This window comes from Schistocerca americana, chromosome 5 (assembly GCF_021461395.2).
Source record: "Schistocerca americana isolate TAMUIC-IGC-003095 chromosome 5, iqSchAmer2.1, whole genome shotgun sequence".
Lineage (NCBI taxonomy): Eukaryota > Metazoa > Arthropoda > Insecta > Orthoptera > Acrididae > Schistocerca > Schistocerca americana.
In genome coordinates this window covers 319995475-320067563 of record NC_060123.1, presented here as the reverse complement: position 1 = coordinate 320067563, position 72089 = coordinate 319995475, and positions in this window count along the sequence as shown.

Here is a 72089-nt window from a genome sequence, read left to right as displayed (position 1 = left end):
TGCCCCACGATCTATGACTGTGATGACAATATGTTCGGCAAGGCAGATCCAATTTAAGCATGTGCCGTTCCGCGGGATTTCCGCTCGGGCAATAGGCCTAAATGTGTATTACTTCAATTCCATTACTTTTCATTCCTTCATTCCATAATTTGGAAGTAAATTGCGCTTCGTCATCGGACAAAGTGCCGACGTGCACAAAGTAATAATTAACAAATCTGTTATAAACCGCTCTAGCTGTTGCCTTTCTTATCAGATATAACGTGATGAACTTAGAAAATATTTCTAGCACCACTAACATGTACGCGAAATTCCCTGAAGTCTTGGACAGAGGACCATAAAGGTCCGTACAAACCAAATCCAGCACATCATTAGGTCTTATGCTCTGCATAGGGTCACGGTTCGTGCAATTTGTTATCTTCACCCTCTGGCACTTATCACAAATCTTCATTCTTTCAGCAACTCTTTTTTTCATGTTACAAAAATTTACAACTTCCGCTAGCTTCTCAGCGCACTTCTTTGGTCCGCAATGACCATAAGCAAAATGACAGTAGTCAATTATCTCTATGACGTACTTAGCTGGCCAACACACTCGCCAGTTATTGCTATCGTCACCTTTACATATATACAAGATACGGTTATATATTTTGTAATACTTTCTCAATTTCTCCCCTTCTCATTTCGTCATACTCGTTCATAACGATTATTAGACAGTTGTCCCCGTTTTGATGACAACGCATGTTTTCACAGGTGCTCTCTACTCGTCAGTCCATACAAATGGCGTATTTTTTTGCAACAAGTTGTTCAGGTTTGGATCTTTGAACGCACTCCCCTGCACTAACTTGCGATAGAATCTTGAGAGCCGGCCGCTGTGGCCGTGCGGTTAAAGGCGCTTCAGTCTGGAACCGCGTGACCGCTACGGTCGCAGGTTCGAATACTGCCTCGGGCATGGATGTGTGTGATATCGTTAGGTTTAATTAGTTCTAAGTTCTAGGCGACTGATGACCTCAGAAGTTAAGTCGCATAGTGCTCAGAGCCATTTTCTTGAATCTTGTGAGCCCTAGGAAACTCTTTAACTGCTTCCTAGTCTTCAGCGGAGGACAGTTCTTTATTGCCTCCACTTTCTGTGGATCTTTAGTGATACCCTCTGTTGTCACAATGTGTCCAAGAAAATTCAGTTCTTTCTTCACAAACTCGCACTTCAACAGTTTCAGCGTCATTCCACCTTTGCGTAGCGCACTGAAAGCTTCATCTTACGATTTGCAATGTTCTCGCCACGACGAATTTCCCTGCAGGAAATTTTCCACGTACACTGTCAGATTTGGGCTCAGGGCAGCGCCTAACACCTATCTACGGCCCTGATAAAGACAGAAACAGATATATTCGGGCCGAATGGCACTACTTTGTACTGGTAACATCTGCCTGCCTATAAAAACGCCGTATATTTCCTACACTCTTCTTCCAAGGGTATTTACCAGTTCGCCATTGTGAGGTCCAGGCTAGTCATAAACTGTACATTGTGAAGTTTTTGCGGTATCTCTTCCATATTTTCTGGTCTGTCCGTCTCATGTTGAACGGCCTTGTTCAACGTGCGTGCGTCTGTCACAATTCTTACACTACCATCTCTCTTTCCTACTATTATTAAGGATTTGTTATAGGGGCTGGTACTCCTCTCTGTAACATTCCATTCTAACACTCGGTCTATCTCTTGTTGAACAGCTTCCTTCTTGGATAGTTGAACTGCATATGGTCTTACAAAGAATCATGTGGTATTACGTTTAACTTGCACTGATACCCAGCAACAAGCCCCAGTTTATTTGAAAACACATTCTTGTTTGTCATTATTAGGTCATATAGGTCTCGTTTTTGTTCAGGCAGGGCGTTTGTCAATCTGTCTACAATGCTCTCTAATTCGTCTTCCAAACAACTGTCGATATTCATATTGCGGATACCGTAGTATTCCACTTTTCTGCCTAAACCAATCTCATTAGGACAAGCAACAAGATGAATAGGTTTCTATGCACTACTCATGCCGTCACTCGTTTCATCAAAACTCACATTTACTTCGGTCTTGTCTTTGGATATGCACTTCATTATCGTATTATTGCAGTTAATAATTGCGCAATATTTTTACAACCAATCTAAACCCACAGTAATATCGGTGTACAGATCTGGCACAACGACAAATTCCTGTTCGAATGGACCTCCTTGAATCTCAAAACATAGAAATATTTGGCTTGTTGTCGGTTTTCTATTCCTTCTGGTAGCACCGATTATTTGACTTCCATTACTGGCATTACTACTACTTCTGGTTTATCTTTCAGTAATTCAATATTTTTCCCGACATAGCACTTAGCTTTGCCCTTCTATCAATTAAAATTTTCATTTGTAGGCCGTGCATATTAATGGGCATTGCAATCTGTCTACATCTATCATTATCAATGGTTTGATCCTCCCACAACAAATCCTCATCTGTATCCAGGTGGTCTCAGAAAAATCCATCCGGCTCCGATGCCGACAGCGGTTTATCCGGCGGTTTTCAAATTCTTTATGCTTTATGTTTGAACGTTTTTTATCTCTATTTGGTTGTCCTGCGGTAGTTGAACTTGTTTTGGTCTTAACACCGCAATCTTACTATCAACTTCATAGATTAATGAACTTTGTTTAACCAATAGATCGCTAAATGTCACGTAAGTTCGGTATTCTTCGGAAAGATAGCTGTCTTCTTCCGAGATTTTTGGAGAAATGTGCTGTGTTTTCTTTTCTATCTTATCTTCCGAGCTCACGCAACCCTCATCACTCTCGTCTGACTCTATAACGTCAGTTTTGACCTCGTAGATATTGTAATCTATGTGATTTTCAATTAGTTGTACCTGGTCATTATCACCAAATTCATCTTGCCCCTCTTCATAGCATCAGCCTCGGTTTTCAATAGGACTAGCGTCGCTGGGGTTAGCTGCTTCAAAAACTTCATTTGGATAAGCCTGCCGTTCATGTAAAGAGCTTTCCGTTTCATTCATTACTACTTTTACGAGCAGTGACAGCTGCATCGACTTCCGTTTCCAGCTCAATTATCATTACTCTAGGCGCGTCGCTCTCTTTACTCTCTCGCATATTCTCCCATCGCTGAGTTATAATTTCGGATTTATTATAGCGATATTGTCTAGGTTTTCGTTTGGGCCGCCAAAGTCTCCCCACGCCCGGTGGACCCCTAACCGGCGTGTCTAGTTATTTCCCTAACTAATTTCGAAAGACCTGTTGCCACAAGACTGCCGTGATGTATTACTCCGCTCCTGTCTACTATCATTTGCTTGATATAGGCCTCTATCACTTCTACAGTTGTTATTGTTACTATAACAATTATTGTTATAGTGCTGTGGATTGTTATTACCATGGTGGTTGCTACCTTGATTGCCATGGTTGTTGTTATTTTTATGGTTGTGACTATGGTGGTAATTGTTTCCATTACCACAGCTTTTAACATTTTTGCGGTTATTCCGCCAATTGTCTTCGTCTGCTGCTTTCTCTAAAAACGTAGCAATCGTTCTCGAACTACTGCCGATGTATCTCTTGGAGTCATCTGGAAGCTTCTTCTACAACTCCCTGACAATCCCCGATTCAGTTTTCCGATCGCGCAAGTATTCCACTTTGCGGATACGGTTTTCACAAAATTCTTTCATGGATCCCCATGTGTTTACATCATAGGGCTTCGACACTACAAAATCTCACCATACAGACTCTTGTTTCTGCTCTGACCAATACTCTTTCAAGAATGCATTTTTGAACTCTTGAAATGTCACGTTTTTTATATCAAGGTTTAAGCCCATCGCTTAGCCTCACCAGCTATCAACGTCGATTACTGCATTTATTTTTCTCTTGTCTGCCCATGATTCCAGCAATATCCTTTCACAATTTTTAATGAAGTAGGTAGCGTGCAGTCCACCCTGCTTTTTAGGGGATCGAAACGCTCCTCCTTCGTTAATACTTCAGCGCTATGTGCATGGTATGATACAAAGTGCTGATTTTCGCCTAATCGTTTCTCTAACTCATTAATCCTTGTGATTACTTATCAAGTGGTAACTGATAACGTTTCCACCTCCTGCTTCTTTTCATTAAACATAACCGATTGTCCATTTACTTTAGCACCTACTTCGGATACTAAAGTCTGCAAACTCGTTATTATCCCTACATCCTCTTCTTGAGCTACTTTCACTTTTTCAGCTACCTTGCTCTCTATTGTGGGACAAACAGTCTCTACCAGTTTCTGTTCGATACTCCCTACTTCACTTTCGAAACGGCTTTTTACGTCTCCTATCTTTGTCTGGGCTTCCTCCACGTCACGCTTCAGATTACCGATTTCGGTACTCAATGCTACTATTTCTGCTCCAATTTTATCTACCTTTGTGTACACAATTCCAATATTTCTGTTAACAGTTATAACTGCTTCATTCTGGTCATCTATTTTTGCTGATTGGCGACCCATTTTAGAATTCATTGCTGCCGACTGGGCATCAGTTTTACTAATCAACTAACTGAACAAATCTTTTATGTTTCCGGAAATCACAGGTTGCAACAATGGTTTTGCGTTAATAGATTCCTCGTATCCGTCATCAATAGGTTCTGTTTCAATTTTTATCCCGTATTCCGTAGCATTTGCAAATACTTGGAATTGCATTTCTGAACAATGGGTCACGCCTCCTTGGTCGTCCTTTGTTCGACCGATTGTTCCGCATTTGGTACAAATTAACTTACTCGTTTCGCCTATTTTATTCATGGTGCCCAGTTTGCTGATTACTGTGAAATTTATATGTGCGGCTTATTTCTGCTACTTACTGTTATTGGTCGTGAGCGACTTTGTTTGTAGCAACAAGTTATTATTCGCTACAAAACTGTACAATGCAAATTCGTGCCCAGAACAATACCAAACTGACATTGTCCTGTCACCTGCGTCGCCACGTGTAACCTCCCCCTTACTAAACGGCCTATTCTGCTTGCGATATAGAATATGACCATGGATCGCGTGTATGCCTAATGGATTTTTTACTAACTGGGTAAGGCTATCTTTCCCGAAGAAATAACACCGATAAGTAGGAGGAAAGTGTACCACAGACCCTTCTGATGGAAAAGTCTACTAAAATTAAAAGGTAGTAAAACCACACAAGGTTACAATTTGGAAAAATGAAAGTTCTTCTGTGCATTCACTCACGAACAACACTGGACGGAAAAGGTGTACCACTGATCATGAATCCAAAAGTTACACTAATGATCGAAACGGTCATAATTAATGGTCTCCAGCTCTGTAGGGCAATTTACATCCAAAATACTGTACAAGATGATGGGAAAGAAAAACATGTATTGTGAAATATTGACGTGACAACTGAAGGTTGACACTTTTTTTACGCTAATTTTAAGTGAATATGTAATGAGAAAGAAAACTTAGAAATCACTGTTACATTACGCTTGTCATTAAATTTAAAAAAAATGAGTAATGATTTGGAAATAAGGAATTGAACGGTATGTTAGTACTGAACTTTGTTACATGGACAATAACTTTCAGCGACTTCAACGTAGCTTCATCAAAGAAATTTAGAAAAAAAACAAGCACTTTTACTTTGCAGTTACTTATCTTGCAACCTGGATTTCAAATTATTGTCAGAACAATTGAGCCTCTTTTACTGACTTGAACAAAATTAAATAATAGAATATGTATCACACCAAACAGCCATGTGTTCTAAGCTATATGTAAAATAAATAAAACTTCAGCAATCTTACTTTCTTCCAGTGATTGACTCTCAAACTTGAAAAATGAAATTGCTTTACTTTACACATATACTGGAGCCTGTGTTGTACAATAGTTAATTAAAAGTAGACTGAGGCTAAAAGTCTTTAAAGTGAAATTATTCATTAATAAAGTAGCTGTAACTACTCAGTTTGTTTTTTGTAACACTCAGTTAGCGTATAAGGAAAAAAAGGAACACGGACCCTGCTTGGCAACATAGTCTGAGGGCAATGAGGACACAGATGCTCTGAGTTTAACTGATTATTATTTACATAAATTTTATCAATCACATCACATTGAGTTGTGCTGCTGGGTTAGCCATTAATACTTTCCACCAATGAACAGTCTTACCTCAGTGCAGTGCAAACGACGAAACTCGGAGCCGACGACGAATCTGTGCTACTGGAACTGCTGCTGTTGTTGTCTTGTGGAGCACGGCTAATTACAGGAACGGGTAATCGCAATTAATTCGGCCTCTCCCGCCTGTCCACTGTCCTTACTCCTGCTACTAGACATCTGGCCGGCGCGCGTACATGATGCCGCCGAAATGGTACTCTCTACTGCGAGAGCGTTAACACCACACTTCCCGCTCTGTACGCTATAAGCGCTTAAACCCGTCTCTCTCTCTCTCTCTCTCTCTCTCCATGTGCTAAATGCTGCAACTCCCTACCCAAAGATTTTACATTGCGCAAGCACTGGTATCGTCGTTGCTAGTCGCTGCAAATAACAATTCTTGTGGCTTTTCCCCAGAGCTTCTAACTTTCACTGTAATACACAGATAAATACAATGAAATGTCAACAGACTTCTACCTAAATTTACGCATACAGTGAAGCAATGTCCTTACTTATTAAATGGTTCAAATGGCTCTGAGCACTATGGGACTTGACATCTATGGTCAACAGATCTTAGAACTACATAAACCTAACTAAGCTAAGGACATCACACAACACCCAGTCATCACGAGGCACTTATTAAAAGAAAGCATTTAAATTACAAATATTTGCATACAATTCAGCAAACAAAAATTATGTGTCGGTAGCAGGTGCCTCGTATTTTGCATTTTCGGTGTTACAAGATAACTACACTGTTAATATAGAATAAAAGTTCTGCCTCTGTACCACGATTTGTTCTCATTGTCACCGCCAGGATTCTGTACTTGGTAAAAGTACACATGTATGCTATCACAATATTCTAAAATGTCTGCAAATTAAATCGGCAACGTGAGTAGTGGGATGCACGTATCGATTATCTAGGACCTAGCTGAGGTTAAGTACAAGGATAGTCCTTTCAGCCACACATACGTTATGGTGATTCTGAACTCTGTGGTGTGCGTCAGAGTAAAGGGAGGAGCAATGATAATGTATCGCTAGAAACATATAATCGATAGCAAATGTTTGTACTGTTATCACCTAACGTTTCCTTCAATCACCATCAGATTAGGAGGAGTGGTGGGGTGGGGGGGGGGCGGAGCAGTGTGGGGGGGGGAGGTTTACAGGAATATAATGCACCACTAGATACAATAGAATCAATGACATGTGTTACAAAGAAATGTCTGCATCATTCCGGGGAAATATGTCTCGCGAAAGTAAATTCTGTAATCAACTACACCAACAGCTAATTAAAGTACCACCACACAGACACACACACAACACAGCTGCTCTATTGGGGAAGGATGAATAACGTGTTAAATTTGAGGAGGTTATAAGGAGCTTTATTTCGATGAATTACATTAGCTGCAGAACGAGATGGGCCGTTTATAAAGCCACACTCGTTAGACCGACGACGAAAGACCTAAGTGAGATATGGAATATTACCAAAGACAATGTAAGAAACTATATCCTTGGAATAAAGAAAAGTACTATTTATTGTGAGATGTTTCACACCTTGGAAGCCCAATGTAGCTCCAAAAATTAAACGTTTCAGCATCTAAATTATGTGTATTACTTATTGAAATGCATGCTCATGGTAATGTACGTAAAACCTCTATGAAAATTAGAGCCAAAGGAAACTACATGGTAAGTAGTATATCTCACACGTTGCAAGGACAATGGAGCTTCAACTTAAATACTATGATATCTAAATCGTGTGTATAACTCATTGTAATACACACACAAGCTGCATGCTTATCGTTATATGCAAGACCTCTACAAAAATTCTTGAAAAGTGAAGTTGCATCGTATGGAAGATTTTGCTCACCTTACAAGCACCATGAGGCATCAAATACGCCTAATGCATAACATCTGACGTCTAACGCAGCATATTCTCTGTAACCACACTACTGCTATACATGCTAAACAAATGCCGTAACACGTATTAAAGTGATGTTATTCCCGATAATGTGCAGTTATTTAGATGTAGATACGGAAGTAATTGTGTTCTAAAATTTTGGGGGTACAACCTGGAACGACAGAGATTCTACCACCTCTTCGAGTTGCTACACCTTAAATATACACTTAATACCAAGTTTTCTACCACATCGTTCATGTTTACAACTCCAATAATCAATGCTTCAACAAAATGGCTGTAAAAAATGTAAACGTCGAGTGACTGTGGCCTTCCGTCGGGTAGACCGTTTCGGGTGGCAGTCTTTCGATTTGACGCCACTTCGGCTACCATCGCGTCGATGGGGATTAAATGATGATGATTAGTACAACACAACAACCAGTCCCTGAGCGGAGAAAATCTCCGACACAGCTGGGAATCGAACCCGGATTGACATTCTGTTGCGCTGACCACTCAGCTACCGGTAGCGTGGCTGTAAATTTTACGAGGTACAGTACCTCCACATAGCTTGACAGTGTCGACTGGCAGAAATGAAGATAACGACATCGTAATACACACAAAACAGAGACGAAAAAATGTGATTGCAGCAACTACAGTGCTGTACGACACCCTTTAATTGTAGAAGTAACGGAATTACATTCCAAACAGAATAGTTGAAAAGAAAGTTGTAAGTTATCGTGTACATATCTAAACAGTGTTACACAGGAATCAAACACACGATTCATTCTGTAGTGGTTTCCAGCGTGGTATTACCATGTTTTCCACCCAGGGAAGCCGCTGCCGCATGAGTTTTACTCTACAATTGGAGGACATTCACATTAAATAGTCAAATTTAACTATGTCGTTTTATATGCAAGATGCCACATCCTACCGCACATTACGCTCCATCTACAAAACTTTATAGAATTACCGAAGCAGGCTGATTCCAATGACCGCTGCATGGCGGCGAAGAAGCGCAGAGAGTCTCTAATCGGTTAATGTAGATTTATAGTGCATTTTCGTGGGGCAGAATAGTACGTGAATACCACGTGTGGTATCTATAAATTATTAACATCATAGCATATTCCGCAAAATGGCGGCGAATAATGAAGTAACGGAATATTGTAATGGTTTCTTTCTCGATTTGTGTGTGACAAACCACCCAATCGCTACGGACAGAATATACCGCTGGCGGAGAAAAATGTTTCCCCTGTTTCAATATAGCACTTCTGTATCCTCTTTGTCACCGAGCGAGGTGGCGCAGTGGTTAGCACACTGGACTCGCATTCGGGAGGACGACGGTTCAATCCCGCGTCCGGCCATCCTGATTTAGGTTTTCCGTGATATCCCTAAATCGCTCCAGGCAAATGCCGGGATGGTTCCTTCGGAAGAGCACGGCCGACTTCCTTCCCCGTCCTTCTCTAATCCGATGCGACCGATGACCTCGCAGTTTAGTCTCTTCCCCCAAACAGCCCAACCCTCTTTGTCACAGAGTTTTTTTTTTTTTTTTAAACAAGAGGTGGAGCCCCTCCACGCCCACACCGGCATGATGGCCAACACAAAAGGTCTACTGCCATCTCTGCATAAGGGTTAGTATTCACTAAAGTGAGGTGTCGCAGGATGTGGGTACTGCGATGTTTACGTACGTCTCGTTAGGATTAACCATTAATACGCGCTCATCTGGAGATAGATTGGTCGAAATCTGACGAAGGGTAGCGGTTTGAAGGGCAGAGGAAAAAAAGTGCCAAGGCAAGAGCCAAGGGAAAAAAACCTCTGCGAAAGTTAGGTCGGGCGGCAAGAGCAGTAGCGGTTGTCTTGCTGCCTGCGATAGGTTGTGCAAGGATAGGCTTTGTTAGTAGTGGGTATCATGCATGTCGATACCTTGACGTTGTGCGTTTGTGCTGCTCGGCGGCTGGCGCTGGGTGCTGGTACAGAGTCCTCGTTCAGCGTCCTGCAACCTGCAACAGTTATGTTTGTTATCGGTCTTGTGTCCGATAGGTCATATACCGGAGGCACAGTGTGAGGGAGTGTTGGGAGATTGTTCGTGCGTCTGTGGGCGAGCTCGTCGGTGTCCCTGCTGTGGCCTGTCGGTCGGCTCTAATAGCAGCTGGTAGTTGCCAGTCAGTATTGCTGATATGCAGGGGCTTACCGACGTTTGTCGCTGTTTGCGTATGTTAGTTTACCATAGGTGGTTATGCCCTAGCTAGCAGTGTCTTTGGTCGCTTGTGTTTCCACCTGTGGTTGTGATCGTAGTTTCCCAGAGTGAGGATGAAAGGATTGTTCGAGTGTCTCGAGTTCCTGTATAGTCGTGTGGCGTGTTTCTTGAATACTTCCTTGAGGGTATCAAGGCGGTATTCATGGTGAAGATCCACGGTGCGTGTGTAGCGTGGAGCATTGCTAATGATTCGTAGCACTTTGTTCTGTATGATCTGCAGGCGGCGCAGTCGTGTGGGAGCTGCATATCCCCAGACGGGAGCTGCGTACGTCATCAGAGGTCTAATCAGTGGCGTGTATAAGGACCTCGACACCCTCCTATTCAGTGTGCTTTCCCTGTTGAGCATTGGGTAGAGCTGTTTGAGCCTCGCGTGCGCTCGGTTGGCAACGTATTCGATGTGGTCCCCCCATGTAAGTTTCCGGTCCAGCCAGACATCAAGGTATCTGACTTTCTCTCGGAAACGTATTGGGCGTGTATGTAGTGTTATCGGTCTACAGTGTTGGTGTTTGCGCAGTAGTTTCGGTCTGCGTGTGAACAGAACTGCTTCGCACTTGTCGACGTTTACTTTAATACGCCATCGCTCCAGCCAAGGCTCAGCTGTTCTGAGTGCTGTCTGTATTCGTGAGTTGATGTTCGACGGTTTCCAGTCTTGCGCGAGGATGGCTGTGTCATCCGCGTAGACGGCTAACGTCGTGTTTCGTGTCGCTGGGTAGTCATTAATGTACAGGTTAAACAAGATGGGCCCCAGAATGCTTCCTTGGGGTACTCCAGCTTGGATACCGTGTTGTGTTGATTGTTTATCCTGCACGTTAGTGTTGAAACATCTGTTCGTGAGATATGAGTGTATGAGACGTACGAGTCCGTCTGGGAAACCAGCTTCGCTTAGTTTGCGTATGAGTCCGTTGTGCCAGAGACGATCGAAAGCCTTTTCGATGTCTAGGAACACGGCCCCTGTGGCTTTGTTCATGTTGTAGCCGTGTGCTATATGTTCGACTAGGCGGAGGAGTTGTTGTGTTGTCGAGTGGTGATTCCTAAAGCCGAATTGCTCCGGTCTTAGGGTGTCGTTGGCGATGCAATGCCTAGTGATACGTTTTAGTATTACCTTCTCAACAATCTTGCTGAGCGAGCACAGCAGACTGATGGGTCGGTAATTTTGTGGGAGGGAGTGGTCTTTCCCTGGCTTCCTGAACATCAGGACCTTGGCCGCCTTCCAAAGTCAGGGAAGTGTTGGTGTGTCAGGATGGCATTCGTTAGGTGTGTGAGGTATTCTATGGCTTTATCCGTGAACTCCTGGAGGACACGGTTTTGAATGCCATCAGGCCCAGGGGCTTTTCTAGCGTTGGTGTGCTTGATAGCCCATGTGACTTCATTTGTGCTAGCACGTCTGATTTCGTCGCGCGAGGGCTGGGCTAGAAGTCGTGTAACCTCCTGGTCCGTTTCAAGTGTGAATGCTGGGTCTGATGGAACCAGATTCGGCATGAAGGACGCTGCAAGTGTTGTGGCCATAAGCTCTGCCTTCTCCGTCGCGGAGTAGGCTGGGCCGTCTGGTCCTTGTAACGTGGGAATGTAATGTTTCTCCCTGGTGAAGTGTCTGGCCAGCTGCCACACGCCAGGACGTGTGGTATCCAGCCGAGCGAGTTTCTGTCCCCATTGTTCGTTTCTGAATGTTTGGATTTTATTCCGTATTATGCCCTGGAGTCTGTTGACGTGCAGTTTATAGAACGGGCGCCTGGTACGCTGCCAGTATCTCCTGAGGCGGTTCCTCATTGAGATAAGGCCCAGGATTTCCTGGGGCAGGGCCGTCGAGTGTTGTCTTGGTGTTGTAAATGGAATGGCGTCAGTCATTGCGTCTTGGACGGCAGTTGTGAGAGCCTCCACAGCCTCATCGATTTGCTGTGTGTTGTTAATTTCGTGGGTGTCAGGAATGCGACTATCAAGCGTTTCCTTGAACAGTGTCCAGTTCGCACGCTTGTAGTTAAGCATCCTGCGTGGTTCGATGTCCTGCAGTGTCTCTTCCATGTGCAGTATTACAGGCATGTGATCTGAGTCCAGATCGTTTTCAACCGTTAGGTTGAGTGTGCATGTGATGCCCTTTATGAAGGCTATGTCTAACACGTCTGGCCTATGTCGGGCCTGTGTAGGCACGAACGTGGGAACGTCCGGCCCAAGTATAATGTAGTTTCGGCCTAGTGCGTGTTCGTACAGTTTCTTGCCGTTGGAGGTTCGTATTCGTGAGTTCCAATCGGGGTGTTTTGCGTTGAGGTCTCCAGCGGCTATTACCCGCGGTGCCATGTAGAATACTGTGCTGATATCGCGTGTTACTATGTTTTTAGGAGGATTGTATAGCGATACCAGTGTGGTGTTGGCTCCGTTGAACTTGACCCTAACGGCCGTAGCCTCTAGTCTTTCAAGTGCTGGGAGCTCGATGTTCGTGTGGTCTATGTCTCTGTGTATAATGATTGCCGTGCCGCCTCCCCTCCTGCCATCCGCTCGGTCGGTACGATAGATGCAATAACCTGGGAGGTTTAGTTGTTTGCGAGGCGTAAGCAGTGTTTCGTTCACAAGAGCGATTCGGATACCTTTTCGCTCCATGAACGCGGCCATCTCGGCTTTTTTGTTTGCGATCCCGTTGGCATTCCAAAACAGGATCTGTGTGATTGTGTTTAAGTCTGCGTTTCGGGGCTGGTGTGGTGTATTATCCATGTAGTAGTGTAAAGAGCGGTGTGATAGTGGCTTGGAAGCTAGTCCAGTTGAGCGTACCCGACATGAACTGCATGAAGAGTTGTGAGACACACCCCATAATCTTCGTGACTATTTCGGTGGTCGTGCGTCCGGGGAATAATGTTTCCATTATTCTCTGGAATGTTGTTGTGATGTTGGTCATGTCGGCCTGAGAGTTGTTGGTCGTGTTAGCGGCCGCTTGTTCCATTGTTAGCGTTTGGTGAGGGCTGGCCTGCGAGTCGGTTGTTCGTGTGGCAGTTTTGGGCGCCTGTGTATTTTCTGAGGTGAGTGGGTGTGTTATGTGGGTTGTTGAGTTGGTGTCCGGGATGTGTTCGTGGGTGTTGGTGTTCTGTTGACTGTGTACTTGTTGTGGTGCGGTCGTGTTCCTCGTGCTGCGGCTGTTTCTCCTTCTCCTCCTCCTCTGGCGCTGTGGTTGTCCCTGTGTGGGTGCGTTTTCTGTAGCTTGTGGTGGGCTGCAGTTCGCGATCTCAGGGGGTAGGGTGGTGTTGTTGCTTGTTTCGTGTGGTGTGCCCGGTGCGGGTGTGGTGTCATTTGTTGTGCTTGTCTGTTGTGTGTCTGTTGCTGGGGGTGTTTGCTGAGCGTGTTCTGAGCTCTGGGGCTCCTCTGACCGTCCCGCGCTGCTGGGGCTGCCAGCGACCGCTCCAGCGAAGGATATTCCACTTCTTACTGGGCGCGGGGGCGGTTTTGGAACTGTGATGGCGGTTGGTTTCGCATGTTTCGCGATTTTGCGTCTCAGAGCTGCTTTGTATGCAATGCACCCTCTGTAGTTTGCCGGATGGGCAGCACCACAGTTGGCGCACTTGCGAGGTGCTGTATTGGGGAGTTTGCAGCGTTGGGTTGTGTGACCGCCAGCGCAAATGCGGCAGCGGGGTGCGAGACCGCATCTGATACCCGCGTGCGCATAGCGCTGGCAGTTGTGGCATTGTTGGGGGGTGCGCGGCGTGTTGTACACCTCTACATTAACGACCATGTGAAGAAATAATTTTAACTTCAGCAGGTCGCGGGATTTGGCCGTGTCGGCCAGCTCCGCCATGTAGTTATGTGACGGTCTCGCTGTGCCGAACTCTGACATCCGGTTTACCCGAATGCACTCCCACCCGAGAGCAGAGAGTTCGTTGTGTACCGTGTCGGTCGGGGTTCGTGAGTCTATCCCCTTAATCACGTACTGTTGTGTTTTTTCCAAGACTGTCCTGTACGTGAAGTGTTCTACCTTCCTTTCTTTGAGAAAGTCCAGTAGATTCGTGTAGTCTGCCTTGTTCGCCACGTACAGTGCGGCGTGTTCCCCGGTGAGCTTAGAGTAGTATGTTGTGGAGCTGTGCTTATTGTTAAATTCTTTGTTTAGGAGACTTAGGTCTCCATAGTTGTGAATGATGACCGGTGGGAAGCCAGTCGCGGTGTTGTTTGTGTTCTGCGTAGCTGCGTGTATGTTTGTGGTTGCTGCAGTCGCAGGGTTGTTTGTGTTGGTCCCTGTGTTGTTATTGTTTGTTCGCGGCGTGGATGGTGTTGGCAGCAGCGCTCGGCCGTTGCCTCGTGAGTTTGTGGGCTCACTTGTTTGCGTATTTGGCTGCTGTTTGCGCCTTGGGCCGACCTGCTGCCACGGCCCGTCTTCATCTGTAGTCTATCAAAGCTGTATGCAGGTAGAAGGTAGTAATGGTTTACCCGTACACCACTTGACAAACAGCAGAAAGGTTATTAAACACCACACAAGGCCTATTCTGTAAGTAATTCGTTAATGAACACCACATGGAAGCATTCGGCTAAGGGCAGAGCGGTGCACGTCGTAAATAATGATGGTGTATTCTGCAGGGTCAAAATACACGGTCCATCCTGTTCCCAGCTATAGGATTCTATTGTACCCTTTATTTCGATACCGAATGCTTTGCTAGTAAAGTTCTAGAGCTAACAACATAACAACTTATTGTTGAGTTTAAAACTGGTGGTAGAACAGCTTGTAACGATATTTCAAATCGCCTCATGGCAGCTAGTTGCTAGATGCCAGTGGGGAATCTCTCTGCATACAGAAATATGTCAATCCGTACGCGGTGCTCTGCAGTTTGTATACTGTAATAATAAGTCCCCAAGTGTGTGTAATGTGTTAAGTGTATGAAGGAAATGCAGGACCTTGAAATCAAGAGATGAAAATGGAAGTATATAGCATTCGTGGGATATCTCTTAATATCGTGTCTGACCTTTTTGCCGTCGTAGTGCTGCAACTCGAATTGGCGTGGACTCAAACGCTTGGAAGTCGCCTACACAAATATCAAGCTATGGTGCCTCTACAGCCGTGCATAAGTGCGAAAATGTTGTCGGTGCATGATTTTGTGCATGAAATGACCCCTCGATTACGTCCCATAAATCTTCGTTGGGATTCATGACGGGCGATCTGGGTGACCAACCCAATTGCTTGAAATGTTCTGAATGTTGTTGAAACCAATCGGGAGCAATTGTGACCCAATGACACGGCGCATTGTCATCAATAAAAACAAATCCTACGAATGTCGGAAAATGTTCACGAAGTGGCCTAACGTAACCATTTTCAGACAATGATCGGTTCACTTAGACCAGAGTACCCAGTCCATTCCAAGCAAACACAGCCGACACCATTTTGGAGCGCCTTGTTGTAAACCCGGGTCCATTGCTTCCTGGTGCCTGTGCCAGACTCGAACCCTACCACCAGCTCTTACCAACGGAAATCCGGACTCATCTGACAAGGCCACGGTTTCCAGTTGAGTTCCAACCGATACGGTCACGAATGCAGGAGAGGCGCTACAGGGGGTATGGTGCTGTTAGCAAAAGCACTTGGCGTTGGTCGTTTGGTGCCATAGCCCATTAACGCCACATTTCCCCGCACTGTCCTAAACGATAAGTTCGTTGTACGTCCAACACTGATTTCAGGTGTTATTTCACGCAGTGTTGTTTGTCTGTTAGGACTGACAATTGTACGCAAACGCCGCTGCTCTCAACCGTTGACATTGTAGATATCGGAATACAGAATCGCTAGTGATTTCCGATATGGAATGTCCCACACGTCTTCCTCTAACTACCATTCTGCGTTTCAAGTCTCTTAATTCCCGCCGTGCAGTCATAATCGCGTCGGAAATCTTTTCACCTGAATCACCTGAACACAAGTGACAACCCCGGCAATGAACATCCCTGTTATGCCTTGTATAGGCGATACTAATACCATCTGTATAAGTACATATCGCTATCCCAAGACATTTGTCACGTTAGCGTATGTAGAGGCACTTTAGTTCTTCTGCAGAAAAATAATTTTTTTCAAGTCGCATTCAGTGAACCACGTAATGATGCCAAATACCGAAGACATATTGCTACAGCCTGTAAGTGTGCGTTAAGTAAGTTCCCTTGGTGGATATGAATTATTCTCTTACACGAGTGTGGGTACCATTTCGCAACTGACGTACCTACTTCTTCGAGGAAAGAGATCTTCGTTCGTCGCAAGTATCAGAAATAGCAGGAACTGAAAACTTTATTTTTACAGTAGTAAACGAGGCTCTTATTATTCAGCTTACGCGGTATGCCATTAAACTAGCATGCCCAAGAGAATGAAGGGGTCACTCTCTTGTAAGCGCTTCAGGTTCTTGACTGCGACGCAGAAGTTTCAAATGGGGCTCATCGTTTCCTACAATCTCCCTATGCAATGGTACAAAACCGTGGTGCTTTGAAACGTCACCCTCGCGCTCGGTGACGGTTCTAACAGCACGGTGTCGACACATACGAAAAGCACAGCCAGAGCTCATATGTTCACAAGAGGTGTAAGGTGGGTTAATGACGTAAGATTGATACCACCACAAATAAGTCCAGCGCCATCGTTGACGTGTCACTCGAGGGAAAGGCCATCACACCGCCTCTTACCCACGTCTCATCACTTGTCTTGACGCCTTTGCGACGGACAGAACCGTGGTGCCCTGCGATGAAATCATGCGGTTTTCTTACGTGTGGCGTAGGATAACCTTTCAAACACACCGCCGTTCTGAGGCGACACTAAGTCTTCAGGAGGTGGCATAAAGGACATTAATGAAACCACCCCTTTTGTCTTACCGCGTTCATTCACACACATTTCGCGGTCGAAAATGACAATTATCAGTGTGAAGTACGACAGACTGACGTGCCTGCCACCTTTTGACATTACTGACACCTATTGGACGCTTCAGCCTTCTATAAGGACATGGTGCGGCTTCAACACTACTGTATGTCCTCTGATTCCTTTGGAGTGTAGTGTGATCCCAATTTTTGCTCTGGTATACAGAATGGAACCACTAGAGAGCCTTCAATACCATACCATGATATTCCAGATGCCTGCAAGCAGGCGCTGGAGTACCAACGTCGCACCACTCAGCTGCTCGAGGGTATGGAACGGGTTGCCTGCTGACAGGCTGCTAGGCACTCGTCAAGAGTTGTCCCTGCACACTTTAAAGTGCTCATCAGAGGTGCATGAGTAGCACTGAGGGTGTTGCCGAACTGGAGATCGTTGCCGGTTTTATTCATGTACGTGTCAGTTTCGCCAGCCATATTCGTACCACACTTCACCACAATCCTGTATACCAGCGCAGAGAAGACCATAAGCGCCCTTTACTACTTTGTATCAAAGTTAACCCAGAACGTCGTCCTACTGCTAATCGTATTGCAGCCTGTTGTTTTCGATCGAGAACTATGTGGGAACCAACACCGCAAGTGAAGGGCTGTTTCCACTTACGCCTTTTACTCCACCCCCCCATAGCCTTCTCGTGTTAATGCTGAACGACAGTGTGCATGAAATATATCATCGGCCACCCAGAAGAAAACTGCGTGATTTTTACACTTGGTGCCTGAATCCAATCGCCATCCAAGAGGCGTCTAGACAAGTATTAAAATTGTCATATGTCCACGGAGGCCTCGAACATAATTGTGGTGAAGTGTGATACGAATAAGATGTCGTTAACTTACATTACAAATGAAATGTACTTCTGAGATGTGGTCACTTTTTCGTATATGGTGACATCTTGATCGTAGAAGCGTCGCCAATCCGAGGTCGAAGTCGCAGGGCGTCACGCCTTAGCACCGTTAGACAGGAAAGCTGTAGCTACCTCTGAGCTAAATTCGATAGTTCTTCTTCGAAAAAGGGAAAATTATGGGGCTATAAAATGGCTCTTTAATTCTTTTGTACAGTGTATTAAATAACCTTAACTGCATCTGGTATTAATTTAGGTTACGGATGTAAGCAAGACAGACTTCCGTGGCTGAGCTTTCTAGGCACATCAGTGTGGAACCGCGCGACCGCTACGGTCCTAGGCTCGTACCCTGCCTCGGGCATGGATGTGTGTGATGTCCTTAGGTTAGTTAGGTTTAGGTAGTTGTAAGTTCTAAGGGAACTGATGACCTCAGATGTTAAGTCCTATACTGCTCAGAGCCATTTGAACCATTTTTAAGACAGACTGAAATTACGGCGAGCTCTACCGCGAGTCCACTAGCTCACTCTAGGTATGGCCTAAAAATATTGGTTATAAGGATGTTTTCGCTGTGATGTTCCTGGTAGTGAATGACCCTCCCGAAAAACAAGCATGCTCTGACAGCCACTGACATCCGTGGCGGAAGGGCATCACAGAGGCAGTCTCTGCTGATGCGGTACAGGGGAGGTCCGACGCTCTACGTGTATGTGTATGAATCATTTACGTGCAAATATGTCTTGTTGAGGTGTCAGAGAGGGATGTTGCTGCCGGAAATCGCGGCCCCTTTTCGACATCCGATCGTTATTGCACTGGAGGATGTCTACAGGGGTTCGTATATTGACAGCATGCATTACTGTCCTTTATCTGTTCGATGCGTGAATGTTTCGACAAGTGTGCTGCTGGCGACCATTCAAAGCTTAATTTCCTTGTGTTTCATATAGTTGGTCACAGAGCTTTTAGCCCCTGGAGACTGCACTGTACAGGTTGGAGATCTTTAGAACACCGACACAGCGGCTGCACCGTTATTGCTTACAGGAAAGAGCGTGGCACTAATGTAGGGCCTTACCTGACTCTGTCTACTGACACGCCACCGTCTGAGCTAAGGCTGCACTACAACGCGCGTACTGGCAGGTGACCGGACTCTCAGGACACGTCACCCTATATGGCTCTGCAGAGGCTACGTGATGATCGTAGGTCAATCCTAGACACCGCTGAAATGGGGAAGCCCAATTCTTGTATAGTCTCCGATATGTTATGATTTATGCATGTTGCACCAATGATCCTACTATACTCGATGTCTGTTAACTCGGAACATCGTGTTATGCGAACTACACTCCAGTCTGTATCAGACTGATCGTATATCGTGCCTACGCTCATGTCATATGGCTCACATCAGGGAATCGTGGACACCACTTTTGAAAATGGGACAGATCTTTTCGAAATAGAAAAAAAGAACAGCAATGGAAGTATTTCTAAAAAATGCAATGAAAATAAATTTAGATATTAGGAAATGTATGTTTGAGGTTTTTCTAGGAATTTCAACTATATGGGTATATCGTCCGCAGAAGAAGAGAACAGAAGATTTACCCATGTGATGCTGTAGACGAAAGGTGGAGGTTAGAACGAATCATTAATAAGGAGGTACATCGAAGTGGGTAGAGAAGAACCTCCACAACTTGGCGAAAAGAATGGATCGATTGACAGGACACATTGTGAAGCATAAATGAATCGTAGATCTGGTAACGAAGAGAAATGTGGGATGGAAAAGGCTTTTGGGTAAGGGCGGGGGGGGGGGGGGGGGGTGGTAGTGGGGGGGGGGAGTGGGGGGGGCGGAGAAATGGAATTGGTCGAAACTGGGGGCGGGGGATTTCTGGATAGTGTTACTTTGTTCTGCAAGTTATTCCACTTGCAATAACAATAAATATCATTTATCCATTGCATAAGCAGTCCGAATTTATTTGCCTACGTGCGGGCGGAATTCGTGTACTGCGTTTTGGATGACAATGATTTTAAGATTTACCATGACTTGCAAGGGATAGATTATCTCCTTCCTTCCGAGGAAACTACATATTTATGAAAGAGTAACAAAGATACAGTTGGAGGAGAGAAATTGTTGCAATTGACATGCCAGATGTATATATGAAATGTATTTGCAGTTCCGAATATTATCAACCATTACCTGTAGAACGGAATGGCGACAGTGAAAATTTGAGACGGACCAGGACTCGAACCCATAATTCCCGCTTGATGCAAGCGGTCACCTTAACCCCTTTAGCCATCTGTGCACGACCCCCGGCCACACCGATACTTCCATATGTCGTCGTTATTGCGTCACAATCCCCACTCGGACAGATCATGTAATTCCCAATGGGAGGATGGACACTTTAATTTAAAGTATTGGCAGGTAAATTCGGTACTGCATTGCCTTTTTTCTTAAGAATTACGATGCAATGTTTCTTCGGACAGGAACATTGCAACGTACTTCTTATTTATAAAGCACTACTATATCGTATACCTGAGTCATGTTTATGATGTTATAAATGGCAATTAGTGCGGGCAAACGGTGCCAAAATTTAAATGGAAAAACATCCATACACAGCGAACACATATACGCACACACTCTCACACACGCTCTCCCACACACACACACTCTCATACACACTCACTCACTCACTCTCTCTGTCTCTCTCTCTCTCTCTCTCTCTCTCTCTCTCTCCACAGAAAACGTTGACAGAAGATATTGCTATTCCACAGCTAGTCACCGGGGAGCAATACGTGAATCGTCTAGCCAGCGATGAGAAGATGCAGTGCGCAGAAAGGGAAAGGAATTACGAGGCACGTTCACCTCATTTGTTGCTCGAATCTTGGCGCGAAACTTCACAAAACGGCTGAATGACTGCCATCTGAACAACGAGACAGTTGTCTGTAGAGCGGGTTTCAAACCACCTAGCTTAAGGTGTCAGCTCTAGCACCGGTAACCTAAAGGAAGCACCTCCGACTTCTGCCTTGCACAAGGCAGGGGCAAACATAAACCACAGGTGGCAAGACGCGATGCCATAGCGCCCAAACCAAGGTCTACGTCTTGTGTGCTCCACCTACGGCGCCGGTTTGCTAGGAAACCTTCTATCCCGGTTCGTAACTATTATCTTTCCGTACTCAGATTTTTGTTGCAACTTTCCTGCACAATTCTGCAACGTAACTATTGATCAAGCAATGAAGGCTTCACAAAAAGACATCATAGTTGACGATGAGTCTTCCAGGCTGTATGGCAGTGGTCGAAGGAACTTTTCGGTTCGTGACGTTCGTCCACAGCTGCGCTGGACATATTTGGGAGTTTTATCATACAGTGTAGGTTTTCACGACCGGCATTGTCTTCATTTAAAACTTCCGAGCTGATAGGCTGTGGTCGATGTATAAAACTCTCGACTGACGTTTCGTCTCCGTCTGCGGGAGACATCTTCCGAGGTAAAGCGGCGAACTGCAAAGAGAACGCGAGGAAGCGCTGACTATATAGGCAGTACAGAGGGCGCCACTGTCCATCGCGTGGCGTCGGCTATGAGACTATCTCTGGTAATACCAACGTTCTCGATTGAAAGTAATCGATCGTCACGCTTCCGCTGCAACGCTGACATCCAAATTTTATCCAGTTTAACAACTTCGTCTTCCCTGTTAAAATTGTTACTGTGTTTATCAATATCGACAGCCTCTCTGTACTTGCGGGTGTAATATTGGGAGATCTTACATATGACGCTCGTCTCGCTGAATTTTATTTTACGATTATCTTCCTGGTAAACATGTTCTGCTACGGCTGGTTTATCTGTGGCAATTCCTCATGTTCCACAAGACGGGTGTTTGCACTTTTCTTTGTGGTACCGATATAAACCTGTCCACAACTACAAGGAATTTTGTATATCCCCGGTGTAGCCTAAGGGTGTCGTGCATCTTTTGCCGATCTTGTATATTCTTTTATTTTCCTGGTGGATCTGAAAGTAATTTCCATAGTTGCTTAACACTCTCCCAAAGCGATCTGTGACCTTACTAATGAATGGAAGAAAAATCTTGCCGTTGGGCGACTGCTGTTCGTCGTTGCTCCTGATTGTCTGCCTAGAGCGAAGTGCTCGATCTATATACTTGCTAGAATAGCCATTCTTAACGAAAGTTGACCGCAGATGTTCAATCTCATCTTTTGAATAAAGAGGTTCACAAATTTTGTACGCCTGCCTACCAAGTTTTTTATTACACCTCTTTCTTGTCTAGGGTAGTGGTTTGAATCTTAATGCAGATAACGATCACTATGTGTGGCCCTTCTATACACCCTATGGCCCAACGTTTGGAAGTACTCCAGGTGAAGCTGTCTTTCCGATTGAAGAGTCGGATGACAGAGAGCGACATTAATACTATGTATAAATGGGGCGTGGTCCAGTTTACACATGATCACCAGTGACAAACTTTGTCAGAGACAAAATGTAACTATCGAATTTCACCTGTCAACTAAGAAAATGACCTACGATTGCGCAGAACAGATGAATCACTACGCTTACACTAAGAAGCCAAAACATTATGACCACGTGCTTAATGGCTTTTTGTCTGTATTTGGAATTAAATACATCACTGATGCTGCATATCAGGGGTGTGACAGTTTATTGGTAGGTTTGCGGATGAATGTGGCATTAGATCTCTACGCACAGGTCATGTAATTCGCGAAAATAATGTGCTGCTAATTTGCGTACTGGGTGATGGCGCCTGATAGCGACCCAGATGGTTTCCTTAGAATTGGCATCAGGTGGATTAGTTCACTATGATGCTCCTCAAACAACTATTTCACGATTGTGGCACCGAGACACTCACAATTACACTGATGAAAGGTGACATCACCGTCGGGTAAGACATCAAGAATGAAGGGATGCAGATGGTTGGTAACTGCCAGCTTATGTTGGGTTACTACGCAAGCGCAGCAGATGTCTCCCATAGCATAATACTGCTCACACCAGCCTGGGTCCGCGGCACGCTGTACGTTTCGAGCCGCCATTCATCTCGAGGACGACGTTTGTAGAGACGACGATCGACCTAGTGTAGCAAAAATGTGATTCACCCGATGAGTCTACGCGTTTGCATTGATCGAGGGTGAAATCCCAATGGTCCCGTTCCCACTACAATAGTAATTTACGATGTCGTTGGGTCAACATGTGAACACGTAGGGGTGGTCTGCTGCGGAACATTTTCAACAATATACCATGAACGGTGTGCTCCGAAACACTTGTGTATGCACCAGCACTGTGCTGTTTCATACGACATGTCACAAATCACCATCTGTCCTACGTTACAGAGCAGACAAACCTCTGAATCTCACGTTCTGTGAAGAGTCGTGGACGTCCATGCAATTAGCATCTAGTGGTAGTTTCACTTTCCTTCTACCTAATTCGTAGATACGACAGTAGCACGTGAACATTCGACCAGCTTCGCCGTTTTTGAGATACTCTTTCACAGGCGCTGCGTAATAATTATCCGCCCTTTGTCAAAATTGCGATCTTAATGGACCTCGCCATCTGCAGCTCATATCTTTGCTAGGGTGATCCCTGTCCATGTCTGCTCCGCTTACATACTTTTGTTACCACATTAGGTGCCTGCAACGCCACCAGGTGGCATCCAACATCGCGGTGGGCAATGGCAATAATGTTTTGCCTCGTCAGTGTACATTCAGAAGGCTTGTCTATATAGTCATGGATAACAGTTTGACATAGTAGATAAAATTTTGGTTTCGGGAGACTTCATGAATTCCTACTAAAGCTAATTTATCTGTTTTCCTTGGTCGACAAATGCTTTTAAGTTCTTTCAGTCTTGTATTCACGCTTCTCATGGTAATTTCGTTGTAGATCTTTCCACATGTACACGGAATCAAATACACTCCACTTGCCGGTAGAGGAGGGCGCCTGTCCTTTTACACATCGGACTGCTTGACATATCCAAGATCACGTGCAAACTAAACCACGCCACCTGTACACAGTATTCATGTTGCCTTCCGACGTCCGACTCTTAAGTCGGCAAGACCCAACGTCACCAGGGGCACCTCGGAAGACGTCCGTCGCAACTCTGGACGAAACATCAGGAATAGAAAAGCTCCTTCGACTACTGCCTCACAGATCGGAAGACTCATCGGCAGCTGTAACTGTTAAAAAATTTACCTGCGGTGTCGCATTTAATGAGACGAAAGTAAAGGTGATAGATGTTTTAGCAAAGGCTCTATATGTTCTAGTAATTTACAATTACAATTATTATGTGTCACTGAGTGATTAAAATTTGGAAATCCAAGGTTAGCCATTTTCATTTAGTTATACTACTTGATAAAATTCCGTCATCTAATTGACAATATCCTGCTTATATGTACGCGTGCGCTACGTCTCTCTAAGGATAGGAGCATAATAGCAGACTCTCGCACCAGTTTTGGAAGCGAAGTCGAACAGTGACTAAAGTAAGTTGGTTTAAATTCATGTAGGTTGCAACAGGTCAATTGCACAGCATAAACTAACACAGAGAAGTGCAACTAGCAAGTTTCCGAAAATTATATTTGTTTGTATTTCACTGTTTTAGGCAATTATCTAGAAAGCTAGCATAGGCTCCAAACCTCCCATTTCTGTGATTCATATAAGAAATATATATTAATTATCTGTTCCTGGTACTTATAAGAATTATTAAAAAATGAAAATGCAAAAATTTAACTGGGCAAAATCTCAGTCCTACGTCAACTTTATACCGCTACAAAACTACCAGAAACCTCATAAGGAATTGCCCAAATGCTAATACCACAGTTGGTACCACATATTCGCTCTTGTTTGTGTTCATTTATTAGGACGTATCCGAATATCGTGATTGTTATTTCCTCTACCTGATGCACCTTCATACTGCCCCGACCAACAGCCATTGTCTGCTGGGCTCTATGGGCTTAGGGCACCACATCAGCAGCTGTTCTGCCACCACGAGTTGCTATGAAATGTTTTGTAAACTTTTAATTTAGTGGTAACTGTCCGCTCTTTCCTTCTCTGCATACGCGCAACAGTTTTTCTAGCTGGGATGGAAGTATTCTTATGTGTAGTTGAATGCCTTGTGAAGTCTGCCTCTGCGTTCCTGGACCCCGCGGCTTCAATATCGTTCAGGATGCTCCGGGTTGATTCGTTCCTGAGTTCTGCTTTGGGATACAGCACCATTAACGCCTGAGGACCATTACCCACTGCATCTGCGTAGGGCGCACCGTCTCACGAACTGTACCCTCGAGTTTCGGAACTCTTTGTTTTAAAATATTGTGTTACACAAAAACCAATTCTCTAATGATTACTATAAGAGACCCTGCTACTAATTTACTAAACAGTGCTACAAGATTGACCATGGAAAAACTACTTCTGTCTATTTACAGTGTGCACTATTTCGACCCCTTAGCCATGCTAGGCTAATCCTAACACGTTTCCATCGTTTGGACCAGGACCGGGGTCTCTACTGTAGGAAACCACAACCTTAAAATTGATAGAGAATTGATTAATTTTTTACGATCACTATCACTACTAATCCGCTAATACTACTACTGAAGAGTGATGACCTAGAAAAGAACTACAATCATCTTTGCTGTATAGCTAGAGGGTAGGAACCAATGGGGTTGACAGGGTATCCAGTCTGTGCATGGTTGTCCAACCAGAGGTTGGTCATTCCAGACCCTACTGTAACCATACTGTAGTACGATCCTGATCCTCCATATCCCTGTTTGCCAACAGGGGGCGCAGCCACCAGCTCTCATACAAACCGACTCCGTCTCAGTGTCAAAATGATAATCGACATTGGCTAGTTGGCTGACATTGTTATGTCCGTTAAGATATTGTTGTTGTCACATATTTGAAATTAAATGAGCAAGTTTCCTTAGTATTTGCAACAAATCCAAGTTGTTTACAAGTTGTGTAAAGTTGTTTGTTTGGAGTTGTCCTCCATATGTTACCACTGCCATATCAAGAATGTGACATTCGAACCTGATGCGCTCTGTGGAAAACCTATCAGCATCACAGTCACATCGCTGCTGTCCTATGCAAGTATACAGGATAAGGCCCATCGCCTATAAAGAGAATGCACCGAGCCCTTAGATGGGCCGAGACGTTTTACTTTTAACCTGTCACAGATGTTTTGGAATAGCTGACTAACGTGCCTTGCAGTGAACCCTAGAACAGCGACAGCCTAGAGAGCTGCAATAAACAAGTTGTTGCTCTGAAATGCACAACAACTACGCCGTGTGGGCACTCATATTAATTCTGCCCTTTGTTGAGCCTCCCTGGTCTTCGTTTCTTAGGGACGGCTTCCCCTCACGAGGGGGCAGCCTTGTGGCTCTTTGAAGGCATTTAATCTCACGTACCGATCTCTGCTTCTTCCTGTCTTACTGGCTGTTGCTGACACTAAACTGCAGTCACTCGCCTGTGGTTGACGATCCTTGACACAAACAACGTGCTGTCACCATGTGAAGAATCACTGCTTCCCTCCAGCTTCATGGCCGTGGGTAGCGTCTTCTGGGTCGCAGATTTCCGAATTCTACTGTTTGACTGGGGGACATGGTCATGGTGGTATACCTGATTCAAAAAGGTCTGTCGTCGAAATAAGGGGTGGGCGCTATGTTTTGATTGTGATTAAGTGTCGAATGTGATTCGCGAAAAGCCCTGTTCTATTGCTCAGTCCTTGCCTCTGAAGTTTGTTTTGGGTTCTTGTGTACAGATTTGTGTAGGTTTCGCTAGTGACCTTTGTTTTGGTCTACGTCATTAAAGCAGGTCAGCATCACTGGTAGCTGGAATATGAGTGAAGTATTCTTAAGACCAGTGTAAAAAGGTTCGAATTCACATTATCAAGGGTAGATATTGATGTTTTAAAATTACATTTGCTGTATTTTCAATATTCAAAGACCAATAAAAACAGTTGTGTGTCCAGTTGCCTGTTAACTTGAAAGCATTCGTCGTGTATTTTTTAAAACTGTATATGCGTGTTATCCTTAGTATTCAGGTGTTCAAACTGATGTAAAACATTCGTGTCTCTCATTCTGTGTATATTTTAAAGCTCTTGCAGGTTAAATGGGCACAGTTAGTCTTCCTTTAGGATTATTATGTGAAGGCCGAAGACCCGTGTGTAACCTGTAAAACATTTCTAATATAAAATTATAATACGTATCTTTTTGAGTATGAGACGAACCAAGCAGCTGTGTCCGACACGCACTGAGGTGAAACCTATAATCGCATTTTGGCTAAGATATTCATTTGCAGTTCCCTTTAATTCTGCTCTAAATCTCTTCTTTTTATTGTGCCTTTGCCCCATTCGACGTAAAATCGGCAGTGTTCAATGGTTCAAATGGCTCTGAGCACTATGGGAGTTCACACCTGAGGCCATCAGTCCCCTAGAACACAGAACTACTTAAACCTTACTAACCTAAGGACATCACACACATCCATGCCCGAGGCAGGATTCGAGCGGTCGCGCGGTTCCGGACTGAAGCGCCTAGAGCCGCTCGGCCACAACGTCCGGCAATCGGCAGTGTAATTAACGGATCTGGCGTGTTGCCGGATGCCCGTCCCGCCGCCACCCTGTTAACCCCGTCCCCCCCCCTCACCCCCTCCCCCCGCCTCCGACGAGATAGAATGTGTGTACCACAGCTGTCTGCGAATAGTGTCCTCGATGTAGAAGTAGGTGAAAGTTTCCGGAACGTTCGCGAATTGTATAACGGAAGCGAGACTTGGGTATTAGCCCGTTATTCACCTGCTGGGATGTAGGAAACCAGGTAAGAATTACATGGAGGCTGGCCGGCACATCGATCCTCGTCGTGAACCTGCTGCCCGGATTCCATCTAGGAGCAGCACAACTACCAGTTCCGGAAATGGCACCTAAACACGAACAGCATCTGGATTGATAGTTCTGCTCTAAATCTATCAATTAAATATATATGATTTATTGCTATTTGGTGATTTATTCTTTTAAGACTTCTGTATATCACCATCATTACATTCTCACTAAATTTAAACAGTTGCGTGAGTTAAATATATTAGGAATCTCAAAATTTTTGCTTGATATTTAAAGTGTCATTCAAATTTTGGTTATTTTAACACCTGTTTTGCAAGAAGGCAAAATATCTGTTACTATTTATGAGTACCTCTGCGGCTATAGTTCAAACGTTCATGAGATTTAAGAGTGCCAATATCAAATTGCGATTGAGTAGCTCTGGTCAGTTCCATTACTGCGACTACCCGCAACTTAATAGTGCATTATTGTTTCCACGAGTATCACTGAAGTAGTAATGAAACACACTTTTTCTTTTCTGGAAGCAGATTAGCTTTATTCAGGATTCCAATACCCCATATTATTTCCCATAATTTTTGCTAAAAATTCTACCTCTGAACATAACCTCCGCCCAATGCGACTGCCTTAACCCACCTTGCTCAGACGGTCTGTAAGCCCGTATGGTACCACTCTATTGGTCGATGTCGAAGCCAGCTGCTTGCTGCATCAATAACCTCTACATCATCAAAAAAAATGTTCAAATGTGTGTGAAATCTTATGGGACTTAACTGCTAAGGTCATCAGTCCCTAAGATTACACACTACATGACCTAAGTTGACATTAGGACAAACACACACAACCATGCCTAAGGGAGGACTCGAACCTCCCCCAGGACCAGCCGCACAGTCCATGACTGCAGCGGCTGAGGCCGCTCAGCTAATCCCGCGCGGCTCTTCATCATCCATGTGTAATCAATTCCGCACAGGTGGTCCTGCGTTACTCTGCATGAGCACCTCCAAAATGTGGACGACTGTGCCAACACTACCAACAGAGACATCCAGTTGTGCAGCAAGGTGTTTGACTGTGATCTGTCGATGATCTCGAATTAGAGTGTCCGCAAGTTCTAACATTGCAGGAGCCACAGCTGTGTGGGGCCAGCAAGCTTGTAGGAATTCGCACAACATTCTGCGATTCTGTAATAGTTATGTCAGACACCACGCCCCATGATTCACCGTGCTTTTGTCCAGTGCATGGTCGCTGTGGACATCCTACAGGCGCCTATATGTATCAGTGATGCTCTGGTTTTCCGGCAAAGGAAACACGATGACAGCTCTCTCCTTGGAACGTGTCTCCGTCATGGAAGCCATTTTGAAGGCTACGTATGGCAACGCCACCCCTCGCGGGAATCCGGACAACATTGTGCGACCCTGTTACAGTGATGTCAGACACCATGCCCCATGATTCACCGTGCTTTTGTTCAGTGCATGGTTGCTGTGGAAATTCTGCAGGCGCCTATAATTATTTGCGATGCTCTGGTTTTCCGGCAAAGGAAACACGAAGACAGGTCTCTCCTTGGAACGTATGTCCTTCATGGAAGCCATTTTGAAGGCTACGTATAGCAACGCCACCCATCGGAAATTCATGAAACTATACGGAATGAAGCGACAATATTCCAAAATGTCCCACAGCGAATTCTTCATTGTCGCAGTCGAAATCGGCAGAGAAACAGATGCATTATCTATTGAACGGCTCTCTTACTATTTGATGCCCCAGAGGCAAAATAAACAGATTCATCACCTCACTACTCCCAGATCCACGCCCCCTGCTATTTCAACATCATTAACAAGGGAACCTCCCCATCGCACCCCCCTCAGATTTAGTTTTAAGTTGGCACAGTGGATAGGCCTTGTAAAACTGAACAATGATCAATCGAGAAAACAGGAAGAAGTTGTGTGGAACTATGAAAAAAATAAGCAAAATATACAAACTGAGTAGTCCATGCGCAAGATATGCAACGTCAAGGATAGTGTGAACTCAGGAGCGTCGTGGTCCCGTGATTAGCTTGAGTAGCTGCGGAACAAGAGGTCCTTGGTTCAAGTATTCCCTCGAGTGAAATGTTTACATTCTCTATTTTCGCAAAGTTATGGTCTGTTCGTCCGTTCATTGACGTCTCTGTTCACTGTAATAAGATTGTGTTTTGCGACCTCACCGCAAAACCGTGCGATTAGTAGACGAAAGGACGTGCCTCTCCAATGGGAACCGAAGACATTTGACCGCAAGCCTCGTTAGCAGGAATACTCTCTCTTGTGTGCTGTAGTTGACTGACGTCGTGTGTTTCGATATTTTTTTAGGTGTAGCGTCCCCATACTACAGCTCAGTTACCTCGCATCGGACGGAAGGACAGACAGATAATAAATGTCTGAAAATAAAAAATTAAACTTTTCACTCGAGGGAACACTTGAACCCAGGACCTATCGTTCCGTAGCTGCTCACGCTGACCACGGGACCACGGCGCTCCTGAACTTACAGTGTCCTTGATGTTGCTTGTCTTGCACATGGACTACTCAGCTTGTATATTTTGCTTATTTTTTTCATAGTTCCACCCAACTTCTTCCGGTTTTCTCGATTGATCTGTGTTCAGTCTTTCAAGGCCTATCCACTGTTCTAACTTATAACTAAATCTGAGGGGGGTGCGATGGGGAGGTTCCCTTGTAAGTAACTTGGCCGTCTCTATTCATACTTACTGACAATTGGCGTAATTTGTATGCTTCGGTGAAACTCACTGGGAAGCTGGTGGAGTAGGTAGTAACGCACCTCCAGCCTCTACCTGTCGCCGGGACCGCCGACTTGAAGGAGGCGGCGCTAAGACGCCGCCTTTGTGGAGAGCGGGCCGGGGCCAGGACGCGGGGGCCCGTTATCGGCGCTCGGCTCGGCAAGGCGCTGCGCGGCTGGCTGGCAGAGCCGGCGGTCGGCGGTCGGGAAGCGGCGAGGAGAAGGAGGCTCTGCTGCTGTGCGGCGGGATGATCCCGCGGGATTAGACTGCGCGTGCGCGGGGCCGCGCGCCGCGGATTGCGGCCGGATTTGGCGGCGTCGGCGTCGGCGTCGCAGTCGGCGCGCGGGGGATGGGAGGGGCTGCCGCCTGACGCCGAGTCGCTATCGTAGCGGCCCGGTGCCACCTCGCAGCCCATCTGCCGCGCAATGCGGCCGCTCAAAATCCGGCTGCCTCCCGCTGTCAGGGGTGCGAGTCGCAGCCGCCGGCCAAACTGCGTTTTCCTTGCGAACTGTCTTTGCCCAATTCATTTACTGATTGTTGTCATCAGAGTGGACTGGACCTGATCAATATACGTTTATCATCTACACAGTGCTGAGTGTATGGGAGGATACTTCTTGTCGAGTACCAAACAAAATAACTTGGCCAGTGGCTGTGAAGACTGCGTAGTAGGGAAGAGGACAACAGTAATGGCGGTGGTTCCGCTTCGTAGGGGAACTACAGTTCGGAAGGTGAAGTTCATGCACTGTGCTGGTCAGCCATCCATGCGTTTTTTCATTCCCTCTTACTACCTAGAAGAAACCGTGACATCTTGCCAGTGAACTACGGAATTAAGCTAGAAATGTGGGATAATCTATAAGTTAATTTGTGCGAAAACTGTTTCAGTAAAGCTGCGTGCTGCCACGCATTAGTTCGACATGTAGGGAACGTGCTACCTGGCCATAGCAACATGCAGTGATGGTAACGTGACAGAGCATCTACTGGAATAGAGTATACAGATGTCAACGCCGTTTATTGAACATTTGATTTAAGCTATATCTTCTGAAAAAAGAGTACTTTTTTTAGATGTTTCCAGTTCACGCAAGATGTAACAATGCATAATGAGTACTGATCAATAGCACAAGAAGTTCTGACATACCACATATCAACCCAAGCAGAAACACCCATATTACTACAAGGAGGGTTGCAATGCCGACGCTCACTGGCTTCCAGTCCATAAATGTAAATGTCGTGTGGCTAGGGTCTCCCGCCGGATACACCGTTCGCCGAGTCCTAGTCTTTCGATCTGACGCCACTTCGGCGACTTCCGCGTCGATGGGGATGAAATGATGACGATTAGGACAACACAACACGCAGTACCTGAGCGGAAAAAATATCCGACCCATTCTGGAATCGAACCCGGGCCTTTAGGATTGACATTCTGTCGCACTGACCACTCAGCTACCGTGGGCGGACATCCAGTTGATCAAACATGTGGTGAATACTGTTCTGGTATGGGTTATGACACGCCTGCTCAAACTGTTCACATAGTGCTGTAAGGTTTGTTGGCTGATGAGTCCCAAGAGTCCCTTCTCATCCCGTCACACCACACATGTGCTCGTTTGGAGACAATTCGAGGGATCGTGCTGACGAGGGGAATTGCTGCATCTCCTGAGAACAAGTTCAGTTTCATGAGCAGTGTGCGTTTGAGCACCATCCTGATGGAACAACACATCACCTTCCTGTTGCAAGAACGGCATTCTGCATTTAACGACCACTAGTTAGCTTCCTCTCCAGAAACGTCAATGGTGAAGGAGAGTTGCAGGTTCTCGCACTCCAGACCACGTAGGATGGAAATGGTTCAAATGGCTCTAAGCACTACTGGACTTAAGATCTGAGGTCATCAGTCCCCTAGACTTATAAGCTACTTAAACCTAACTAACCTAACGGCATCACACACATCCGTGCCCGAGGCAGGATTCGAACCTGCGACCGTAGCAGCAGCACGGTTCCGAACTGAAGCACCTAGAACCGGTCGGCCACAGCGGCCGGCGTCTAGGATGTAGCCAGTGTGTCTTTGACAAATACGCTCTATGAGCCAGTGCTCGCCAGGTCTATGTCATATGTGCAAATGTCCACCACTACTTCATCACTGAAGACCATGCCATCTCATTTCATCTTCTGAGTGATTTCCTCACTGCAGCAGTCAAGCCGAGCACATCGATGCTGTGGCTTGAGTGGAAGGCAGGGTACGATTGTGTCTGTCCATCATCCCACTGCCAGTAAGGGTTCGCAACAGTTTTTGTTGACATAGCTGGGCTCACAAGCGTCATATCTGTTGTGTGGTAGATGTACGATGAGCCACCACTGTCATTACAATACGAAGATCCTTACGGGTGTCTGAGCTGTCTGGACATCCAGATCAACATCTACATGTGTGAGAATGTTCACGCGACCACTGATAGCAGCGCCGTTGCACAACTGACTCAGCACGTCCAACTTGTGTGGCAATGCTCCGAAAGGACCGTCCCGCCACTCAGAAGACCACAGTTTGATCCCATTCAACCCTACTCAGTTAGCTGTAGGAAGCCCTAGTGTGTCTGCACGGCTATGTTGCCTGCTTGCTTCACACACTTGAACCACACTGAGCATTCTGGCTGTGAGGATTTCCATTTAAAGGCTTGGCGCAGATGGCACTACGATGTGGCACTACGGCATCTGTGGGCGGACGATGTTGAAACCATTATCGGCGTATCCACTATCCCGCAGCTGACGTATGTCGTTATTGGATTAAAATAGACGCCGTCTTGTCACGTGTACTACAGTATTCTGGCAATGTTTAGTCAGTCTCTTCATAGCATACTTACAGGACAGGTGTACTGTTATTAAGTAACAAAGGCCCATCTATTTGAACAAACTAGATCTTAATACTGACTGAAATATTTGAAAGGTAACTAGAGAATTATGAGGTGCTGTGCCTGTAACAGTTATTTACAGAATACCTGTTGAAGTTTCGTTACTGAAACTGTACATCATTTTTCTTGGTATTTCAAGTATAAGTATCTGTGTGGATTATCGATTTATTGTGTGCAGTGCAATGATTTTTAATGCCCTCAGTACGTTTTTACCCTGTTGAACTGATATATTCTTTGTGCATTTGGCAATTACGTAAAGGTGAGCTTTGTTGAATATGTAGTCAGACGCACATTTATGGTCACAAATAGAGAGTTCATTCAATTACCCATGGTGCATTTTTTGGACATTTTGTGTATCAAGCCCTTGTTGACTGATGTTTCACCTGAGCCAAAACTATATTATTATTTATGCGCTCACGAACAGAAGAGTGGGACAGTCAGAAGTCAGGAAATGTTTACAGCCATTACACATTTATATAAAAAGGGTTGCCACAGCTTAAGAGTACATATGACATAATTTGCAACCTACAGGTAGCATTTCGTTTATTTCAGTCTCCACTAGTTCTTGTGTTAGACCTACATTTATATTGCTATTCTCTTGTATCCCTTCCCCAGTCAGAACGCTTTCAGTTTCAGCAGATATTCTATGTGTCGGTTACCTATCCTGGTCTAGGGTTGTATTTCATTTATTTTTCTAATAACTTAGTTTCTGCCTCAGTTCATGCAGTGTATATGAAGTTTATTAATTTTAGGTGGAATGCGAGGTGATGTGTGTGTATTTTATTCCCACAGACAGACAGAAGTAACACACTACACAAAAGCACCCAAATGTATCAAAATGTAGAAGCCAACATAGAATGCACAAACCAAACACTCTGACGTGAGTTGTCATTCATTTTACGAATGAACCATCATAGTGTGTGGCAAAACACATAAACCAAATCATAATACAGCACTATGAAATGAAGAACAAGAGGACAGTGCGAAACACAAATATACAACAAAAATAAGAACAGTGTACTCATTCCACAAATAGCTTCGCTTTTTCTTTTCACAGAACATTTACTTCTCAGAACCAACTTTAGCCACAGTAAAACTAACTAAAAGCAGCATACTGATGTCGAAAAAGCTATCTGCAAATATTAGGTAAATAACCAAAACCCTTTGAGTAATAACGTCTTTAATTTACTTCTAGTTTGAAGTATAATATCAAAAAGGTGACATTCCATTGGAATCCTCAATATCTTGAACACTGGAAAATGTTATCATCAACCACATAGAAAATGCAATCCGTCATCTAACAATAACAATAAAAGGATGCAAAATCGTTTATTGGTACAGATTTGTAGATCATCTAATATGTATGATAGGTGAACCAACAGCAAAAAATTAAAAATAGAAATTAATTGGTGAAGGAACACAACAACAATTACACTTCTTGGATGAAAGAATAGAGAGAGATAGCAAAAGCACAGATTTGCTGTGTGCAGTAATCCAACAGGCGCAGTTACACATGCCACAACAAACCACCCACAAAACGACTAACTAGCAGCTCCCCAACCCATGTAACAAAAACTGAATAAAATCCTACTTAGCAAAGGCGAATGCAAAAAAGAAATAGAAACAACATAGCTCATATCAGAAACCATAGATGTAACACTCATATAATATAAAGGTTTAATCATAAAATCAAAAGACAACTAAAGAAAAATGATAATAAGCAAGGGAAGCGAGCACCGTAGTACTCCACAAGCAACACAGATGGTAAAGTACCCACTAATTCACAAAAAAGGATCAAATATAACATAATGATCAAAAAAGGGTACATTTCAACATACAAACACACATCAACACACAGAATAGCAAGTGTGTTTACACATAGGATACAGAATAATAAACACTCTCCAGTCACAATTGCTAACAGCAATGGATAAATCAGGAAAACAACAAGGAGCTGTTATACACTGGTTAGAATGACAGGAATGCTAATCATTATATCAGGGGATGAGAAATAGATATTACAAAACTAGATACAGAGAACGAATGAGAAAGTGAAACTATGAAAATAGCCATTGTAAATTTGGTGAAAACTTAATATAGTATGGGTAGGTGCTACCTAATACGTAACAAAGCATAAAAATTACAATAGGAGACTGTTACAAAGAGCTCTTACAAAGAGCTCTGCGATCAACTAGAAAGTAATAAATAACCAAATTAATATAATTTGCAACTCATTCACAACGTTAGCGAATAAAACAAGAATGAACAGATGTAGAACATAACTAGATTAAATAATAACTTAATTTTCCACAACAGACATTGAAGTAACACATTTTTAATTCCTTCTAAAGAGTAGATACACCACACACAATAATACACCACAACAATTAATAAATAACAAACAAAAGAATGTCAAACTACATGTAGATGTGACAACACAAACAGAAAAAGGAACGTAAAACACACACCGACAGTTAGCAACAGTGTAAGCAGTAAACACACACAACCAAAACACAGTAAAAAGTGAATCGTTCAACTAGCAAGCGTTTGTCAATGCCGAAAATTGGGCATCCTGGTGCACACACGCCATTGTATGGGAACACTTGTGGAATAACAGGGTTACAGAAGCGTAAGCTGAACCAATTAGTAACTTAACCATACGAAACTAGCAATCCCAGCAAATGTTTCCTACTTAAAATAAGAGAATAAAAGAAATCTGCAATATTATTACTCATCTGGGATAGCAAAATCTCTAACATTGTGACTCATCTGGGATGATTTCGCCTTACAGTCGATGGTAACTTCTCACATACGTAATGCAAGCAAAGAATCCGACACAAGGTGTAACAAGATTTTTAAGTACTCATATTTTATACTTGGTGCCAGCGAACGAATACATTTATTGCACTTATGTACATATAAAACACTTATATTTCTCTTCCAGTAATAATTCAATATTTATTTATCACTGGAAGTCACGTCATACATAAAGACCTGTACCTTAAAGGTGTGTATAGAGCAACTAACAAAAAATAAACAATTGAAATAAACTTCTCAGCGGTTATTTTGCCACTACTGTCAACTAATAATTTCTATTCTGTCAAAGGGAATGAAGCCCAACTTCTGGCATGTCAATACTTTTAATGTGTTCCCATTAATACACAATTATTAAATCTTTCAACTCAACCAAACGGTAGTACTTGACTCCGGTGAGAATGAATGTGAGGCCTCCTGGATGTAAAGCACGTTCCGCAGCAGCTGATCTATCAATCACTCCCCCACTCCCCCACGCCCCGCCCCCTTCTGTAATTGCCTTTGTGCTCTTCGAGTCGTGTTTTGATATTTCTTTTTGTAGTATGCACGTACACCTCCCCACAACTACATGGAAGCCTACAAATTCCAGCGTTTTCCGGCGATAGGCGAGCATCCTTGGCCGAGTTTAGATGATCTTGTATCTTCCGTGTGGGTGTGTAAATTACCGTGATGTTCCGCTTTCTCCAGATCTTTTCTATGCCAGTCACGTCCGGCAGTGAAAGTTTACGTTTTACATTCTTCTTATTGTTATATACAGGAATTGTACATGTCTTCGAATTCATTTCTCTTTGATAAATTGGATATTTTTGTGTGTATTTTCTACTTCTGCATAAGTTTTTGGATCGACATATGCCGCGCCGCGTACTCCCAGAGTAATGAATTTCAATATCGAGAATTTTCGCCAAAGTTTATATCCGGGAACAAATTATTAAGCACGAAATAACATTACCTTATCCTGTTGGTGCTCCTAAAACAAGCTTGTTAAGTTTCTGTTTGGCTCAAATATTTGTTTTTAATAACTTTACGAAACGTACCCTTACAAACGATTGATCTGATGGTAGCACAAGCAGAGAGTAACACATTAAGTACACCTAACTGCATCCTTCGCTGGCAGCAGAGACACGCTCGCAAAAACTAACGCTACTGACGCATCTCACACAAACGTTCAACACTCCCAAGAGGAGTGAGCTTTCATATGGCATTTCTCAAAAACTCGCAACAGTATAATCAAAAATTGAGATTATTACAGATTTTACTAACTTCTTTTCTAGTGAATGAAGAAATACTGTTTTATATTTATCTGTTATCTGAAGTGAGGCTGACATCATCTTACACATTGAATTTGCGTGTTCAATTTACAATTAAGTGATGGTCCAGAATTATCTCCTGGTTCTTAGTAAGGGAATTTCCTTACATACCATTTAGGGTTAGGTGCGGAAGAGATTTTCTGGACTGAGCGACTAAATCTGTTTGCGAAAATCGTGTACCTTGGATGCACCGCATTTTGTAGGAAAGACATCCTGTTATATATAGAAATAATCAATAACCAGTTGTATAAACGACATATAATTTTTTCACCGGTTTCAGACATGCCCTTCTTCAAAGGATTATAATTTTATTATATAATAATAGTATATAATCTTATTATGATTATAAATATATCGCATTATTGCGTATGTCAATCATAAGACGCTTGTAGTATACTGCTGTATTTATTATGCACTTCGTAAGTTTTTATTTGCCAATACAGTGCTCCGGGTTAGAACCTATTATCTGTGGTATATAATGCGAACATCTACATCAAAACGACGTGTCTGTCAAATAAATAAACCTTACGCTTGTTAAAATGGTGTGAACGTTGCGGCACTTGTGTATAGATACATCCGGGTCCACAACGTTCTATCTGTAGTCTTGTAATACCTAACCTCTGATGCAGCCGATGCACTATAATGACGTCACGTTCTCAGTTAATCAATTTGGACAACCGACAATTTGTAACCTTTCTTCGCCCAACAAGGCGGCAACTTGTACTTTAAAAGATTTCTACACTTTTTCTAAACGTTCTTCGAAAGGAAGTAAACGTGATCCCGCTTGGATCAGAAGATATATCGAAAAGCTTATTTAGAGTACTGCGTTAGTAATGCAAGAAAGTAACATAAATGTACTTTAGCATCATACAATTTGTATTTGCTTATTGATTCCAATTGTGACGAATGGATACTGGAGTAATGGGATATTACTACTCTGCATATAGTGAAGAGCACATTTTTGCATTTAAACCAAAACTGTCATGATTTGAAAAAATTTCAAATGTTATCAAGATTTTAATAGATATCTGTGCAGTTTTTTATAAGCGGTATTAAGTCATTAAATACACAACATTAACAGCAAGGGTCCCAGTAAACTTCCCTGGGGAGCACTGGATATTACACCTAGTTGAATCTATTACTCTTTATTCGCCATAATATTCTGCGTCTTCCCTGACAGCAAACTCTCTGTTACACTTATGGTTAGATATCCGATATGATCATGAATTAGTGTTTTGTATTTTGCATTCGCCGTTATCGTTCAGCTTACTATGGAACAGAATCGTGCTTAAGCAGATCTTCCCATTTCCAAACTAGTGCATCAAGTAACATCAAATTCCTCAAACTAGGTTGAATACGTTATTTACTTTTTGGATAGTTATATCAACATTGAGAGGTAGTTCGAAGTCGGGTTATCACTTGCGGTTTCCTGTGACTGTGCCGATCATCCCTGCCTTGTATCTTGTGCCACGGGCCACAAGAGTAGTTGTGTCGTCAAGAAGAATTCGGCGAAAGGCATGTCAGCAAAGCCAGCGACTGGAATCTGCCAAGCCGGGTCTTAATAGCCTACGCGTTAAGAAACTTTTATCATTTCGAAACTTTATGCCCTTGCTGCCTTCCTGAGGAAGTCCCCCCGGTAAATGATTTTCTCTCGGCTTTGTATAGATTTTCAATGCTTCATTTTTATTAGGCAGTCACAGGTATGTTTTCACTCCATCTTTTGAAGTATCATGTCTCTGATATCGAAAATCACTAAAAACACTCTTACCACGAATCATTTTCGGGACACATCTGGATTACGGCATAGGTTCTTCTCAACTTGATGGTTCTAAGTAGAAATATAACATAAATGTTTTGGTCCTTATGTTCTTCTACGGTATCTGCTCAACAAGGACAGTATGGGAAATTCTATTTGAGCCCATTTTTTCCCGTATATGATTTGTGTGATCAGACTTCCTCTCTAGTCATGTGATGGGAACAAACTGCGGCCTTTGAAAACAGCATATTGATATTTGTTCGGATTGGAGAGAGTGTGCACAACTTAAAATTGCGCCAATTGTGTTAACTCAAAGAAAACAAGTTGAGCAAAAGTAAAAGATATACTTAATTCTGAAAAACTGAAGTACCCGTAGAAACTGAACGAAAATATAAAACGGCTCTGTTATGGGAAACAGTTCTTCATCGGGTGCTGAGCTTCTGAATGAAATCTGTTCCTAGGCAATTACTTTCTGAGACTAAAGTTTAAACACAAATGGTATTCATTCATAAATTTCCTCTCGCCATTCCAAATGACGCCAGGTCTCCAACCAAATCGTGGGTGCTCTCTTATCAGCAAGCAGAGAGCATGTCGCGTTAACATGGAAAACGCAATGAACATCAGAATGTTGTACACATAGTTGCTGGAAAATTGTCTTATGCGTCAGAGGCTACATCAAAACCGTATCTCAAAGATATTTTAAAATTGGTAGCTGCTGCTTGTGCTGCTGACAATATTGACGATAACTTTAAAAAAATGGTTCAAATGGCTCTGAGCACTATGGGACTTAACATCTAAGGTCATCAGTCCCCTAGAACTTAGAACTACTTTAACCTAACTAACCTAAGGACATCACACACATCCATGCCCTAGGCAGGATTCGAACCTGCGACCGTAGCAGTCGCACAGTTCCGGACTGATGCGCCTAGAACCGCTCAGCCACCGCGGTCGGCTGACGATAACTTATCCTCGCTTTTTTTCTGATCACTAATTCGTCCTGTGTGACATAGCCCTTTATGGAAATAAGAGGTGGTTGTTTACTGGTTGGGTTGCAGTACATTTAATGACTTATTGTTCTGAACAAGATGAATTGTGTTTATGTCTTTATCTTGCTCTAGTCACTAAAACTGCAACACCAGGAAGACTATCAAACAACGAAATTTTATTATGAACTATATATGTAGTATGGTAGGAATAACCCATGATTAAATACTTAAGTGATTAAAGTGTGCAATATAATACACAGAGCTGGCACATCTGGCAGCATCAGAGGATCTAACCTGTCTAGGAAGTGAGACTTAGACTGCGTGATATAACTGAGCAAATCGTCTTACAAAGTGAAGGCATGTAAATTGGCCGTGTGAACTGAGAAATTAAATGGAGACTATCCAAAATAATGTTAGGAGCTCAACAAAGGCTACTAAATGAAGCTAGAATTGCAATTAATTCTGTTTATTCCATTAAACTGATTCGTAAAACCTTTGAAAAGCTGTAATAATATAAAAGCCTTGGAACATCTGATAAAAGGATCTGGGGTAACATTCTGATAATTGCGTACAAGAAATTACTGCAGTCACATAGTTGTACTGTTGTTGTCATGCTAGTATAAGAGACAGATAGTACTGAAGAAAGGAATGCAGCGGATCAGGGGCCGGAGTAGAGAGCAAACTGGTCATTTGAATTTGAATGCAAGCCTTAACAATGAAGCTTGAAGTTACTGAAACTCAATGCAAAGTTTACTGTCCGTAACCGTCATCTTGCTGTGATGGGTCAGTCGTAGCATAGTAAACTGTAGATAGAGGCTAAAACGGCTGCAGAATCAGTCATTCACATCAACAACCCTAGCCAATGGCTAAGTCAAATCAGCACGAAACCTTTTAAGTCCCTCAGCTCACCAGCACTGATTGTGTCGCGGGATAGTGGTGTCGGAGGATCCTGGAAATCAAGCTGTGAAGGCTCTCCTCGATCAACACTCCCAGTGAGGTGTTAATTTCGTGTATGTGGATACCACGTGTGCAGTGTGCAACAAGTTGACAATTTGGGATAGTAAGAAAGTGCGTTGAGGTAGCCGAAGCAGTTAAGGAGAATGCTCGCACATAACGGAAAATCTAGGTTCGAATCCCACCCTGACAAGCTTTCACTTGTCGACATTGGATTTGTTTCTGTACCCAGTTGCATCTGAGGTCCGAATCTCCCCTGTAAATTCTTTTAGTACCAAATGCTTACTAAAGGAAAACTCATCTTTCTGCATTTTAAACATCTTACTCTGTTCGGATTGGCTCGGCTACAGTTCTTCTGTGTGCTGAGCTGTAAAATTGTTCCTTGAAAATACTGTTCCCCTTCTTTGTATTTTTCTTCAGGTGGTTAACCTGTAACACACATCCTGAATAAAGGCGCCTCTCTCTGTGTGGTCTATAAGGTGGGTCTGCAAGCTTCTCCTCTTTCAGTTGCAATCAAGACTTTAATAACATGGCAAAGGCACTGTTGATCACAACACAAGGAGGAGTTGTGAACTAAATAACAATAGATTTATACATTATTAACATCACATGACAAAAGGTGGATAAAGAAACGCCACACAAACAGTTATATTTCACAAACTCTTTCAATCATATGAGGTCTATGGTTAACAAAGTGATCAGCAGGGGATCAACATACCACACTAACGAGATCTAATCGCTTTATCTGACTTCACAAATGTGGATCCGTGGTTTGTACCAAAAACTACACTACTATCAATCATCTATACTCTACTATTCCATAAATAAAAATATGGTTCCAAAGAACAGGGTGCTGAGAAGCATATATTGGAGCCCTACGCCGTAGCAGCGGGTACTTTGCACTTCTGCAGGTGAGGGTGGCACAGCACGAGTCATAAGTACCTCCATTCAGCGCTCCGCAGCTCACCGGTGATGCAGGATACTACCTTTCATTCAGCGGGAGGTGCCATGAGACCTTGGAAGCTGGAAGTGGCGGCGAAAGTGCACGCATGTCACCAGGGCACCAGCCTTTTGTTGACAGCTCGTGGCATGCAGTGGCTCGCCCACTCCTGCCTCCATTCACGTAGCCCGATAATCTCATGTCGACCAGATGCCCTGCTGTCACTATGTGGATCACCGCCGCCTGCATCGAGCTGTGCCCCCTGCATCTCACAAGTATGGCAGACGACCCTAACTGCCACTCCAGTCTTTGGCACCCTGTCTGCTTAGTTGCTATGGCCACCCCGGTGTCAGCGACCTCTCCAATGGCCTGATACGTCGCCATACACTCAGCTCCCATGGTCTGCGCAATGCTTACATGTGGACTTAGTGCCGTGTTTCTACAAATGTGTTTATAGCATAAATACTGAGAGAACTATTGTAAAGGATTGCTTTACTTAATTACTCCAACAAAAATATAAATATCATATGGTTTACAGAGCTCTTTTGACAAAAATTAAATCTTATTCTATTCCAGAATTATTCTTTGATTGTGTTGCAGCCATAATTCTAAATGATTAATTTTCTGTATCTAAATATTTGTAATCTTAACTAGTGGTGAGGTGTTCTAAGGTACGATAGTGTAGTGTTAGCCGGCCGCGTTGGCCGAGCGGTTCTAGGCTCTTCAGCCCGGAACCGCGCAACTGCTACGGCCACAGGTTCGAATCCTGCCTCGGGCATGGATGTGTGTGATGTCCTTAGGTTAGTTAGGTTTATGTAGTTCTAAGTTCTAGGGGACAGATGACCTCAGATGTTAAGTCCCATAGCGCTCAGAGCCATTTGAATTTTGTAGTGTTACTTTCCCAAAACCTTTCATGCAGCTCAGAGTACTAACACAGCTTAGACTACGCATTCACTTCAGTCACTCTCATACGATCTAAATCTACTACCTGTTCATGCAACACAACTACTATAAAAGGTAAGAACTTCTGATGGTACTACAGGCTACTTCCCCATTACTTAGTCGTTATGATCGCACTAACACTGATGTATAGCGTGAATCTCGATGAGTGCTGACTTTACGTGTCTGTACTCTGTGCTATGTGGGCAAAACATCTGCTCCGAAATTCTCTTTTTTGCTGTAACTGACATAAAAATTTCTCAGGTTGGTGTATATATTTTCCACTCCAGCTCCTGAAACAAAAAAAGCGCAAGGTATTATCGACATTTGACTGCAAAACAAAGTTTCTTCTGTTCTTCTCTTTCTCACAAATTTATGGCGTGCCTCGCTCACTCTGCAAAAACATACCAAAGTGACTTGCACATTCTGTGCTCACGCCACATAGTACAAACTGTCGCCCAAGATCTACCATTCAGGTGCACACAAATCACTCGGGAAAGCCCACACGAATATCAATGCACCATAGTACGGAAAACCACATGTGAAAACCACAAGCGAATAACCACAGTGAACGACAATCGGATAAGACGCGATGGCTACTCTGTGCAACCACACTAGAATGAAATACCCCATTCGTGAGAAACATCGCAGCAAAGGCGACATCCATAGACGAAAACCAAATCACAAAGACATGGTGACAATAATCAGGGCACAGTGAAGACACACTGCACTGCGGCAATGGTCACAAACCACTGCAAAACACACAAGAAAGTCAACACGCTTCTCGCTTGCACAAAATGCACGAAAGATTATTCCAGCAATGTTTCTTCAAAATCGTCGTATCCTATAACATTGATAAGGCTAGGTCCGAGTTCAGTTTCAGATACGTTTTGTGCCCTTCTGCATATTCAACTAGTCATTGACGTTGCGCTACAGGCGCAGGTTCGAATCCTGCCTCGGGCGTGGATGCGTGTGATGTCCCTTGGTTAGTTAGGTTTAAGTAGTTCTACGTTCTAGGGGATTGATGACCTCAGTTGTTAAGTCCCATAGTGCTCAGAGCCATTTGAACCATTTGAACACTGCCGATTTTACGTCGACATGGGGCAGAGGCACAATAAAAAGAAGAGATTTAGAGCAGAATTAAAGGGAACTGCAAATGAATATCTTAGCCAAAATGCGATTATTGGTTTCACCTCAGTGCGTGTCGGACACAGCTGCTTGGTTCGTCAACAATAACTAAACGCTATTTCTGAATGACAAACGCGCTGTCTCACCGGGTGCGGATAAGTAGCGGCATGTGGTCAGCACACCGCTATCCATGCATTTGCCACGCTTGTGCAACGCTAAGTACACTGCCCCAGATCCGCGCGAAGCGAAGTCATGTATACAATGCTAAGTCAACGATGATAGGAAGAATTGCTTCTTCAGACAAGCCGAATGCTATTTCTATCTTAGCCCAGTTCATACAGAAACGGCCTGCCTGCAAAAAACTACAAAGGCCCTCCTCTGTTTCACGAAGAACAACGCAAACAGTAATGGACCGAAATCAATTTCAATTCATGTTCAGATTCTGCGCCTTTTCATGCTCAAAAATCAGACAGGCGAAGTCGCAGAATACGCAAACATATAATTTAACGCGAATACCACACACTGCAAATAGGAGCTCCTTATCTCGAAATTCACGAAAGCACTCTAGTGCACAGCTGGAAACAGAACAGTTTTTCACCAGACGGAATGGACAAGTAAACTCAGGGAACACACCGCAAACTATGGATTACATTACAACTTTGTAACCACTCAGTATCTTTTCAACTAGATACTGGAGCTCCTGTGACGTTGTTTCACTTAGATACATACGGAAAAATTGACCGACCTCCTTTGCAGTCATCAATGCCCGTAACGGCGGCAGTATTTCAAATCTTGGAAAGCATCGCTTAGATGCAAAATACAGAAACACGACTAAGATAGTCCCTTTAGCTGTATTCCTCTCACGCATGAGGCCAAATATTTTTGGTTGCGTTTGATTTCTTCGGATTAGACTTAAAAGACAGAGTCACGGCATTAACAAAAGTTTCCCATGCCGCACTTCAACAACTCTGTGACGGGTTTCAACCTGTGACCGCTATCTGTCTAAAGATACATCTTTCTCCTACAGTTTTATTGACTGAGTAGAACTGTGTTCGCCGCTCGGGATTAACTGAGCGGTCTAAGGCGCTGCAGTCATGGACTGTGCGGCTGGTCCCGAGGGAGGTTCGAGTCCTCCCCCGGGCATGGATGTGTGTGTTTGTCCTTAGGATAATTTAGGTTAAGTAGTGTGTAAGCTTAGGGACTGATGACCTAAGCAGTTAAGTCCCATAAGATTTCACACACATTTGAACATTTTTGAGAATTGTGTTCAGTGATTCGTCCTACTGCGAACTGAGGCACGAAGACAAGCGAAGACGTGTCTGTAGACATACCGGACAGCGGCAGGATACCAAACTGATTGTCGCCCGCCATACAGCCAGGAGTGATGCTCTCTGGCTGCCACTTCTTCTCATAGCCGACCGCTTCAATGTTTATCCGCGGCGCACTAACAGCACAGTGGCACGTCGGCGACCTGCGACCTGCTACAATCCGTTTTGTTGCCCTTCATAGAAATCATCCAGGGCTTGTATTTCAGAAAGATAATTCCACTACCCCCCCCCCCCTCCCCCGGAACCCCTTTCACCCTTATCTCAAGGCGAGAGTTTCAACTGCCAGCAACGACGCCTGATCTCCACCAAATTAAGAACATTAGGATAATGGACACGGTCCTCCAAAGAGATCGCGAATTAGACGATTTGACACACCAGTTGGGCAGAATTTGACTATCAGCCAGTACCAACCTGATTATATGCTTGCATAATGGCCAGAGGTGGATCAACACGTTATTAACTTGCTTTATTTTCGAAGCTCTTGTTCTTGAATAAATCATCCAGTTTTTCTGAAATTGTAATCATTTGTTTGTGTTTATATGTATTCGTACATCACATTTACCAATGTGGTAAGCAGCTTTCTTTTTGCTGCTTAGAGTGTATTTCTGCAAGTGTTTCGTTCTTTAGTAAGCATTGCTCTCCTTGAGGGATCATTACTTCTTACCAGATCGCCGGCCGAAGTGGCCGAGAGGTTCTGGGCGCTACAGTCTGGAACCGCGCGACCGCTACAGTCGCAGGTTCGAATCCCGCCCCGGGCATGGATGCGAGTGTTGTTCTTAGGTTAGTTAGGTTTAAGTAGTTCTAAGTTCTAGGGCACTGATGACCTCAGAAGTTAAGTCCCATAATGCTCAGAGCCATTTGAACCTTATCAGATCTTTGTGAATTATTGCCTTAATACTGCCTTTAGTTACCAAAAATTACTCTGGTATCGTGAAAATACGATCGCTTATATTTGTGTCATTACTTGTCGCATTTGAGAGATATATACTAAGTGACCAATCTAGCCAGTATGCGCCAGGATAGGAGCAGGACGATGGTGTAATAGGTATGCGTACTTACAACACAAGTGTTACATTCTCATGAGGGTACATGAGCTCTGCATAGGGTGAGGCATAATGGACGATGTCAGACGGTTGGGTGTCGTCAGGAAAGGATCGGCCCGTCAGAGGTCGTGACCAGAAACAAAGAGTGCGGGCGGATTACTAGGTTCTCTGTAGGTGAACTTCACATGATGTGACTGGAGGAAGCGGATCGGTGGACTGTGTAGCATCACAACATCAGCACTGACAAAGCAACGCCAGCACTGGCGGTACTCTACTTAGTCCAGAGCTTCCCGGCACCTCTTGGTCGCATGGAGTGCAAGAATTTAAGACTTCATTTGTTTTGATTATTCCTATCCTTCCAGAATGTTCAACTTGACCTGATGATTTTGTTATAACTGGGACTTACAATAAATACATGAAGAACGGATAAACAGGGAAAAAATTTCATTTCTTAGATATGTGTACAACATAAAATTTGAGATTTCCAATAAAACACATTAGTAACATTTATGTAATCTGGCTCCCCATTAGCATTGGCTGTGGTTTGGGGCGTGACGGAGCTGCTGAACGGGACAGTATAGTCGTGTGACTGCTTTAGGTGAGTAAATGCAGATGGTATGAGACATGCACTAGGTCCACCTACAGCTGCTCAGCTGAAAAAGAGAAGTTTAAATAATTACTATAATTTTCACGTCTTTCGTTGCGGGGATAACATGAGAATATGTTAATAGTCAAAAATCTCTGTTGAATAAATACCAGTTCCATCTCACCTAAAATCTCAGTTGAATAAATAATATACCATTCTTGGATTAGTGGACCAATTACTCCAAATAAATCTTCTAACATCATCATAACGTGACACAGTAAGTCTGCTAAGCAGCTACATATTCCGAGTGTCTCATTAAGGTAAAAACGAATTACTCCTAAATAAAATGTAAAACAAGAAGGAACTATTCTGATCTCTTTCACATGTTTAAGAAAGATTTAAGCACAGAAAAAGGGTCAGTTTTTTCTTTATCACGTAACTGACAAAAAGCGGCCGTACAACGGGATATCCTCCTTTACCAATACTTTTCCTCAACAGTAGTTGCCCATTATTTTTCGAATTTTGGACACAATATTATCTCAGTTGCTCTTCTTGTAACACGCCCGGACTACTAATTTGGGGGGGGGGGGGGGGGAGGGTATACATGTAACTGGTTGTCGTTTCGTGACCGTGCGCCCTGTCCACACCACGTACCTGATAATCCCGCGGCGGTCTCATTGTCCTGCTCCACACTGCTGCTGGCTTGCCTGAAATTATCTATCGAAATATGCAAGCGAGTAAGGGGAGCCATTCAATATTAAGCACAACACTGTTCTACGTCTGGTATGAACATTTACATTCTGAGACGATAAGGAAATCACAGGTTTCCCAGTTTACACTCTTAAGTCGTAAATGTTTATCCTAATTGACAGTCTTGATGATTATCTGTCCACAATATCACTCAGACGAGCGTACGCATAACCGACACGACGCGGGTGATTGTTGATGCTGCGGAAGCGGAATGATCGAACGAAAGTTCTTACGTTCGTCACACTTACAGTCCTCTTTAACATTAGTAATGAATTTTAACACTGTTCACAAGGTTAAATTTACAGCTCACAGTTCTCAGTTGTACGAGCGTGCGCGTAACCGTCGCGGCGCGGCTGATTGTTAATGATTCGGAACGCGATGATCGAACGCACGTTCTCACGCTCGCTACAAGACACTGGCACTTAAATGCTCTCTTTGTAGTAAATAGTATTACTGGTACACATTAGTTTATTCTTGGAGACCGAACACGGCGCGGATGATTGATACTGCACGGTATGACACGCAACGAGTGGATAAACAAATACGTTAGCAGCAGCACTGCTCATTTTTAAATTACTTATTGACGCACTTTCCTCTGAATCATTTCCATATTTCATCACTTTACTGTAATAGCACTTGTAGCAACACTTCAACTTCCATACTAACAATGCCTCTCACATGCAGAGCTACACACTACACAACATAACAGTTCCGTGGCCCGCGCTCGGCTTTGCAGACGTGGCTGCCCGCAAAGATACTCCACAAGTAAGCCAGCGATATGACAATATGCTTACATTCTGAAATCTTTCATATTATTTTACACACACTGTGTTATATTTCAAGTTAAATTTATGAAAAGGTATTACTTTATTAAATATTTTAGTTTCGATCTTATAATAGATAAGTACTAGTTATTAATGTACAGTTAATATTACTTTTTTTTAGAAACATTACAAATTACGAATCATTTGAACTCTTAAAATTTCTATTATTATTTACTCAATTCTATACTGTTTACTATGTTTAATTCTGGATTAAATCATGAAATAATAATCGAAATTAATAATGTAACGAAACTTAGTAGGAATTCATTTGTTAAGGAAAATTGTATACCCTTTGGAATATTATTTCCGCCGGGTGTGGGAGTCTTAACACTACTTCTTATGTGATCGGACGTGTTTCTGTATTATAGGTGCAACAATATAATTTCGGTTTCGTTAACGTGAAAAATTAATATACTGTATGATATACTAAAATGTGAACAAATCAGTGGAATACATATTTACGTGAAAAAAATTCTGCAACAACAATTTTCTAATTTATTTAGTTCAAATAAACCGTGAGGGCCTGATGTTAGATCTTCAGCTTCAAGAATCAGACCCCTAGACAAGGAGTATTGGAGCCATCTCAACATATCAAGCTAAGTAAACTTGAAAGTTTATTGTAATCTTCGTTTCTCTCAAATCTTCATAAAGACTGTATATTATTTACTAGGACTGGCCATTGTTTAATGTGGACATGTGGTCACTAGATGGAAGAAGGAAGGAGGGGGCAGATTTCAACGGGTTTCCTACTGCAAATCCCCTCTAGGTACTCGTCCAAGGACTTAGTCTTGATGAAAATGGTTCAAATGACTCTGAGCACTATGGGACTTAACATCTGATGTCATCAGTCCCCTAGAACTTAGAACTACTTAAACCTAACTAACCTAAGGACATCACACACATCCATGTCCGAGGCAGGATTCGAACCTGCGACAGTAGCGGTCGCGCGGTTCCAGACTGAAACGCCTATAACCGCTCGGTCACTCCGGCTGGCTCGATAAAAATATAACATAAACATAGAGATGGTGCTTTCAACAACTGGTGTCGTAGGGAAACACTTGGATGAATAAATAAGAGTCTGCAGTTAGATCAATATTTACGTGAACTGGAACGTATAATATTCTGGTGTGCCTGGATGTAAGTATTACATGCGTTGAACATCCCAAAAGGTAAATCTGAAATACAAGGCACAAAATGAACTCGCGTTAGTAAGGGAGACTAGGCGAGAAGTAGATAATATTATACTATTATAGACTTTTCCATTCCTTGTATCTAGTTTTACGCATAAGCCAAGCATCTCTGAAGCAGGCACGGCGCCGAGATGGCTCCATGTATATCAAAAATAATGTAGCTAAGTCAATTTTTCAAGCAATAAAAACACACTTTATGAGAGAAATGGCTCTGAGCACTATGGGACTCAACTGCTGAGGTCATTAGTCCCCTAGAACTTAGAACTAGTTAAACCTAACTAACCTAAGGACATCACAAACATCCATGCCCGAGGCAGGATTCGAACCTGCGACCGTAGCGGTCTTGCGGTTCAAGACTGCAGCGCCTTTAACCGCACGGCCACTTCGGCCGGCGCACTTTATGAGATAAAGTACGATAATTAACGTACATCGTACTACATTGAATGTGGCATTAAATTTACAAATCTCGTACTCGTGCCCTAGTAATGCGCATAAGCGTAAACATAATTGGACTAGTCATACGTAGTTTACACACCGGTATCTCTCGATCCTTGGGACTATAACTTCCTTCGGTGTGTAAGCTGTCAGGGCAGCATCGGGGAGAAAGGTATGTTTTAGTCTTAAGTAATACTTTCTGAACAACGTTATCTAAACGCTTCTGTAATTAATAAAATAGCCTATGCACAACGACGTTCCAATGTCTTTAGTTTCAGTATTTTGTGGTAATAATGCACATCCACAGTATAGGCAACTGCCCTTTCTAACGAAATTTGGTCTTTCTCTTTGTATAATAACTATTCCAATACCGTAATTAAATCAGTATTAGTGTAATTAGTTCACGCAGCCAGTCATTGCGTTCTAAACCGGACGCCAAGGTAGAAATATACGGAATAACAAGTACGGTTGCACGGTGACACAGCTTGACACAGTACATGAAGCTGGGGCCACACTATCACCAACTGTCACTCAAGGAGAAATGGTAAAAATGCCTATCTAAAACTGTTTCACAGTAGGAAATTGAAGTTTGTAGGCGACACAAAGAACTGCATAGCCAAATACTACCAATCTTAGTAAAAATTGGTTGAATTAAAGTGAGAAAGGGGAGTTGCAAGTTCGGCTAAACAAAATGCTATTTCATGCCGACTACGGAGGACTCTGAGAGGTTATTTTCGAATTAGCGAAATAGATATCACACGCAATCAATCCTAAATCTGTAGGAAACTCTGTATCTAAACTGAGTGAACGCAAAGCATTTTCAGTAGTCATAATGCCATGAGTGAAGCACACTAAATACAATCACTGATAAAATGCCTAACACAGATCTCAAAAACACTAATTCGCACCACAGAAACACGAGAAAAAATCTACAGTGATACATTTTCAGAGCCTAAGAATCTAAATTATACTTTCAAAATGATAAAAAAAGTGATGAAAATATTAGTTCAGATGGTTCACGAAAAGATGGAGAGCATTATATCTAAGGGATCATCGGTTCGACTCTGATAATTAGTTGAATCGTCGCTAGCATGCGACCGAGAAGGAACAAAAGTGAATTTTAATAAAGTCGTTACGATTTTGAAGAATTTTAAAACAGTTCACTTCCGGATCTCGTAGCAAACTGTTGCGCCTGCGTCGTGTCTGAGTTCGTGGGGCTGTGCTTTTAATGTCATCAAGTGATGAATTGGCTGTTGCGCTAGCAGCTGTACATCACGTAAAAAATAACGACGAAATGACAGATTAGTATCAAATCTCCAATCGGTACACGGCAATCACCGACACATGTTAAAAGCGGTAGCTGAAAAGTATGCGAAAGTTCGTGAAGATCATAGAAGCAGCGTTCACAATATCACGAAAAAGGAAGATGGTCCTGAGGCAGGTTTACAACAAGCAGCGACCACAACGACGGTTATATCCTTCAATGATAATCTTCGCCGTCAACAGCAGAAGGTAAGAAGCGCTACTGAATATTTCTGTGAACAATATTATTTAGCCTTTGTATTGTATTCATTCAAAATGGTTCAAATGGCTCTGAGAGCTATGGGACTTAACATCTGAGGTTATCAGTCCTGTAGTACCTAGAACTACTTAAACCTAACTAACCCACGGGCATCACACACATCCATGCCCGAGGCAGGATTCGAAACTGTGACCGTAGCGGTCGGGCGGCTCCAGACTGAAGAGCCTAGAACAGCTCGGCCTCAACGGCCGGATTGTATTCATTGACAGTGTGCAAGTCAACACAGAGATAACATACGGTAGCTATAGGGTTGTGGCGATTATAAGGTGAGTCGGCAAATCACTAACACTGTTACGTAACTAACGTCATCTGGTGTAAATACGTCAAAATCGAATTTAAGACGGCATCTAAATCTGTGGTGTCTTCGCACGTGATTGTCTTTAAGTACATGAAGCAACTATCCACATCAGAAAACAGGGATTAACAGAAACTGTATTGACTGAATTGTCAGAAAAAGAATAATTAATTTTCAGTACTCCACGTCAAACGATGTGGAAGGAAATCCTTGAAAATGGACAGTTTAGGACAACGCCGTGGCCATTGCCTCTTTAACACTAATGCTCATAAATAGCCTTACAAATACACTACTGGCCATTAAAATTGCTACACCAAGAAGATGACTTGCTACAGAACCGAAATTCAACCGACAGGAAGAAGATGCTGTGGGATGCAATTCATTAGCTTTTCAGAGCATTCACACAAGGTTGGCGCCGGTGGCGACACCTACTACGTGCTGACATGAGGAAAGTTTCCGACAGATTTCTCATACACAAACAGCAGTTGACGGACGTTGCCTGGTGAAACGTTGTTGTGATGCCTCGTGTAAGGGGGAGAAATGCGTACCATCAAGTTTCCGACTTTGATAAAGGTCCAATTGTAGCCTATAGCGATTGCGGTTTATCGTATCGCGACATTGTTGCTCGCGTTCGTCGAGATCCAATGACTGTTAGCAGAATATGGAAACAGTGGGTTCAGGAGGGTACTACGGACTGCCGTGGTGGATCCCAACGGCCTCGTATCACTAGCAGTCGAGATGACAGGCATCTTATCCGCATGACTGTAACGGATCGTGCAGCCACGTCTCGATCCCTGAGTCAACAGATGGGGACGTTTTCAAGACAACAACAATCTCCACGAACAGTTCGACGACGTTTGCAGCAGCATGGAATATCAGGTCGGAGACCATGGCTGCGGTTACTCTAGACACTGCATCACATACAGCAGCGCCTACGATGTTGTACTCAACGACGAACCTAGGTGCACGAATGGCAAAACGTCATTTTTTCGGAGGAATCCAGGTTCTGTTGACAGCATCATGATGGTCGCATCCATGTTTGGCGACATCGCGGTGAACGCACATTGGAAGCGTGTATTCGTCATCGCCATACTGGCGTATCACCCGGCGTGATGGAATGGGGTGCCACTGCTTACACATCTCGGTCACCTCTTGTTCGCGTTGACAGCACTTTGAACAGATGTGTTACGACCCGTGGCTCTACTCTTCATTCGATCCCTGCGAAATCCTACATTTCAGCAGGATAATGCACGACCGGATGTTGCAGAAATCCATTCCAGTACGATTATGCCATAGGTGGTAAATCATTGGAAGCGGTAACGACCGTAAAATACTTAGGAGTTACTATCCGGAGCGATCTGAAGTGGAATGATCACATAAAACAAATAGTGGGAAAAGCAGGCGCCAGGTTGAGATTCATAGGAAGAATTCTAAGAAAATGTGACTCATCGACGAAAGAAGTAGCTTACAAAACGCTTGTTCGTCCGATTCTTGAGTATTGCTCATCAGTATGGGACCCTTACCAGGTTGGATTAATAGAAGAGATAGACATGATCCAGCGAAAAGCAGCGCGATTCGTCATGGGGACATTTAGTCAGCGCGAGAGCGTTACGGAGATGCTGAACAAGCTCCAGTGGCGGACACTTCAAGAAAGGCGTTACGCAATACGGAGAGGTTTATTATCGAAATTACGAGAGAGCACATTCCGGGAAGAGATGGGCAACATATTACTACCGCCCACATATATCTCGCGTAATGATCACAACGAAAAGATCCGAGAAATTAGAGCAAATACGGAGACTTACAAGCAGTCGTTCTTCCCACGCACAATTCGTGAATGGAACAGGGAAGGGGGGATCAGATAGTGGTACAATAAGTACCCTCCGCCACACACCGTAAGGTGGCTCGCGGAGCATAGATGTAGATGTAGATGTACGGGCCTTTCTGGATACAGAAAATGTTCGACTACTGCCCTGGCCAGCACATTCTCCAGATCTCTCACCAATTGAATAAGTCTGGTCAATGGTGTCCGAGCAACTGGCTCGTCACAATACGCCAGTCACTACTACTGATGAACTGTCTTATCGTGTTGAAGCTGCATGGGCAGCTGTACCTGTACACGCCATCCAAGCTCTGTGTGACTCAATGCCCAGGTGTATCAAGGCCGTTATTACGGCCAAAGGTGGTTGTTCTGGATACTGATTTCTCAGGATCTATGCACCCAAATTGCGTGAAAATGTAATCACACGTCAGTTCTAGTATAATATATTTGTCCAATGAATTCCCGTTTATCATCTGCATTTCTTCTTGGTGTAGCGATTTTAATGGCTAGTAGTGTATACAGGTTGTTTGTTTTAACTTGAGATAACTAAACATCGCGGCCGCGCGGTTAGAGGTGCCATGTCACGGACTTCGCGGCCGCTCCCGTAGGAGGTTTGAGTATGTATGTATGTATATGTTGTTCTTAGCATAAATTAGTTTAAGTAGTGTGTAAGTCTTGGGACCGATTAGAGCATTTTGGTCCCTTAGGAATTCGCACACATTTGAAGACATTTGAAACGTCGTGAGAATGGCGCATAGTACGAAAAAATGTTCCGGATGAATGATCAGTATTAGTTAAAGGGAACGTCTGCTTATGCTCCAACTGGGTACCTACTGCTCATTCCTCCTAGATAGTTGGGGTCAATCTAGAATTTTAAGCCGCCCGGGATTAGCCGAGCGGTCTTGGGCGCTGCATTCATAGACTGTGCGGCAGGTCCCGGCGGAGGTTCAAGTCCTCCCGCGGGCATGGGTGTGTGTGTTTGTCCTTAGGATAATTTAGGTTAAGTAGTGTGTATCTTTAGGGACTGATGACCTTAGCAGATAATTTTGGTTAAGTAGTGTGTATCTTTAGGGACTGATGACCTTAGCAGCTAAGTCCCATAAGATTTCACACACATTTGAACATTTTAAAATTTTAAAATCTGAACCAATCATGCATATTCAAATTCTAATCCAAAAAATACTTACAGTTTTCTCAAACCATTGTTTCATATTCGTGATACATGGTTGTGTAACCAACAAATATCAAGAGCGCCTGTTTTTGCAATTAAAAAGTAAAGTACATTTGATTTTGCAGGTCATTTACGATATAAATTTAAACCTTTGTTCATGTGTACACTCGAAATTTACTTTTGTGTTGCAGATATGATTGTACAACACAGCATCGTTAGCTGTTTCAGAGTTCGGTTAGAAACAACGCTTGTCGTGATCCAGGAACAACGACATAGATGTGATAGTTTTCTGTTCCCATCGGGATGCTTGAAATCAGTTTAAGTTCCCTTGCGTCTCAGGACAGGGGTGCTCCATTTGAGTGAGCGCCCATTGGCTCTCACCTTTGGGTCCTTAATTTCGGTGAGTCTACTTGCCTCTCATCATTAGGGTGCTTCATTGGGTGAGCTTCCCTTGCCTCTCACCATTCAGGTGGTTGATTTCTGTGAATGCCCTTGCTCTCACCCTTGGCTTCTTGATTTCGATGTGTATCCATGGCACTGTCACTCATGGACCTTTACATAGTTACAACAGATGTGGTTTATATTCTGCCGGTAACCGCATACACTACGTAATCAAAAGTATCCGGACATCCCCAAAAACATATGTTTTTCATATCAGGTGCATTGTGCTGCCACCTACTCCATATCAGCGACCTCTGTACTCATTAGACATCCTGAGAGAGCAGAATGGAGGCTCCGCGGAACTCTGAAACGTCCCCTTAGCAAAATTTATGTATGACTGTGCTGGTAAACCTCTTACGTTATTTGTTTTTCAAACAGCTGAGCAAAACTGAACGTACTCAGACTGTTCTCTATTTACTTATTCTGATCATCACTAAACTGACACACAATATTTTTAGCGCAACACAAACTGACTTTCAAAATTCCATACAAATGAATGGCCCTGACTGACAACAACCTATTCCTTTCATGAATCACTTACCTGGCATAAATCTTCGTTACTCGAACTACTGCAATACAGCGAGTTCCAATAATGCCAGCTAAATAAAAGATTTTAACTACTGAAGACACTAACTACTGATAGGCATAGTTAGCCAATGAAAGATTTTGATAGAGAACAAACAATGTATTTACCTTAATAGCGTTCAATAGTGTTCACATATATATATATATATATATATATATATATATATATATATATATATATATATAAAATCTTGTGACATCCATTTAAACAAATTTCCTTTTTATGACGAACACACGTCCAGATCGTCCGCTCAAAACTCTTTCATCTCTCTCTCCACATCTACCACTGCTGGTGGTTCACGTCCAACTGCACAACGCTACGCGCTGTTCACATCCAACTGCCCAGCACTACACAAGCTAATATTCCAAAAATGCCAACCAGACACAGACTGCACACAGCACCGTCAGTGATATTCATACAGAGCGCTACGTGGCGTTACCAACATAAAAACCTAAACAGCCCACTTACACAGCGACCTCAGTACTCATTAGACATCCTGAGAGAGCAGACTGGGGCGCTCCGCGGAACTCAAGGACTTCGGACGTGTTCAAGTGATTGTGTGTCACCTGTGCCATACGTGTGTACGCCAGATTTCCACACTCCTAAACATCCCTAAGTCCACTGTTTTCGATGTTATAGTGAAGTGGTAACGTGACGGGACACATACAGCACAAAAACGTACAGGCCGACCTCGTCTGTCGACTGACAGAGACCGACGTCAGTTGAAGAGGCTCGTAATGTGTAATAGGCAGGAATCTATCCAGACCATCACACAGGAATTCCAAAACGCATCAGGATCCATTGCAAGTACTATGACAGCAAGGCCGGATGTGAGAGAACTTGGATTTCATGAACAAGCGGCTGCTCATAAGCCACACATCACGCCGGTAAATGCCAAACGACGCCTCGCTTGCTGTAAGGGGCGTAAACATTCGACGATTGAATAGTGAAAAAACCTTGTGCGGAGTGACGAATCACAGTACCCAGTGTGTTGATCCGATGATAGGGCGTGGATATGGCGAATGCTCGGTGAACGTCATCTGCCAGCGTGTGTAGTGTTGGATTTCATGAACAAGCGGCTGGTCATAAGCCACACATCACGCCGGTAAATGCCAAACGACGCCTCCCTTGCTGTAATGGGCGTAAACATTCGACGATTGAATAGTGAAAAAATTTTGTGTGGAGTGACGAATCACAGTACCCAGTGTATGAGGGGATGGTGTCATGGTGTGGTTGTGTTGTTTATGGAGGGGGGTTGCATTCCTTGTTGTTTTGCTTGGCACTATCACAGCACAGGCCTACACTGATGTTTTAAGCACCTTCTGGCTTCCCACTGTTGAATAGCAATTCGGGGATGGCGATTGCATCTTTCAACACGATCGAACACCTGTTCATAATGCACTGACTGTTGCGGAGTGGTTACACAACAACAACGTCCCTGTAATGGACTGGCCTGCACAGAGTCCTGACCTGAATCCTACAGAACAGTTTTTGGTATGTTTTTAAACGCCGACCTCATGGCAGGTCTCACCGACCGACATCGATACGTCTCCTCAGTGCAGCACTCCGTGAAGAATGGGCTGCCATTCTCCAAGAAACTCTCCAGCGCCTGACTGAATGTATGCATGCGAAAGCGGAAGCTGTCATCAAGGCTATGAGTGGACCAACACCATATTGAAATCCACCATTACCAATGGAGGGAGCAACGAACTTGTCGTCTTCTGCTCTGTGTCCGGATACTTTTGATCATATAGTGTAGCAGCCAGCGCGAGGGTTGCGGCGATTGGATGGAAACACACAACGAAATCAGTCGCCCTGAGGCGGGGTTCGAGGACCGTCACCGTTATGGAGCATTCCGTTGGTTTCCCACGTAGGGAACAGAAAACTACGTTACCACACAGATAGCTTCTTTACAATGAATGCCATGTGTAGCCACCTCTGCAACATTCCAGAAGCGTTTGACTATAAACAGCAACCAGTGGAACAAATGGTTCAAATGGCTCTGAGCACTATGCGACTTAACGTCTGAGGTAATCAGTTGCCTAGAACTTAGAACTAATTAAACCTAACTAACCTAAGGACATCACACATATCCATGCCCGAGACAGGATTCGAACCTGCGACCGTAGCGGGCGCTCGGCTCCAGACTGTAGCGCCTAGAACCGTACGGCCACTCCGGCCGGCCCAGTGGAACACAAATGTTTACATTTACATTGTACGTGATAGGTGGGAAAGAATGTGTTTGCTCTTAGAGGCATCCTTCATACTTGTCTGTTACAGCGCCGTCTACCATGAGTGGAAAAATTTGTTTGTGTTAGCCGTGAATATTTTTTTGGCGTAGAATGCGAACATGGAATAAAAATTAGGTTCGGGGTGTTTCCGCTTGAAAATACAAAGTTGACCCGGCCCACACAGGTGGGATGGTAAAGAGGTAGTTAGTCGCAGCACAGACAGATGTGCCTTTTACTAATATTATCTTTTCACCCAGGACTTCGTACCATGCATTTTTTGTGATAGTTTTCTAGTTAAAATAAATGCTCCGTATACCTGGCGTTAGATGTTCTGCTAAAACGTACGTGAGACCTCATCTGCAATACTTCGATTACTTCAGTAAACAATGTCTATGCTTGAAAAGCTCCCTGTACTGCTCTGGAACTCACGACGTTAGCGATTGTCAACGAAACTTTTGCGTCCACTTTTCAGGAGACCATCCGTCTAATTCCAGAGAGTGCTGGAAGTACGTGCAACAGAGGAAAAACAAACAACGACTGCTTTGAAAGGCATAATATACCTGCAAGCAGCCTCATAAATAAATTAAGTGAAGGACGCAGAAGTAGTCACTTGAAACTTTCCGCCTTCCCAGACACATGCTCCCTGCCTTGTCTTTTACAGCCGGACAACAAGAACCGCATAATGAAACGAACAGTTCTTTCACAGGTCATCCGCTTGAGTAGACACCACGTGTCTTACAAATATCGCTCTATATGTCAGTGATCTCCAGCACATTTTTAACAATTAAAGAGTATAAGGAGGACATCAAAGGCAGACTAGCATTAGAAAAATGGGTATTCCAGTTCAAGAAAAGTCTACTATGAAACATACAATTACGGGTAAAGGGATGTAAGGCGAAAGATAAGGCTAATCTATCTTCATGTGTCATTTCCTGTTACTACCTTATTGACATAAATAACTCTGAAACAGGTAGGTCTTTGCCAATCGCAATTTCAGTTAATTGTAACACAGATTGAATAAGACATCACATCACAAAAAGAGGGTAGTGACAAGAGGTAGGCCTTGATTGATAAGAGTTTCATCTAACAAATAATGAAATAGCTCATATTTTAATCAAAAATAAGAAGGCAGGCCTTCAATGATAGCAGATTCAGCTGAGCAAAATTACCAAATGAAAAGTAGGTAGGCCTTCAATAACAACAGTTACGACCCCAAAATGCAAATCTTAACTTAGCTGAACCTTAACGTTTCCAAAGGGGCCCTGAATTCTGTATGCCGAAACTGTCTTCAACTCTCATCGGTGTGTCACGTTCCAGAGCTGGCTGCCCAGGCTACGCACGAAGACAGCTACGGATTCAAATCGGCACACAAATATGCCCAGCAACCATTCGCCGAACCTCGTGCGCAAGACTCTTGCCCAAGTGCTCACCTTACTTGCCGGGCGGACCGCTCACACCCGTCCTCCTCTCTCTGTTACCACTCCTCAGGGCCCACCCAGTTAGCCGATCGGTCTAACGCATGGCTTTCCGGAGTGGGAAGGAGCGCCTGGTCCCCGGCATGAATCACTTGTGTCGAGGTCCGGTGAGTCGGCCAGTCCGTGGGTAGCTTTTAGGCGGTTTTCCATATGCCTCGGTGAATGCGGGCTGGTTTCCCTTATTTCGCCTCAGCTACACTATGTCGGCGATTGCTGCGCAAACAAGTTCTCCACGTACGCGTACACCACTATTACGCAACCACGCAAACAAAGGGGTTACACTCGTCTGCTGTTAGATGTCCCCTGGGAGGGGGGGGGGAGGAGGGTCCACAGCACAATACCCTGGGTTCGGTGTGGGGCGGCGGAAGGGTGATGTGGACTGCGGTAGTCGTCGTGGGGTTGTGGACCACTGTGGCTGCGGCGGGGACAGAGCCTCTCCGTCGTTTCTAGGTCCCCAGTTAACATACAATACAATACAATATAATACAATACCACCACTCCCCAACCCCTTCTCACCGCAACACGCTCTGTCCCCATCAACAACCCCGACAAAGATTTTAGTGGGCTGAAACCAGAGGGAAATCACGAGACAGATCGATCTAGTGGCGCCAGGAATTCGAAATGCGACGCCAGCAGCCCAGTCACGCCTCAACTAGTATCAAATGTAGGCCTTAATTTAAGGAAGAAATTTCTGAGAATGTATGTTTGGAGCTCGGCCTTGTATGGTAGTGAAACATGGACTGTGGAGAAACCGGAACAGAAGACATTCGAAGCGTCTGAGATGTGGTGCTACAGACGAATGTTGATAATTAGGTGGACTGATAAGGTAAGGAATGAGGAGGTTCTGCGCAGAATCGGAGATGAAAGGAATCTGTGGAAAACACTGACAAGGAGATGAGACAGTATTGCAGGACATCTCTTAAGAAATCAGACACTAACTTCCATTGTACCAGAGGGAACTGTAGATGGTAAAAGCTGTAGAGGAAGACAGAGATTGGTACACACAGTAAATAACTGTAGACGTGGGTTGCAAGTGCTACTCTGAGATGAAGAGGTTAGCAAAGAGGACTTCATGGCGGACCGCATCAAACTAGTCAGAAGACACATGACTTAGAAAAAAAAAGATTTCATTAGAAAAACACAATCAACTGTTTCAAATGTAAACAGTTTTATTGGTTCAAAATCTCGACTTCTTTAGGGCAATCATAAGCCCAACTTCAGATGTACGAACCTACAAATGGGAAATGAAGTTATAATAAGATATTGTATAAGACTTAAAATTTGCCGTTGCAGTATTAGCCCAACTATAAATATAAGGACGTTAAGCTCAGAGTAGACAGAATGACACACTTGTGTCGCATAGTATAGTTACAAAGTAACCTAAGAAAAAAGAGGTGTCAGTGGAAGAAACAACGAGAAGAAATACTAAGTGAACATCAACGAACAACTTAAGGTAACTTACACCGTGAGAGACATGATGGACGCACACTGTGAAAACTAAGCTGAAGGCAGGTGACATCCGCACATGAAGCCGACATACCTATGGAATGACGCTAAGGTAGAAGGCAGACGCGCACGGACGTTAGCGAACGTCACACTACGAGGGAAAGTGAAGCCATCTAATGGCGAGTACTGTAAGAGGTGATTGACTAAAACACATGTTAACAAGTGGTAAATATATAATGTATACGTGAACAGAAAATGGCTAATTGTAGATCGTCACAATATAAACTAAGGTGAAAATTACGTAGTTGGGCATAAACAGTGAGACTGTTCCAACTACCTGCTAAAAATGATAGAAAAGATAATTTTTGTAAAATAAAAGGCCCGCAACGAGCCAATGGTAGCAAGCTGGATAAAAATAAAATTAATATAACGACGCTGAAGAATCATAAAGAAAAAAATAGTGTCAATTAAGCGATTAAAAGTAAAGGACTAAAAGGAAAAAGACAATTTCTTTGTGAAGAAAGTCAGACGGGAATATAGGTGAGGTCTAAGTGCTATTTGAAAAAGGAATAGTTTCTTAGAAGATACATGTGTTTCAGTATAGTTTGCTCGTTAAGGCTAGAAGAACGATTCTTGTTTGAACTGTGCACAATTTGTTTCTTCTGTTAAATTAAGGACACATCCGTTACGATGTCGATTAAGGATACTCAAATAGGTATTTATATCACCAGACTAGAACCAATTGGTTTTCAAATAAATGGATAAAGTGGACTTAGGTTCCTAACGTCCTGATGTTCTTGGAATGGGATGTTGAAATTACGTCCTGTCTGAGCGAAGTAAAGGCGTTGACAGACACTATACTTACTGTGATTAACGTCTGAGCCCAAGTGGTGGTTGTGGGTCCTAGCTTCATGGTGTCTGTATTGGAGACTAATTCTGTTTAGTGTGCAAAAGCCGCTGTGACATCATTACCTTAAAAAGTGCCTAAATAGGGTATGTTACTGGATAATTACGCATCGATGCGTGTGAAGGTAATACTATGGTGATTGCTATCAAGTCGTTTATGTTGCGTTTGCTGAGTTAGGGTGTCCACAGCTTGAATTTGGTAGCCATTATAACTCACAATGTACTGTATAACCTCAAGTTTATATTTCTGTTCGCTAAGGGAAACTTCGACGGTAGAAGGCAGCTGTGAACGAAAACTAGCGACCGTCACATTACATGAGAAAGTAAAGTATCGTAAGAGGATATCCACGGAGTTCCATGCAACGGAACCACCTTATAGTTCAACGAGTGATTCGATGGGCTGTAAATTATAGTGTCAGACGTAGAGCCTTCTCTAAAAATGGTCAATTAAAGAGGCAAACAGGCTTAGGTGGAGACAGCAGCGGCGCAACTGAAAACTGTTCATTGAACAGGAAATGACCAGTGGTTGCACAAAGCTATCTTATCATTACGTAGATAGGTCAGTGGGTAAATGATTTAACAAAAAAACGTGACGAGAAAACTTAATATCATTGTGCCATCGCTTTCATGTTGAATTAAAAATTGTAAAATTTACAAAAAAATGAGATCTATAAAAATGAGATTTTCAAGAAATGTAAAAAGTGCGTCTAATGGAGTGGCTCCCAGTCTCGTGGTAAGTACCTCTTTCATGAAGCTGTAATACTAATTACGTAAGTTAGCAGTAATTAAATGTTTTGTCAAATCGGCTTTCGCAGGTGACACTATGTGGTGGATATTACAGATTGTGAAAGGAATGTATGAACAGCATCTTCCTCACATAGTCCACAATCTACAAGTATACTTTGCACCAGGTGGTTGCAATTTAAGTGCAGCTACACGTGGAGTTACAGTTTGGGCTGTAATTATCGTATGGCAATGAAACTTGGTAGATATGCTAATGCGTTAATTCGGAACAGATTTATGATGAACAAAATTAGTTCCTTTATGGCAAAATGGTGTTAATCTTGCGCTGTACACTGTTCGTAAGACGGTAAGACATATTAGCTGTCATTTGACAAGCCATCACGTTGTGGGGGTTCTTTTTATGCTTATTGCTATTTATAAGTTATGATAAGTTGTAGTTAGTGTTATTATGGCTGCATCGCAACTGAAAAATTATTTACATCCGTGACTCGGTTAGCGGTTAGCGTTCATGTGATGGATCGGTACATTATTGTTTGACATTTGTCTTTGTGCCTGCGAATTTGCCGGGCCTGGGTCGTTGGCCGAGCGCATGCTTCTTTGTGAGAAGTTGGTGTTACCCCCTACTTCGTTTTTTCCCTTTACAGTTGTATTATTAATTGCCGTTTTTAGATCGTGAATATTGATATCCTTCCGCATGGTTGGGATGACAATTACTGTTACTCGGTTGCTGGTTATGCCCCGCCTGCCTTTTATTATACGCTTCACCATTTGCAAAGTCATTATTGTTCGCCAAGCCGTTCTTTCTGGGGCTGCTGCTATTCGGCTGTCGTGATTTATTGCTGTATTGATTACTCCCCACATTCCTATATTCGTTTTGACGTGCATCTTCTAGGATTAAATCCAAAGAATCTAGTATTGACATAAATTGTTCTATGTCCGTGTCAGGGACAGGCACGAGTTTTCTCGAACGGCAAAGGGTAGTTTTCCTTTAAGAATGCTTAATACATCTCTTGCCAACATCAGTTCATCCCAATAGCTCGTCTTATTAAGATATTTCTCAAAATATTTTCTTAACTGCCCCCGGCGGGGGTTGAACAATTCGGGGTTGTAGACATGTTTTCTTAAACGTTGTTGTACTGATCGGAACCAGAACCTTGCAAGAAATTTGTTTTCAAAATCAAAAAACGACGCGTATTGTTCGGCCGTTTCTAAAGCCCATAGCGCTGCATCTCCTGCTATAAAGGATGTGACAAACTGAATATTTTGCTTCTCTGTCCATGAGAGACGTAAACCTTTTTTTAAAACTTTTTATAAAGGCGGAAGGATGCACAGCCTTTTTCTCATCATTGTATAACTGAAACTGTCTATAGTGTATCAACGATTCCTCAAGTTTTACTTGGGCAAGGGTTGGTAATACGCCTGAATTCGCGGCACCAGCAATGCCCCTAAAAGTAGGTGGAGTCTGACTTGGCTGACTATGGCAGACAAATTTCTCCTCACGGCGTGTATCAATTGGAAAGTTGCCTTATTGTTGTTTACTCTGCGGTGCATCTCCATTCACGTCACCTCCTTTCACGTGTTGCTATGCGGCAACATGTGATGTGATTGGTGGGTCGACATCCAACCGACCCACCGTTTCAGAGATTCGCTTGCCAATCCATTGGTCTATGTTATCAACCGTCTGGCTGATAACCTATAGTTAAGCTTGGAGAACGACGTGGGTATTGTCAAGCATATTTACTCTATTGTCAAGCTCATTGATTGTTTCCGGAACATCTCTCTTTTGTTCTACAGATTCCCAAATTTGCTGTTTATCACACCCATCAACCGCGATAGGTATGAGAAGATACCCTTATCTCGTTCTTCCAAAAGGTCGTTTAATTTCTCAATAAGAAGGGCATCACGCTGTTTGTTTTCTTTTCTCACTTTCGTTACGTTCTGATTGTAACGCGTCCTTTACCTGACCTAAAAGAACATTCATCAAAAAAGTTTTGCATCACCTCGGTCCTGATAGTTCCGGAACCTGTACAGAAAATTGGAATAGAGATCAACATAAACATCATTTCCGCCCTTTTTGTTGCTCATGAAAACCACACATTGCATGTTTTAACACCATACATGAAGACCTTCAGATGTGGTGGTCAAGACTACTGCACACACTGGTAACTCTAATAACCAGTAGCACGTCCTCTTGCATTGATGCATGTAAGTGTTGGTCACGGCATACTATCCAAAAGTTCATCAACGCACTGTTGGTCCAGATTGCCATTCGGCGTAGATCCCTCAGAGTGCTTGGTGTGTCACATCGACCATAAACAGCCCATTTCCATCTATCCCAGGCATGTTCGATATTGTTCACGTATGGAGAACACGCTGACCAATCAAGTCGAGCGATGTCATTATCATGAAAGAAGTCATTCACAAGATGTCCACGATGGGGGCGTGAATTGTCGTCCATGAAGACAAATGCCATGCCAGTATGCTGCCGACATGGTTGCACTATCGGTCGGAGGGTGGCATTCACGTATCGTACAGCGCCGCCTTCCATGACCACCAGCGGCGTACGTCGGCCCCACTTAATGCCACCCAAAAACAGCAAGGAACCTCCAACTTGCTGACAGTGTGTCTAAGGCGTTCAGGCTGACCGGCTTCCCTTCAAACACGTCCCTGACAATTATCTGTTTGAAGGCATATGCGACACTCATCAGTGAAGAGAACATGATGCCAATCATGAATGGTCCATTCGGCATGTTGTTGGGCCCATCTGTACCACGCTGCATGGTGTCGTGGTTGCAAAGATGGACCTCACGATGGACATCGGGATTGAAGTTGTGCATCAGGTAGCCTATCGCGCATAGTTTGAGTCGTAACATGACGTCCTGTCGCTGCAGGAAAAGCATTATTCAACAAGGTGGGGTTGCTGTAGGTTTCCTCCGAGCCCTAATCCGTAGGTGGTGGTCATCCACTGCAGTAGTAACCCTTGGGCGGCCTGAGCGAGGCATGTCCTGTCTCTCTGTATCTCCTCCATGTCCGAACAATATCGCTTTGGTTCACTCCGACACACCTGGACACTTCAATTGTTGAGAGCCCTTCCTGGTACAAAGTAACAGTGCAGACGCGATCATACCGCGGTATTCACAGTCTAGGCATGGTTGAACTATAGACAACGGAAGCCGTGTACAACCTTCCTGGTGGAATTACAGGAACTGATCGGCTGTGGGACCCCCTCAGTCTAATAGGCGCTGCTCATGCATGGTTGTTTAAAGTTTTGGGTGGGTTTTGTGACATCTCTGAACAGTCAAAGGGACTGTGTCTGTGATATCCATAGTCAACGTCTATTTTCAGGAGTTCTGGGAACCATGGTGATCGAAAACATTTTTTAATGTGTGTAATTGTTCGAGTTGTCTGTCTCAGATATCTAATTGTGGTAACAACATCACAAGAAAATCAGGACTGGAACCTTCTGCTATTGATGCACCATTAGCTGATGGTGTGACATCAGTCTTTGATTCTGGCCTAATCTCATGAACATGTGTCCTCACTTGAGCTTATTCTGTAATTTCTGTAAAATCGTGAGATGTTGGTCCCTGTTCTGGTTCCTTTTAAGGACTTTGCGAACAGGTATTCTCCGATGGGTCAGTTATTAGGAGCTCGTGGACATTATCGTCCACTTTTGTATCAGACAGAGCCTCACTCTCGGAACATTTCTCTCTACGTGGTCTATCCATGTTTATTCAAGGACAATATACACAAGACATACACAAAAACACACACCTTAAGTAGATTTGTGTCAGAATGTACTAAAAAAAAGACACACAAAAATTAGAAATTTCCACTTAAATTCACTTTCCTTTAGATATGCAAGCCTATCTGTAACTAAAGTTCTTTCAATATGACTTAAAACATCACTCTTTACATGAACTGAGCTAGTGCACTTATGCAGAAGTTTCTGCTACTGCAGTGCACATTTTACCTATACTGAATTGTTAATTATTATAAACACTGGAAAATTATCTTGTGATCTATGCATCCTTTACCTTACGTTACCTTACACTAATCTGGCAAACAAATTCGTATGAAATATGCGCTGCGTGATACTATCTATGTCAGACACTCAAATTGAACGCTATGATCCACTGATTTTCGTAAATGAATCGTTCTCACTTTACTGCAAAAATATGGAAATGAAAATTCACTAAAGTATGTAGATAATTTAAAGTTTTTCACGGCGGGGTAAATTCACTAAAATATGTACACAATTTAAAACTTTTCGCTGCGCAGAGTGCCTGGCCCTTTGTTCATTTATGTCATCCACCAACCAGCAGCTCTTGTATCTGCACTCTTACCTCTTATAGTTTTTGGTTTATTGTTCTCGTTATTTGTACAAAGCTGCAGCCCAAGAATCAGTTACTGCAGCCACTTCTCACATTCAGATAGGTTGCTTGTAGGATTTTGATAGAAGTGCTACACGAAACAGTTTGCTTTTACAATGTTAAGATATGTACCACCTACAATTTCTATATACACAAAATATAGATTTACAGCTAAGTTTTAGTTTGATATTCCGAGTTTAACCAACACTAAATACAGCTGTTATATCTGTTGGCGTATTTGCACGGATATGTTTGTGTAAGTGGTTCGAGCTGCACACTTTGGGCTCCAGCTGTGGTGGTGCTTTATGTACCTCCACAACTGGTATATTTATATAAATCGGTGTTTCATGCACAACGTTTTGGGCGTCATTGTGGTGGTTCGTTTTATGTATTGGTGTTTATATGTTTTGAAAAGTTGGAGTTAGTGTTATTCTGGCTGCTTCCAACTGAAAAATTATTTATGTCTGTGACTCAGTTGTGGTACTCCTTGCATTTAGTTTGCCCAACAGGAATTTTCTACATTAAAAATGCTTTTTTATGTGTTATGGTGCCATACAGCATCACCGGTCATTTGCAGTTTAACTGTGTTGGTAAGGAAGTATATTTATCCACAAGGCAGTGACACAGCGTCACTGCAATCACTTTGGAGGTGTGGCAGTGGGTTCAAATGGTTCAAATGTCTCTAAGCGCTACGGGACTGAACATCAGAGGTCATCAGTCCCCTAGACTTAGAACTACTTAAACCAAACTAACCTAGGGATATCACACACATCCATGCCCAAGGCTGGATTGGAACCTGCGACCATAGCAACAGCGCTGTTTCGGACTGAAGTGCCTAGAACCACTCGGCCACAGCGGTCGGCTGTGGTGGTGGGACATGGAGTCCAGTACCACCCTCCAGCGGTGACATATTACATCAATCAGGCAGAGAAACAGCCCGGCATGGGCAGGTTGAGTAGGAAAGTAGTGAACATAGAATGGGGGGCTAGTCTCGCCAAAGGATGCATCCATGGTGGGCGTGCCAGGCGTATCGTTAGCGGTGGTCAGACTCAAATTCTTGTAGGATGGTTAGAGGAACTGGATGTCAATGCCAGCTTCGTGGAAGTGTCATCCCAACGTGGCATAAACCCATGGACCGTGTCCCAAAGGGCATCCACTTTCTCATAGAGCTGCCACGCATTGTTGCATATGGTCGTCTTTAGGGGGACGATATCTGCTTCCTAGTGGAGAGTCACAATTCCTCTGAGTGCTGGAGCATGCAGGCTCCACCTGAGAACCTTGTTCTGTAGGTGTTGCAATGTCCACATCCTGGTGACGCTAATTGTGGCCCATGCAGCAGAGACATACATGAGGGCAGGCAGGTTAACTGTTCAGTAGATGCGGAGCTTTGTATGCAGTTTAAGTTCTGTACTGCAGAAGAGGAGGTACAAAGTCCTGGTCAGCTTTCAGCCCTTTGTTGGCGACATACTCTACATCACAGTGGAAGAGCAACTTGTGGTCCATCTGTCTGGGACCAGGCCACCTGCATGCCTGGAATCGAAATACTGCCATGGAGGACTGGGCGCTGTTTGGTGAAATAGTTTTGGCTGCACTGAGAGCTATTTTGTTTGTCTGGCACCAGGTGATGATGGCATCCACTTGTGGCTAGAGGCGGGCGACGACCGCGTAAGTAATATGGCCAGTGGTATATAGTGCTGTGTAGTCCGCATATTGTGCCAGGTGGCACTCAGAGATGACTGGCATATCATTCTTATAAATATTAAAAAGGATCGGAGACAACACTCATCCTTGTGGAGTGCCCGCCAACAATTGGCAAATGCTGGAATGCATTGCCCGTTGAGTCACTATGAAAGTTCTACTTCAGAGGAAACCATCCATAATATTGACATAAATATCCGAAATAGTCTGTCTTGCCAAATCTTGTCGTAGGCAATCTGCAAGTCCAGAATAACGGCCCACTGTCGACTTGGCGGTGTTGAAGCCTTTGCTGATGTGTTCAGTGATCCATAGGACCTGAAGTTTGGCAGAGAGATGCAAAGTGAATCCAAACTGTTCGGGTTGGATCGTCGTTGCCGCCACCTGAGGTTGGGAAAGTCGTTGGAGGATCACAAACGCATTTCGCCATAGTATTCAGGAGGCTGATGCGCCTGTTGTTGGTTGGGACCGTGGGGTCCTTGAACTGCATGGGGATCGCAATCAGCTTGGCCTGTTTCCACTGAGGGGGATAAGGCCAAACTTGAACCAACAGCTAAAATCTTGGTGAACAAAATGAGAGGAGTGCGGGGAAGGTGACGAAGAGGTTCATTTAAAATGCTGTCCAATCCAGAGGCCGACCGACCACGTTTCCATCATAGGATATGCTTAATTTCTGCAATGGACGTAATGAGGGGGGCAGACTGGGGTAAGTGGTTGCGGAAAGCGGCAGCAGCTGTCATGACTTCGTGTTTGTCCTGTAGTTCGTCCAGAGAAAGGTCCTGGGCAAGGGGGCGGTTTCGAGCCTCAAACACATCCGCCAGCATTTCCACAATTTGGAGGGTACCGTACGACAAGCCAACTGCTGTGTGACTAGGGTGGGCAGCTTCCGGCATAGAACGCTGCAGGGTGCGAATGACAGTCCAGTCACACTTATGGTAGAGCAGGAAAGTTGACATCTTGTCCTCCCATTGTTTGGACCTCCTCTTGGCTAACCAGTGGCAGAATTCGTGCTGGAATTCTCATTTGTGGTTTGTACCAAGTACCGTGAAACTGCTCCACTGCTGGTGGTAGCAGTTCTTTTTCACCTTCACCTGCTGTAAAAGGAGAGGCAAATCATCCAGTGAGGTTAAAGCCTGAGGTACAGTGGAGATGGAGAATTTCATTGCTTTCTGTATTTTGGCAGTAAGGTAATCCACAGCATGGATTATATTGGCCAGTGTTGTCAAATCTAGGTTTTGTCGAGAGGTGTTTAAGTACCCTGGCAAACTTGTCCCAGTCAGTGAGGGTCACAATGGAACGAACATCAAATCAAAGGGCAGCATCTGTGAGGTGCAGGAGTACTGGGTCATGTTCAGAGGCCAGTTTGTGGAGAACTTCCAGTGAAAACCTAGCGGCGATGTTTTTCAAGATGACCACATCCAGAATGTCTGGCTGGCAGTTAGAACGAACTGAGATATGGGTAGGTTCGTGGGGGCCAAAGAATGGTAGCGCTGAAGTATCCTTCAGGTCAAGGAGGAGCCAGATTTTGGGGCTAGAGTCCTGAGAATGAAGAGCTGGGTGCTTTGCATTGGGATCTGCCCAAATGATGAGGCCAAAGGACGTCAATGCATGGAGGTCCTCTTCCAGCAGTGGCTTGTTTGGGCTAAAACACGCTGCTGCAAAGGTAATGGCACCAAGGTATGTGGAGACAGTAACTGCTGTGGCCTCTATGTGTTCCAAAGGCTGGAGAGTCTCTAGGGTATGGACAAGAGCTTTTTTGAGGAACACTGTCATGCCTCCACCACAGCGATCAAGGCGATCAGAGTGGTAACTCACCATGTTGTGAAGGCGGAAATCATCCGCCGGTTTGAGGTGTGTTTCTGTTACCAGTAAAACATCCATACGATGGTCATGGAGAAAAGCATTCAACTCCATCATCATCCGTTTTATGCCATTGGCATGAAAAATGTAGGTGAGAAGATCCCGAGGGGACAGGTGATGATGTGGTGGCCGATGCACCATTACAATAATATCTGACTAAACCTTTCCTCTAGGGCGATGACCTTGGAGAGCCCGTCTTCCGCCGACGGACTTTGTGTGCACTGTCACGAATAACAGCCTTAATGTGGGGTTTCATGATGAAGGAGATGATCTGGAGGATTCTGTGCTTGTCCTCCCAAAAGGACGCATTAGTGTCCACCACAGGGGGAGTGTCCCAGGTGGGCTTCTTGCCCCTGCAGCAGGTATGGGCCGGTGTAGTAGTGGGCTGTGGGGGTAGGGGCAGACAGCTGAGATCCAGATACAACGTAGGAAGAGGTGCACTTAGAGGTACAGCCACGTGGTGGTAAGACACAGCCGAGAAGATCGCCGCCTCTCTACAAGAAAGATCAAATACTTAGTGGTCAGGTGAGTCGTCGGATGACGACGATACAGAAGAACGGACCATGACAAAGAACGGTGAACGGTCGTCACGGTGATTGCTTTCAGTGCCAGTGGTATCCACTGGCTATGTGTGGTGATTGCCACGATTCAAGCGATCCTTCTCCCGCGGCGAGGTGGGCGGCACATCAGGCGCGACTGCAAACTGAGATGAGAGGTGTTTCCAACGCGATTGGCCCAGAGGGGTGGCGGTGTAAGAGGCGGAAAGCCGCGAGGATTCCTCCAGGGTAGACATGGGTCCACCTGACGTAGCCAGGGTTCCAGCATGAGAGGACTGCACACTACATAAAAATAACCAAAACGTGAGCGAACAATTGGCTCTCGAAAAGATACACCATGTGCTGCTAGTGGAACTGTTTAATCTGAGCGGCAGCATTTGCAGTGCTGCATTGAGAGACTACCGCCAATTAAAAGGTCTGAGGAGTAGCCGGATGCCATTAAATGGTTTAAAGAAGATGATAATGAAATTAGAAATCGAGGGTGAGCTCGGCGTGGCACCTGGGAGAGGAAGACATTCTTTCCCGGTAGAAGT